The 72089-nt window shown below is 46.5% G+C and overlaps 3 protein-coding genes across 3 annotated transcripts; 1 reads left to right on the top strand and 2 right to left on the bottom strand.

The window, feature by feature from the left end:
- Positions 1-28416: 28416 nt before the first annotated feature.
- Positions 28417-29580, bottom strand: LOC125506320 (uncharacterized). The gene has a single exon (XM_048671165.2). It carries the CDS (start codon positions 29539-29541, stop codon positions 28996-28998), a length of 546 nt encoding a protein of 181 aa, XP_048527122.2. The 5' UTR covers positions 29542-29580; the 3' UTR covers positions 28417-28995.
- A 6872-nt stretch (positions 29581-36452) lies between these two features.
- Positions 36453-38289, top strand: LOC147973630 (uncharacterized). The gene is made up of 5 exons (XM_087525059.1): positions 36453-36508; positions 36595-36891; positions 36972-37236; positions 37356-37875; positions 37997-38289. Exons 1-5 carry the CDS (start codon positions 36453-36455, stop codon positions 38287-38289), a joined length of 1431 nt encoding a protein of 476 aa, XP_087381185.1.
- A 1816-nt stretch (positions 38290-40105) lies between these two features.
- On the bottom strand, positions 40106-40737 carry LOC125506322 (zinc finger protein 3-like). The gene has a single exon (XM_048671167.2). The coding sequence runs from the start codon at positions 40660-40662 to the stop codon at positions 40270-40272; it is 393 nt and encodes a 130-aa protein (XP_048527124.2). The 5' UTR covers positions 40663-40737; the 3' UTR covers positions 40106-40269.
- Between the last annotated feature and the right edge of the window lie 31352 nt (positions 40738-72089).

Consider the following 72089-nt stretch of genomic DNA (forward strand, 5'->3'; position numbering starts at 1 on the left):
CTTACTCCGGATATCATCAGATAAAGCTAGATCCGGACGACCGCCTGAAGACCGCCTTCATCACGCCATTTGGAGCCTTCTGCTACCTGACTATGACATTCGGCTTGAGAAATGCCGGTGCCACTTTTCAGCATTGCATGCAGAAGTGCCTCCTCAAGCAGCTCGGCAGAAACGCTCACGTTTACGTGGATGACATCGTGGTGAAGACGGAGAAGCGCGGCACCTTGCTGGGAGACCTCAAGGAAACTTTTGAGAACTTACGCCGGTTCCAAATCAAGCTCAACCCCGAGAAATGCGTGTTCGGAGTGCCAGTCGGCCAGCCCCTAGGCTTCCTGGTCTCCGAACGCGGCATCGAATGCAACCCGATGAAGATCAAGGCCATCGAGAGAATGGCGATCCCCACTAAGCTTTGAGACATTCAGAAGTTCACCGGGTGCTTAGCCTCCTTGAACCGCTTCGTCAGCCGGATCGGAGAGAAAGCTCTCCCCCTCTACCGCCTCATGAAGAAGAGCACTCACTTCGAGTGGAACGACCAGGCCGACCAAGCTTTTCACGAGCTGAAGAAGATGCTGGCCACGCCGCCTGTCCTCGCAGCGCCGACTGAGAAAGAGCCCATGCTCCTTTACATCGCCGCAACCAGCCGGGTGGTCAGCACCGTCATCGTAGTCCAGCGCCCAGAAGAAGGCCGAGCCCAGCCGGTCCAGAGGCTGGTGTATTATTTGAGCGAGGTGCTATCCGCCTCAAAGCAGAACTACCCGCACTACCAAAAGATGTGTTACGGCGTGTACTTCGCCACCAAGAAGCTGAAGCCCTACTTTCAAGAGCATCCCGTCACGGTCGTATGCACTGCCCCGCTAGCCAAGATCATAGGCAGCCGGGATGCATCCGGCCGGGTGGCGAAATGGGCCATCGAGCTGGCCCCCTACACGATCTTCTACCAGCCCCGCACTGCCATCAAGTCCCAAGCACTGGCCGACTTCCTCGTCGACTGGGCCGAGACCCAGTACCTGCCGCCGGCTCCCGACTCCACCCATTGGCGCATGCACTTCGACGGGTCCAAGATGCGCACCGGCTTGGGAGCCGGCATCATCCTTACCTCTCCGAAAGGCGACAAGCTCAGATACACGCTACATATCCACTTTGCCGCCTCCAACAATGTGGCCGAGTACGAGGCGCTCATACACGGGCTCCGGCATGCCAAAGAACTTGCCATTCGTCGGATCCTATGTTATGGCGACTCGGACCTGGTGGTCCAACAATTATCCGGCGACTGGGACGCCAAGGACGCGAATATGGCGAGCTACCGCTTCCTGGTCCAACAACTCAGTGGATACTTTGAAGGATGCGAGTTCCTCCACGTACCGCGAGCCGACAATGAGCCAGCCGATGCCCTGGCTCGAATAGGCTCCACTCGGCAAGCAATTCCATCCGGCATCGCTCTCCAATGCCTCCTCAAGCCATCTATCAAGCCGTCTCCAGAGTCCGATTCCATCTTCGTGCCGCCTGACCCCGATGCGGCCGGGTCCGGCTCGAAGAACCAAGTAGGCGACCCCAAGACTCCCGTAGCTGGCCCGGCGACCCCGGCAGCCGGCTCGGGGACTGCCGCACCCGGCTCGGGGACTGCGGTAGCCGGCCCGGGGACTGCACCAACACAACAGCCGGCGGCCGACTCCAGCACCCCACCACCCAGCCCGCCCACCCTGGTGGCCGTAGCCACATTGGAAGTAGAAGAAGTCGCGGCTCCATCATGGGCTCAGTCCATCCTCAACTTCCTAGTAAACCAAGACCTGCCGGCTAATGAAACAGAAGCAAGACAAGTCCAACGTCGAGCCGGAGCATACACAATCGTCAACAGAGAGCTCGTCAAGCGCAGTGTCACTGGAGTCCTCCAACGGTGCGTCGAGCAAGAGAAAGGCATTGCAATCCTCAGAGACATTCCCCAAGGAGAATGCGGCCACCATGCGGCCTCAAGATCACTTGTCGCCAAAGCCTTCCACCATGGTTTCTTTTGGCCGACTGCTTTGGATGATGCCAAAGAATTAGTTAAACATTGCAAGGGGTGCCAACTCTTCAGCTCCAAGCAACACATGTCGGCCTCGGCACTCAAGACCATTCCCCTCACTTGGCCCTTTGCTGTTTGGGGACTGGACATGGTGGGCCCGTTCAAGACGGCGCGCGGCGGCATGACGCATTTGCTCGTCGCCGTGGACAAATCCACCAAGTGGGTTGAGGCAAAGCCGATCAAGAAGCTGAATGGGCCGACTGCTGTGACATTCATCGCAGATATAACAGCACGGTACGGCGTGCCACACAGCATCATCACCGACAATGGCACGAATTTTGCCAAAGGAGCCTTGGCACGTTTCTGCGCAGCCCAAGGTATCCGGCTGGACTTAGCATCCATCGCCCACCCGCAGTCAAACGGCCAGGTCGAGCGAGCCAACGACCTCATCCTCTCTGGCATCAAGCCCCGACTGGTTGTACCTCTGGAGCGCTCAGCCGGCTGTTGGCTCAATGAGCTACCGGCTGTCCTCTGGAGTCTGTGCACTACACCAAACAAGTCAACCGGCTTCACCCCTTTCTTCCTTGTGTATGGTGCCGAGGCGGTCATCCCAACTGACATCGAATTCGACTCGCCTCGAGTAACCATGTACATGGAAGCGGAGGCCAAGGAAGCACGAGAAGACGGCGTCGACCTGCTGGAAGAAAGCTGGCTGTTAGCCCTCAGCCGATTTGCCATCTACCAGCAGGGTTTGCGCCGCTACCACAGCCGGAAGGTCAGGCCAAGATCTTTTCAAGAGGGCAATCTTGTGCTCCGGTTGATCCAGCGAACAGCCGGCCAGCACAAGCTCTCAGCCCCTTGGGAGGGCCCCTTCGTCATCAGCCGAGCTCTAGGCAACGACTCCTACTACCTGATCGATGCACAGAAGCCGAAGGCACGCAAGAGAGACGACTCCGGCAAGGAGTCGGAATGACCATGGAACGCCAACCTCCTTTGAAGATTTTACAGTTGAAAGGCAGTATGTATCACGCTAACTTTTGTATTAAGTACAAGACAATAGGCCCCCCCCGAGGAGGGCTCGGGGACTGCCATCCCTTATTTATGAATGAAAAGTATCATGCTTATGACCTTGTCGTATAATTTACTTATTCCGTCCGGCACCGAGTTCGACTAGTCGGCTCGGGGACTGGCCGACTGGAGTTATGTTAGAAGTCCTACCCGCAGTCAGACAAGTAGTGTGCCGGCTCTCAAGCCTTCTCTTGCCAAAAGTCGCAGTTCGAAGAACCGGCTGTCCGGCTGGCAAGAGTTAAAGGCAGGAACGGGCGCCCACACGAAAAACGGCTAGGTACTAACGGACTAATATAACAAAAGCCGGTTTTTCTCACACCGCCGACTGGCTACCAGAGTAGCCGGTCGGCCGGTTTCCATTCACTTCACTTTAATCTAAGAAAGCTCAAGTACTTGCCTCCCCAAAGAGGGAAGGCGGCAAAGGAAAAAGCCTAAGGATAAAAAAGCATATGCGAATGGAAACCAAACATGCACATGATAATATTTACATAAAAAGACCTCCGAGAGGCCAGCATTCAACATAGTTTGGATACACCCCCAGTGGGTGGAACTGCGAAAACTTAACAAGCATTGTTCAAAGACAACAAAGCAGGAAAGATAAAGATGGCAGGTCAAGCTGGCGGAGCGGCTGACGAGCCAGACTGGTTGGCGGAGACGGTCGTGCTGGCTGAAGGAGCGGCCAGCTGGCGAACTTCAGCTTTGTCGCCGCCTCCCACAGAGGGCGCGCTTCCACGCGCCTCATTGCTGGAGGCACGGTCAGCCTGAGGTCGGCTGGTTGTTCCACCAACCGACTCGACGTCTTCGCCGTTCTCCTCTTCGTCTTCCTCGCCCTCGTCGCTGGAGGCAATCTCCTCCGCCGAGTCCTCGCCCACCGCCGGGTTCAGCCCGAACCACTCCTCCGGCTGAGCAACACCGTCATCATCGATTTCGGGTGCGAAAACGCTGATGTCGGTACACTCGGCGATCGTCGAAGCTCACTGGGCGATAGCCGGCCTCACCTCCTCCAGCTCCGCGTCGGCCTCCATCCGCCAAGTGCGCAGCTGGTCCAGGCTCAGCCCTGGGTACCAAGCCCGAACGAACTCCAACGCCCGCCCGGCTCCAAGGCGGGCCGCCGTCGCCTTCCAAGCCTCGAAGCGACCAACTGCGACTTCTAGCCAGTCGGTAGTTGGGCTTGGGGTGCGGGGGATTGTCTCGCCGGGCCAGAGGGCGGCCAACACTTGCGCCCCGGCACGTTGGAGCCGGCGAAGCATCCGATGAGCCGGCTGCAACCGTGCCTGGACAGCCAGGAGCTGCTCCTCAAGTGTCCGGTTTGCATCCGGCGCGATGTTGGCCCCCGCCTGACGACGCGCCTCGCGATGGGCCTCAATGCTTTGGGCGGCGAAGGCGGAGTAGCCGGGGAAGTAGTCTGCACCAAAAAACAAGCAACAGCTCAAGATAAGTCAAAAAACCCAGGCGGCAAGGGGCAGGGGAGGGCCGAGAAAGGTGGCTTACCATCGATCAAATCCTCGATCCGGCCGAAGCCTTCGTCCAGGGCTCGTCGGGTCTCGGACCAGCTCGCCGCGTCGGTCTCATACTCCGCCTTCAAGGCGGCTTCGCTTTCCTGCGCCGCCTGCAGGGCCGCTTTGTGGCTCTCCTCTTGGTCGGCCAGCTTCTTATCAAGGCGATCCCGTTCCTGGACCAAGGCGGCGCACTCGGCCTCCTTGGTATGAAGGGCGGCCTTCGCTTCCCCGAGCTCCTTCCTCAAGTCGGCGTTGGCCCCTGAAGACAAAGAAAAAGAAAAACCAATAAGAAAAGAGTCGTCAAGAAAGATCCGACCCGACTGCGCGGCAGTCGGCCCGAATCTCGGGGACTACACCCAGTGGGTGCGTTGACGCGCCCCCACAGGAGACAGACAAAATCGAGTACTTACTTCGGCTGCCGGCTAGGTCGTCGGTCCGCCAGCTCAACTCCCGAGCCTGGGAGTTGAAGGCGGCAGCACGAAGGTTGTGGTATTCCTAAAAGTTCAGAAAAAAGCAAAGTAAGGTAGCCGTCGAGAAAGATCCGACCCGACTGCGCAGCAGTCGGCCCGAATCTCGGGGACTACACCCGAATCTCGGCCCCCACGGAAGAAATTAAGAAAGCAAAGCAGCCAAGAACGAAGAACTCACCCGGATAGTGGCTCGCGTTGACAAGAACTCTTGGTTGAACTGTTGCAGCAGGGCGTCCTGAGCTTGCAGCCGGCTCCGGACCCCTTGAGCCGCCACATCCAGCTCGCCAGTCCCCCCGCTGGGAGTCCACTCGGACATGGCGGTGCTGGCCGCCTCCAGGTCTTCCGCCGACTGGCCTACGCCCGCAGCACGGTGCAACTCCGGTGGAGCGGCGCCTCCCCCTGCGCGCCGGCTCGCCGCTGGCTACACTTCGAGGCCGGCTCTGTTCTCTGGCTCACCTCCGGCTGGCCCCTCTGGCGCCGCTGACGATTGGCCGCCTTGGCCCACCCCGGTTGGTGCTGCTGGCGGCGCTCTCCCCGCAAAGGCCACGGGGTCCTCCCCCCTCTCCAACAGCGGCGGGTCTTGGACGATCTCCTCCACCAAGGGCAGTGGGGTGTCGGGGGCTACGGCTCGGAGAGGAATGGCGAGCAGCGGAGGCTGGTTGCGCGAGCTTTCCGCCTCCGTCTCCGCGGGAGCCGCCTCCGTCTGGGCCTTGGCTGCCGCGTCGGCCTGCTCCCTCGCCTCCTGGGCGGCCGCCTTCTCCGCCGCCTCACGCTCCTCCCGCGCTTCGCGGGCGTTCCGCTCTGTGGCCTCCCTGAGATCGGCGCGAGGGTCCACGCGGCGGGAACTCGAAGACCCTCCAGCCGGCCCCACGATGGAGCCGCCCGGGCCCCGCTCAAGGGAAAGCAGCGCCCTGTCCAGCAAGCGAGAAAAAGCTAAGAAGAATATTCGAAGAGAAAGAGAATGATGACAAGCATGCGGCAAGGCAATCGAAGACTTACGCTGAGACCGCCGGAGGCTGCTTCACCGCCTTGCGGAAGCGGGCTGCCTTCGCAGCCGCCTCGTCCCGCTTGGTCGCCGCGGCGGAGGCTTTGGACTTCTTCGACCGACTGCCGAAGAGGCCTGAAGCGGCCCGGCGCTTCTGTGCGCCACCGCCAGCAGCCGGCGCGATAGACGAGCCGGCGTCCTGATGGTCGGCCGCCGGCTGGCGACGCGGGGCGCCTTCGGCTTCGAAATCGTCCGGCTAGTCCTCGAAGCTCGCGGTGAACCTTGAGCCTCCGGGCTCGGCGCTGTCCCCCACCACGGCGTCTTCCATGGCGGCCGCCCCCAAGTCCGGGTCATCAACGTCGTCCACCATGCGGTCGGGGGCATACTGGCATTCAATCCCTGCCGCCCCGGCAGGCGGCGCAAGAAGAGGGTTCTGCTCAAAAGAACCGACTGGTCAGAAGCCGGCCGTCATGAAGCCGGCTGACGACAAAAAGAAGATAGAGAGAGAAGCTTACCACGGGCGGAGGATTGGCGCGAGAATACGGCACCTTGCTGTATTGCCAGTCCCCGGCGAGCTTGCAGTTGGCAATGTAGTTAACCATGAGCGCCACCTCCACGCGGGGCATTTCCCATGTGCTCAGCCGGCTTGGGTCGAAGCGGCCGCTCATCTGACACATCATATGGGGCCGGCTTTGGAGAGGAAGGATCCGGCGCTCCACGAAGGCGGCCACCAAGTCGGCCCCGCGCAGGCCTTCCGACTGAATCATCACCCGAAGCCGGGAGATGGCGGTGTTCCCGGCCGGAGACAGTGACCGGGACCGGAAGCTCCACGAGGGCTGCCTCCCAGCCTGCGGGCCGGCTACGTAAGCCGGCAGGTTGATGTAGTCTCCTTGCTCGGCGACATTCTTCACGTAGAAATATGATCTCTGCCAGACCTTCACCGACTGGATCAGGGGGATGGGCGGGAACGGGTTGTTCTCGCTCGCCCTCCTCATGGCGATGAAGGCCCCGCAGGGGGCGGGCACGCCGGCGACGACTGTGCCGAGCTTTCTCTAGAAGAACTCTCCCCAGAGCTCCAGCGTGGGGAGCAGCCCCAAGAAGCCTTCGCAGAGGGAGACGAAGGCCGACAGCAGCATCACCGCATTGGGCGTGAGGTGATGCGGCTGGAGGTTGTAGAACTCCAGGAAAGAGCGCAGAAGCCCGCTCGCTGGAAGGCCGAAGCCGCGCAGGCAGTGCGAGCGGAAGACAACCCGCTCGCCCTCCTCCGGTGCCGGCGAGATCTCCTTCTCCGATGCCAGGCGGACCTGTACGCGGTCGGCGCCGGGCAGGCGCCGGGTCTGGAGGAGGAACTCCACATGGTCTTCATGGACGTTGGAGCCGCCCCACGAGCTTGACAACGCCATGGGAGCGAGGCGGTGTAGAGACGCGGCGGCGCTGAGACGGGAAGCTGCGACGGCAGCGAGAGGAAGCAAACGAGGATTAGGACGGGCGGAGGAGGAGAGAGCGTGCGAACCTCTGTCGCTCTCCCTCCTCCCCCTACTTATAGGCTCACATGGTGGAGCCGAGGAGGCGCGGCGTGGGGAAGCGTGGGGATCGATCGTGCCCACTCCCCACAACCCGCGATTATCGAGCCTTAACGGCGAAACAAAACTGCCTCGAGAAGGCGAGCGGCCCCTGTGGGCCACGGAAGATCCGCGCCCGGACCAAGGCTCACGAGTGGCGGGCCCGGGGCTACGGCGGTGTCCCGTTGCGCGCATGCGCTCGCAGGATCTCGCCACCACGTGGCCGCGGGAGGGCCCGTAGTCAGCACGAAGGTCCCCCCCTCCTCCCGCCTACAAGGCGCAGGTCTCTCTGAAGTCGGCATACGCCCGCTAAGCCGGCTCTTCAGGATCGGAAGCTGACCAAGCTTCTCGTCCCCCTGCTCGCCTCGGAGCTCGATCAGCTTCAGGGACTACTGTCGGAGTAAATAGCCATGGGTAGCCTAGCCGGCTTCCCCTGGCCCTTCTGAAAAAAGTTGCGAGCCCGCCCGGCTCTCAAGAATCCAAGACATGGGGCCGCCTTCCCCTTGTTGGCTGCCACCCAGGCCGGCTTTCGGAAGGCGGTCCGACTTTAGCCCTCATGAGAAGGCCGACTCCAAGAAGCCGGCCATGAGAAGGCCGACTCCAAGGAGCCGGCTCCCCATAAAGCGGTCAAGACCGTACCCACAAAAGTTTGCACCCACCTAACGGCGGTGCGATGGGGCGTGGCTACAGTAAAGCTTGCCACCCCCGAATCCCGGAGCACGCCTGGCACAGTGCGCCGTACGGGGTAGGCATGAATCGTCCGGCGCGGCACTGTTGCCATGTTGACCCTGGCATCACCCACGACGGGACGCCAGGGTGGCCCACAGACGGTGGGCCCCTTTGAGCAAAGAGACGCCCGAAGGCGGCCACGCCTCCAACCAGTCGGCCCAAGACAGAGCCGGCTCCCCGCAGCCGGCTTGCCGCCTTCCTTGAAGAGGACGCCCCATTAAGGAGACAAGACGCGGTAAGGCTACAGCGATCGCCTGATAGGCGGTGGTACTGTAGCCGCGCTTGCCACGATGAAGCTCACGTCAACAAGATGGAGCCACAGTAACCAGCCGCCGACCAGGCCCTGGACAGTGGGGCCTGCCTGTCGGCCCAGGGGCCGGCAGCCGGCGGGACCCACCAGTCAGCGGGCCCCAGCAGCCGGCGCAGAAGCCGGCGAGCGCAGTCACAGACGGCTGGGCCCCGCGCCCAGTCGGATTACCATTGTACCCCCGGGGGGTAGGCCTATATAAACCCCCCGGAGCACCCATGCAAAGGGTTCGACCCCCTGCTAGTCCTAGACACCACACAAGGAGAAGAAGCAGGCTAGCCGTGCCTTTCTTCCTCCTCCCCCCCAAACAGCTCAAGGAGCGTTGTGTAGCTACTTGATTCATCTAGTGAACATGCGGAGACCCGCAGAGCAGCAGTAGGGGTGTTATCTCCACGGAGAGCCCCGAAGCTGGGTAAGATCCGCCGGCATGCATGTCTTCGCCTTATACCGTTTCCAGGCACCGGCGATGTCTTACTGGCTCCCACAATGATAAGCCACCTGTTGGCATATGTCGCACCTACCACCCGACAGAAGGGGTCGGTGATCTGCTTCATCGTTATGAAATCGGTCCTGAGGATAAACCTGGCTGCGCCAACGAGTGTTCCTTATGCCATGGATAAACCACCACAAGGCTCAGGTGACCACCGTCGCCACACCTCGCATCTGGGTTGGCCCAGCAGTAGGAGGCCACCCTCCTCCAACTCGCCGGTAACGAGCCTCGTGTCGACGTCTAAGAGGATGCGTGCTCTGCCGCCAATTTCCACTCGAGTCTTTGTTAATTCTTTGTGGATCCAGATCGGGACACCATTGCTTCTCCCATGGCGCTCGAGCTCCTCGCGTCGCCAGCTGATGGATCCGACCTTTCCCTCGCTGAATCCAGTCCACCACGTGCCTCAAGCCACCCCGCCGCCGCGCTCCTTATCCGCCTCGCCACCGGCAAGCCTCGCCAACGCGCCTGGGTCGCTCATCTCCATGGATCCCCTTTTCTCTGGTATAGTTTTTTTGCTAGGGGTTCTCCGGTAAGAGGGAGAAACACAGGCGCGTCTGTGTCGTGCGTCGCGTGGAGGGGGCATCCTGGGCTGAAGTCCAGTACAACGATCCTAATTGTTTAGCATGGACCAAGTCCCAGTACGGTGATCTGAATCATTTTTACACCTAAATCGTTTTTTCACGGATCTTTTTTTCTTACTTATGGATGGCATGGTGGGTAATTGTTTGGAAATTTTAGTGCTAACTTAATGACGGTGAGTGGGCAGAAACAGTAGCCGCTTTGTTATTAGGGAAAGATTATTTTCAGATCTATAAAAACAAAAACACAAAAATACCTTGCTACAATTTACTTACCTTTATCTTATTTTGCGCTTTTACTTAATGTTTTATATCCATCACTATCAGATCTTATCCTTGTAAGTAACTCTGAAGGGATTGACAACCCCTTTATCGTGTTGGGTGTAAGTATTTGTTTGTTTGTGCAGGTGCTATCATTGGAGACTTCTCTGTTCCTCCTACTGGATTGATACCTTGGTACTTAACTGAGGGAAATACTTGTCTCTACTTTGCTGGATCACCCTTTCCTCTTCAAGGGAAAAACCAACGCAGGCTCAAGAAGTATCATGCACTAACTCGGAGCAGCCACAAATTTATGGTGGAGGGGTGGCTATTTATAACTAGGGGCAACCCAACATGATTTGTCCGAAATGACCCTGGTTCGATGGACAATCGACACGTGTCGAACGGTCAGATTTCAAACACACGCGGCAGCTTGACTTGGGCTACAAGCAAAGCTGACTCATCCAACTAGGATGATATTTTCTCTCATTTGTCTTCGGTCGAAGACATAGGATTTTGGGTTGAGCATCATGTCAGTTTTCTCATTTGTTCACCTGAACCCCACTTAACAGTTCGGTGGTTCCTATGAATCAGGAAAGAAGAAAATGAAACTACGACAAAAACTATGTCTCCATGCTCCATTGTTTTCAAGCGAATCTCTTCACGCGTCATTATCTTCGACATGAATGTCTTCACGAACCACTAATGTCTTCAATGTCTTCATACATTTTTAGGGGTCATCTTCGATGGGTAAACCGAATCAATAGGGACTTCTACGTGTGTTCTCCTATGAATCCCACAAACACATTCGTCCCTCCACCAAGTTTGTCGTCAATACTCCAAGACCAACTAGGGGTGGCACTAGATGCACTTACAATCTCCCCCTTTTGGTGATTGATGACAAACTGGTTGAGGTTTTTAAATGGGGATAAAATATGTGAAAGTTAAAGAACGTGGTCATTGGCTTCATGAAATTGGAGGGCTCCTCCTGAAGATGTGCATATAAGTAATTTTCTTTTAATTACAAATGCACATGGGAGGTTTTGCTTTGTGGAGATCTCCCTCTGTTCATGAAGTCAAATCAAAGTGCATACAGAAATGTTTTGAAGATAATGACATGCACAATGAGAAATGGGCACCCGTAGAATGACTTCACACGCATAAGATTAACTTTGATCATGCGCACAAAATGAGAGAAACAAATGTAGCAGGTGTCCCATCTGGACTTAAGTTTACAAATCAAAACGACAAATTTTCAAGAACGAGAGTTGTAGTACTTAAACAAAATATAGCACCCGGCCCAATATGCCCGCTTGAAGACTATCAACCCATATGCTTCTACCCCTTTTGTCATCGAATGACCAAAAAGGAATGAAGACATAGGGTGTCTAAGCGTTCATGGAAGGCGGAGTAGAAGTTGTTGGTGCAGCAGGGTCGATGGTGGTGTTGGGCGGTGCAGTAGGGCCTGATACAACATCGAATTGCAGTGAAGCCATAGCTGGTGAAGTGGCGTCGCCTTCCTCATCGATCACACGAGCAACAACAGTTGGTGCAGATGATGAGTAGTCGGAGTTTTCAATGGAAGGTGTGGCACACCACTTAGCAGATTCTAGGGGCTTGGAGCCAAACTTGAAGTTCTCAGTGAATCCATCGGCAATGATATCATCTTCAGTGCATAGCATTGTGAGGCTCTTCCAAGCATGCATATTGGCTTCATGTGCAACAAAAAGCATTCTTGGTGGAGAGGTTGCGGATGCAATTGACATCAACAAGGAGGCTTTGCATCTGGCGCTTTAGCCAATCATTATGCTTATCATGTTTTTCATGTAGAGAAACAAGTTCTTTGTTTGTCAGTGTACGAGCTGCTTCTGAGCCCTCTGAGGTACTGTGCTGGTGGTCTCTTCTGTGTTTGCATGACGAGGTTGACATATCTGGCAAATAAGTGGATCAGGAGCAGCAGCATTGGGTACATGAATGGCTTCAAGAGGAGCGGAGAAGCTTTGATAAGCAGCATTGCCTTCACGAATGCGCGCTTTGTCAACTTGAGGGTAGATGACTTCATGAGGCACATCGACTTCAGGCAGAAAGACAACATGGTTGCGAGCTAAAGCTTGATAGTTGACTATGGAGCGAAGCGTTATCAGACGCATAATCCATGGAGCATAGAATGTTTGACCAAACAAGTCAATGCCGGAAGTAGCCAGTTGCCTAATGAAGAAATTGTGAGTGTTGAAGCGAATGTCGTTGAGAATATAGAAGACCAATGTCTTCATAGTGCCATCAAGCTTGGCAGAAGATGAATTCCCTTTGATTGGCCACAGAGTATGCCTCAGTATATGATAGATGGTGCGGGGCAAATACTCGAGGTACTTCGCAAAGAAGTGAGTAGGGTAATCAGCTTCGGCAGGCAATGGCTTTATCATAGAAAGCAACTGACCCATATTTGGTTCTGGCTTCTGAAAGACGCTTTCCACTTCCTTTTCATAGGCTTGACAACCTAGCTCATAGAGATCACTAGGAGTGGGCACGCATGTGAGCTCGAGAAGATCTTGAGCATTGGCTTCATGATGAATATCACTTGTCATCCACTCAAGGACCCATGTCTTAGGAGCCCTGTTGTAGCCTAAAATATGCAATGTTGCATAGAATTGAAGGATCAACTCCTCACTCCAGTGTTCTTTCCCAATGACGAAAGGCAATAGTCCAACTGTTGGGGAACGTTGCAGAAAACAAAAATTTTCCTACTCGTTTCACCAAGATCATCTAGGAGTTCATCTAGCAATGAGTCATTGGATGCATCTACATACCTTTGTAGATCGCGCACGGAAGCGTTCAAAAGAACGGTGATGATGTAGTCGTACTCGACGTGATCCAAATCACCAATGACCAGCGCCGAACGGACGGCACTTCCGCGTTCAACACACGTACGGGACGGGAGACGTCTCCTCCTTCTTGATCCAGCAAGGGAGAAGGAGAGGTTGATGAAGATCCAGCAGCACGACGGCGTGGTGGTGGATGCAGGGCGTCACAGTAGCAGGGCTTCGCCTATACTACGAAAAGGAGACGTAACGGGGAGAGAGGGAGGCGCCAGGGGCTGGTGTGTCAAGTCCCTCCTCTCCGCCACTATATATAGGAGGGCCAAGGGGGGTTGGTGCGCGGCCTAGGAGATCTAATCTCCTAGGTGCGGCTGCCAAGGGGAGGTTTCCCTCCCCCCCAAGGCACCTAGGGGTGCCTTCCACCACTTGGACTCTTCCTTGGTGGAAACCCTAGGCGCATGGGCCTAGTGGGGCTGGTGCCCTTGGCCCATGTAGGCCAAGGCGCACCCCCTACAGCCCATGTGGCCCCCCGGGACAGGTGGCCCCACCCGGTGGACCCCCGGGACCCCTCCGGTGGTCCCGGTACAATACCGATAACCCCGAAACTTGTCCCGATGGCCGAAACAGCATTTCCTATATATAATTCTCTACCTCCGGACCATTCCGGAACACCTCGTGACGTCCGGGATCTCATCCGGGACTCCGAACAACATTCGGGTTTCTGCATATACATATCCTCACAACCCTAGCGTCACCGAACCTTAAGTGTGTAGACCCTACGGGTTCGGGAGACAAGCAGACATGACCGAGACGACTCTCCGGTCAATAACCAACAGCGGGATCTGGATACCCATGTTGGCTCCCACATGCTCCACGATGATTTCATCGGATGAACCACGGTGTCGAGGATTCAATCAACCCCGTATGCAATTCCCTTTGTCAATCGATATGTTACTTGCCCGAGATTCGATCGTCGGTATCCCAATACCTCGTTCAATGTCGTTACCGGCAAGTCACTTTACTCGTACCGTAATGCATGATCCCGTGACCAGACACTTGGTCACTTTGAGCTCATTATGATGATGCATTACCGAGTGGGCCCAGTGATACCTCTCCGTCATACGGAGTGACAAATCCCAGTCTTGATCCATGTCACCCAACAGACACTTTCGGAGATACCCGTAGTCTACCTTTATAGTCACCCAGTTATGTTGTGACGTTTGGCATACCCAAAGCACTCCTACAGTATCCGGGAGTTACACGATCTCATGGTCTAAGAAAAGATACTTGACATTGGAAAACTCTAGCAAACGAACTATACGATCTTGTGCTATGTTTAGGATTGGGTCTTGTCCATCACATCATTCTCCTAATGATGTGATCTCGTTATCAATGACATCCAATGTCCATAGCCAGGAAACCATGACTATCTGTTGATCAATGAGCTAGTCAACTAGAGGCTCACTAGGGACATGTTGGTGTCTGTTATTCACACATGTATTACGATTTCCGGATAACACAATTATAGCATGAATAAAGACAATTATCATGAACAAGGAAATATAATAATAATGCTTTTATTATTGCCTCTGGGGCATATTTCCAACAGTCTCCCACTTGCACTAGAGTCAATAATCTAGTTACATTGTGATGAATCGAACACCCATGGAATTCTGGTGTTGATCATGTTTTGCTCTAGGGAGAGGTTTAGTCAACGGATCTGCTATATTCAGGTCCGTATGTACTTTACAAATCTCTATGTCTCCATCTTGAACATTTTCACGAATGGAGTTGAAGTGACGCTTGATGTGCCTTGTCTTCTTGTGAAACCTGGGCTCCTTGGCAAGAGCAATAGCTCGAGTGTTGTCACAGAAGAGCTTGATCGGCCCCGACGCATTGGGTATGACTCCTAGGTCGGTGATGAACTCCTTCACCCATATTGCTTCATGTGCTGCCTCCGAGGCTGCCATGTACTCCGCTTCACATGTAGATCCCGCCACGACGCTCTGCTTGCAACTGCACCAGCTTACTGCCCCACCATTCAAAATATACACGTATCCGGTTTGTGACTTAGAGTCATCCAGATCTGTGTCGAAGCTAGCGTCGACGTAACCCTTTACGACGAGCTCTTCATCACCTCCATAAACGAGAAACATTTCCTTAGTCCTTTTCAGGTACTTCAGGATATTCTTGACCACTGTCTAGTGTTCCTTGCCGGGATTACTTTGGTACCTTCCTACCAAACTTACGGCAAGGTTTACATCAGGTCTGGTACACAGCATGGCATACATAATAGAACCTATGGCTGATGCATAGGGGATGACACTCATCTCTTCTATTTCTTCTGCCGTGGTCGGACATTGAGCTGAGCTCAATTTCATACCTTGCAACACAGGCAAGAACCCCTTCTTAGACTGATCCATATTGAACTTCTTCAATATCTTATCAAGGTATGTGCTTTGTGAAAGACCTATGAGGCGTCTTGATCTATCTCTATAGATCTTGATGCCTAATATATAAGCAGCTTCTCCAAGGTCCTTCATTGAAAAACTCTTATTCAAGTAGGCCTTGATGCTGTCCAAGAGTTCTATATCATTTCCCATCAAAAGTATGTCATCTACATATAATATGAGAAATGCTACAGAGCTCCCACTCACTTTCTTGTAAACGCAGGCTTCTCCATAAGTCTGCGTAAACCCAAATGCTTTGATCATCTCATCAAAGAGAATGTTCCAACTCCGAGATGCTTGCACCAGCCCATAAATCGAGCGTTGGAGCTTGCACACTTTGTCAGCATTCTTAGGATCGACAAAACCTTCCGGCTGCATCATATACAATTCTTCCTTAAGGAAACCATTAAGGAATGCCGTTTTGACGTCCATTTGCCATATTTCGTAATCATAGAATGCGGCAATCGCTAACATGATTCGGACGGACTTCAGCTTCGCTACCGGTGAGAAAGTCTCATCGTAGTCAACCCCTTGAACTTGTCGATAACCTTTAGCGACAAGCCGAGCTTTATAGATGGTCACATTACCATACGCGTCTGTCTTCTTCTTAAAGATCCATTTATTTTCTATGGCTCGCCGTTCGACGGGCAAGTCAGTCAAAGTCCATACTTCGTTTTCATACATGGATCCTATCTCGGATTTCATGGCTTCTAGCCATTTGTTGGAATCCGGGCCCGCCATCGCTTCTTCATAGTTCGAAGGTTCACCGTTGTCTAACAACATGATTTCCAAGACAGGGTTGCCGTACCACTCTGGTGTGGAACGTGTCCTTGTGGACCTTCGAATTTCAGTAGGAGCTTGATCAGAAGTATCTTGATCATTATCTTTAACTTCCTCTCTAGTCGGTGCAGGCACCTCAAGAACATTTTCTTGAGTTGCGCCATTTTCCGGTTCAAGAGGTAATACTTCATCAAGCTCTACTTTCCTCCCACTTACTTCTTTCGAGAGAAACTCTTTCTCTAGAAAGGACCCATTCTTGGCAACAAAGATCTTGCCTTCGGATCTGAGGTAGAAGGTGTACCCAATAGTTTCCTTTGGGTATCCTATGAAGACGCATTTTTCCGACTTGGGTTCGAGCTTTTCAGGTTGAAGTTTCTTGACATAAGCATCGCATCCCCAAACTTTTAGAAACGACAGCTTAGGTTTCTTCCCAAACCATAATTCATACGGTGTCGTCTCAACGGATTTCGACGGAGCCCTATTTAAAGTGAATGCGGCAGTCTCTAAAGCATAGCCCCAAAAGGATAGCGGTAAATCGGTAAGAGACATCATAGACCGCACCATATCCAATAGAGTGCGATTACGATGTTCGGACACACCGTTACGCTGAGGTGTTCCAGGCGGCGTGAGTTGTGAAACTATTCCACATTTTCTTAAGTGTGTGCCAAATTCGTGACTCAAGTATTCTCCTCCACGATCTGATCGTAGAAACTTGATTTTCCTGTCATGTTGATTCTCAACCTCACTCTGAAATTCCTTGAACTGTTCAAAGGTTTCAGACTTGTGTTTCATTAAGTAGACATACCCATATCTACTCAAGTCATCAGTTAGGGTGAGAACATAACGATAGCCATCGCGAGCCTCAACACTCATTAGACCGCACACATCAGTATGTATGATTTCCAATAAGTTGGTTGCTCACTCCATTGTTCCTGAGAACGGAGTCTTGGTCATTTTACCCATAAGGCATGGTTCGCACGTGTCAAATGATTCATAATCAAGAGACTCTAAAAGTCCATCTGCATGGAGCTTCTTCATGCGTTTGACACCTATGTGACCAAGGCGGCAGTGCCACAAGTATGTGGTACTATCATTATCAACTTTACTCCTTTTGGTACTCACATTATGAACATGTGTAGCATTACGTTCGAGATTCATAAAGAATAAACCATTCACCATCGGAGCATGACCATAAAACATATCTCTCATATAAATGGAACAACCATTATTCTCAGATTTAAATGAGTAGCCATCTCGAATTAAACGAGATCCCGATACAATGTTCATGCTCAAAGCTGGCACTAAATAACAGTTATTGAGGTTTATAACTAATCCCGTAGGTAAATGTAGAGGTAGCGTGCCGACGGCGATCACATCGACCTTGGAACCATTCCCGACGCGCATCGTCACCTCGTCCTTCGCCAGTCTCTGTTTATTCCGCAGCTCCTGCTCTGAGTTACAAATATGAGCAATGGCACCGGTATCAAATACCCAGGAGTCACTACGAGTACTGGTTAGGTACACATCAATTACATGTATATCACATATACCTTTTGTTTTGCCGGCCTTCTTGTCCGCTAAGTATTTAGGGCAGTTCCGCTTCCAGTGACCGCTTCCCTTGCAATAAAAGCACTCAGTCCCGGGCTTGGGTCCATTCTTTGGCTTCTTCCCGGCAGCTTGCTTGCCGGGCGCGGCAACCTCCTTGCCGTCTTTCTTGAAGTTCTTTTTACCCTTGCCTTTCTTGAACTTAGTGGTTTTATTGACCATCAACACTTGATGTTCCTTCTTGACTTCTACCTCCGCTGATTTCAGCATTGAGAACAACTCAGGAATGGTCTTTTGCATCCCCTGCATGTTGAAGTTCATCACAAAGCTCTTGTAGCTTGGTGGAAGCGACTGGAGGATTCTGTCAATGACCGCATCATCCGGGAGATTAACTCCCAGCTGAGACAAGCGGTTATGTAACCCAGACATAGTGAGTATGTGCTCACTGACAGAACTATTTTCCTCCATCTTACAGCTGAAGAACTTATCGGAGACTTCATATCTCTCGATCCGGGCATGATCTTGAAAAACCATTTTCAGCTCTTCGAACATCTCGTATGCTCCATGTCTCTCAAAACGTTTTTGGAGCCCCGGCTCTAAACTGTAAAGCATGCCGCACTGAACGAGGGAGTAGTCATCAGCACGTGTCTGCCAATCGTTCATAACGTCTTGGTTCTGTGGGACGGGAGGATCACCTAGCGGTGCTTGTAGGACATAATCTTTCTTGGCAGCTATGAGGATGATCCTCAGGTTCCGGACCCAATCCGTATAGTTGCTGCCATCGTCTTTCAACTTGGTTTTCTCTAGGAACGCGTTGAAGTTGAGGACTACGTTGGCCATTTGATCTACAAGACATATTGTAAAAAATTTAGACTAAGTTCATGATAATTAAGTTCATATAATCAAATTATTAATGAACTCCCACTTAGATTAGACATCCTTCTAGTCATCTAAGTATTACATGATCCGAGTCAACTAGGCCGTGTCCGATCATCACGTGAGACGGACTAGCCAACGTCGGTGAACATCTTCATGTTGATCGTATCTTCTATACGACTCATGCTCGACCTTTCGGTCTTCTGTGTTCCGAGGCCATGTCTGTACATGCTAGGCTCGTCAAGTTAACCCTAAGTGTTTTGCATGTGTTCCGAGGCCATGTCTGTACATGCTAGGCTCGTCAACACCCGTTGTATGTGAACGTAAGGATCCATCACACCCGATCATCACGGCGAGCTTAGAAACGACGAACTGTAGCAACGGTGCACAGTCAGGGGAGAACACTTCTTGAAATTGTATGAGGGATCATCTTATTTACTACCGTCATTCTAAGTAAACAAGATGCAAAACATGATAAACATCACATGCAATCAAATAATAAACGTGACATGATATGGCCAATATCACATAGCTCCTTTGATCTCCATCTTGGGGCTCCATGATCATCTTGTCACCGGCTTGACACCATGATCTCCATCATCATGATCTCCATCATCGTGTCTCCATGAAGTTGCTCGCCAACTATTACTTCTACTACTATGGCTAACGCATTTAGCAATAAAGTAAAGTAATTTACATGGCGTTTCTCGATGACACGCAGGTCATATAAAAGAATAAAGACAACTCCTATGGCTCCTGCCGGTTGTCATACTCATCGACATGCAAGTCGTGATTCCTATTACAATAGCATGAACATCTCATACATCACATATAGATCATTCATCATTCATCACAACTTTGGCCATATCATATCACAAACCACTTGCTGCAAAAACAAGTTAGACGTCCTCTAATTGTTGTTGCAAGTTTTACGTGGCTGAATTAGGGTTCTAGCAAGAACGTCTTCTTACCTACGTTAAAGCCACAACGTGATTTGTCAACTTCTATTTACCCTTCATAAGGACCCTGTTCATCGAATCCGCTCCAACTAAAGTGGGAGAGACACACACCCGCCAGCCACCTTATGCAACTAGTGCATGTTAGTCGGTGGAACCGGTCTCACGTAAGCGTACGTGTAAGGTTGGTCCGGGCCGCTTCATCCCACAATACCGCTGAAGCAAGAAAAGACTAGTAACGGCAACAAAGTTGACAAATCTACGCCCACAACTAATTGTGTTCTACTCGCACAAGAAGAACTACGCATAGACCCAGCTCATGATGCCACTGTTGGGGAACGTTGCAGAAAACAAAAATTTTCCTACTCGTTTCACCAAGATCATCTAGGAGTTCATCTAGCAACGAGTCATTGGATGCATCTACATACCTTTGTAGATCGCGCACGGAAGCGTTCAAAAGAACGGTGATGATGTAGTCGTACTCGACGTGATCCAAATCACCGATGACTAGCGCCGAACGGACGGCACCTCCGCGTTCAACACACGTACGGGACGGGAGACGTCTCCTCCTTCTTGATCCAGCAAGGGAGAAGGAGAGGTTGATGAAGATCCAGCAGCACGACGGCGTGGTGGTGGATGCAGGGCGTCACAGTAGCAGGGCTTCGCCTATACTACGAAAAGGAGACGTAACGGGGAGAGAGGGAGGCGCCAGGGGCTGGTGTGTCAAGTCCCTCCTCTCCCCCACTATATATAGGAGGGCCAAGGGGGGTTGGTGCGTAGCCTAGGAGATCTAATCTCCTAGGTGCGGCTGCCAAGGGGAGGTTTCCCTCCCCCCCAAGGCACCTAGGGGTGCCTTCCACCACTTGGACTCTTCCTTGGTGGAAACCCTAGGCGCATGGGCCTAGTGGGGCTGGTGCCCTTGGCCCATGTAGGTCAAGGCGCACCCCCTACAGCCCATGTGGCCCCCCGGGACAGGTGGCCCCACCCGGTGGACCCCCGGGACCCCTCCGGTGGTCCCGGTACAATACCGATAACCCCGAAACTTGTCCCGATGGCCGAAACAGCATTTCCTATATATAATTCTTTACCTCCGGACCATTCCGGAACTCCTCGTGACGTCCGGGATCTCATCCGGGACTCCGAACAACATTCGGATTTCTGCATATACATATCCTCACAACCCTAGCGTCACCGAACCTTAAGTGTGTAGACCCTACGGGTTCGGGAGACAAGCAGACATGACCGAGACGACTCTCCGGTCAATAACCAACAGCGGGATCTGGATACCCATGTTGGCTCCCACATGCTCCACGATGATTTCATCGGATGAACCACGGTGTCGAGGATTCAATCAACCCCGTATGCAATTCCCTTTGTCAATCGATATGTTACTTGCCCGAGATTCGATCGTCGGTATCCCAATACCTCGTTCAATCTCGTTACCGGCAAGTCACTTTACTCGTACCGTAATGCATGATCCCGTGACCAGACACTTGGTCACTTTGAGCTCATTATGATGATGCATTACCGAGTGGGCCCAGTGATACCTCTCCGTCATACGGAGTGACAAATCCCAGTCTTGATCCATGTCACCCAACAGACACTTTCGGAGATACCCGTAGTCTACCTTTATAGTCACCCAATTACGTTGTGACGTTTGGCATACCCAAAGCACTCCTACGGTATCTGGGAGTTACACGATCTCATGGTCTAAGGAAAAGATACTTGACATTGGAAAACTCTAGCAAACGAACTATACGATCTTGTGCTATGTTTAGGATTGGGTCTTGTCCATCACATCATTCTCCTAATGATGTGATCTCGTTATCAATGACATCCAATGTCCATAGCCAGGAAACCATGACTATCTGTTGATCAACGAGCTAGTCAACTAGAGGCTCACTAGGGACATGTTGGTGTCTGTTATTCACACATGTATTACGATTTCCGGATAACACAATTATAGCATGAATAAAGACAATTATCATGAACAAGGAAATATAATAATAATGCTTTTATTATTGCCTCTAGGGCATATTTCCAACACCAACATCTCTAAAGCAGTTAAGGGCATCTTCAAGGCAAGGTAGGCCAGCCATGGCATCAAAACAGAGGCGCTTCTGATGAAAATTCATGTCTTGCTCATACAAATGCACATGTAGTAGCTGTGATGTAGTTGGCTCCAGGATCTGTGAGAAGACATGTGTGGCTTCTTGTATGGATTATTGGCACGATCAAATAATGTATTGCTTTCTGAAGCTGACCACACTGAAGGAGCACTCAGTCGATGCAGCATTGTGAAGCCTTGGCATTCTGGCATTGGCTTCTGGGTTTGAGGCCTTTGATTGACACAGAACTCATACTTAGTACCATGCACTTAAGGAGGTGTAAGAGCTGGCCATCTGACACTGACCAGTTCACTTGCATGATTATAGGCCATCGCCATAGTATATGGAATAGGTGTAGTAGCCGCAACAGTTTCAGAAGCGGAGGGCTGACTAGCTTCAAGCTGCAAATTGTCTTTAGCCATGACTGCATCACTAGCTTCAGGAGCAGTTGCTTCAGCAGCTAGAGTGTCCCACACATTGACTTCATGTTGGACAGTTTTATAGGCAGTGATCACATCAGCTTCTTGATTGTCATCGGCTGATGCAGTCGGAATGTTTTCAGCCTATTTGGCTTCAGACTCAGTGGCAGTATTTGAAGTCATTAGTAGAAAACGGAGCTTTAAAACCGGTTCGTAAGGGCCTTTAGTGCCGGTTCTGTAACGGGCACTAAAGTGTGGGCACTAAAGCCCCCCCCCTTTAGTACCGGTTCGGCACGAACCGCCACTAAAGACCCACCACGTGGCGTGAGCTCGCGCCGTGGCATGGGGGACCTTTAGTACCGGTTGGTGTTACCAACCGGTACTAAAGGTTTTTTTGAAAAAAAAATTGAAAATTTTGGAAAAAATTTTGATTTTTTTTCGATTTTCAATTTTCTGAATTGAATTATTTGATGATTTAGTCTCTAATCACCCCTCTTATCTGCTCAAGTGTGGATCACTCATTCCAAATCGTCTAACTTCCCGGTCGGTCACCCATCCTCTCACTCCCCCAGCCTGAGCACGCTTAACTTCGGAGTTCTATTCCCCCTACTTTCCAAGTCTGCACACTTGTTGTTTTCCTGACAAATGTAAGTTGTCAATCCTATTAACCCTCAGCAGTTTAGCTTGAGCATTAGGTCACTCGTTTCACCATTTGAGTTTGAAACTATTATTCTAAAAAACAGTAATTATTTAGTAACATTAATATTTCTTGAATAAGTTTGACCATAGTTTGACCAGATTTGACCAAAATTCAAAAAATTGAAATAATTATTTAGTAACACTAATATTCTTGAATAATTATGTAGTAACATTAATACTTCTTGAATAAGTAGTTTGACCAAAATTAAACAAACTGAAATTTGAGCATATCTTTTTTTCCTTTTGGAATTTGAGGATTCTAAAAAATTGCAAACAGGCCGTAGGCTGTCAAAATCAGATGCGGATTTTCGTGCTGAATTTTTTGATATATTATACGTTTTTTCCGACATCGTATGCAAAAGTTATAGCCGTTTTACATTTTCCCTACACTTTTTGCAAAACATGTCCAAATTTAAGTTTTCAAATTTTCTAACTAGTAGGTGTAGTAATATAACTACCTCTCGAAGGATTTTATTTTCTAAAGTTTTTATCATTTTCTTTTGATCTTTTCAAAACTGAAATGACGATACACGAGGGGGGGGGGGTAGAGTTTGAAAAAATTGCCCTATAGTCCCGGTTTGTGTCTCCAACCGGGACTATAGGTCAGACCCCTTTAGTCCCGATTCATGGCACGAACCGGTACTAAAGGTTAGCCCTTTAGTACCGATTTGTGCCACGAACCGGTACTAAAGGTGATCATGGGGCCCCGGCCTGACGCCAGCCTGCCACCACCCCTTTAGCACCGGTTCGTGGCACGAACCGGTACTAAAGGTTCAACACGAACCGGCATTAATGCATAGCTGTTCGAACCGGCACTAATGGTGCCATTAGTACCGGGCCAAAATCGAATCGGGACTAATGTGTCTCACATTAGGTCCTTTTTCTACTAGTGAGTGATGGCTTCAGGAAACACTTAATGTGCTACTGAGCTGGTAGGTTGCACATCCTTTTCATTTTATGCGTGTAACCTATCTATCTGCCGGCCGGTCGGCCTGCCGACTGCAATGGTGGAGATCTCCTTTTTCTGTTCGGATGAGTTGTTGTCCTAGACGGCTTAGGAGCTCAAGGAGGCCATCGCGGGTGCGGTGTAGAGAGAAAGAAGGGAGCGGAGGATGATGGATGCAGCTACGACCAAGCTTGTGGTTTATATAGTGGGGGGATGGCATGGCAACAGGCGGCGTGATTAAGGGCAGGCGGCGGACGGACGGATGGGTGGTGCTCACTAGCCATTCCTCAGCAACCGCAAGCATGTTTAATATAGGCATGCGGACGGACGGGCTGTCGTTTGAACACAGGGCAGCCAGATGCATCGGGAAGTGGTGCGGACGACGCTCTCAGGCGGGCGCCGTTTTAATGTCTGAGCGCTATAAGAGGTCGCGTCGCTCTGAGCCACAGCATGAATGCGGCATTGGTGTTTTAGAACAGCGTTGACCTTTTTGGGCGGGAATGCGCACGGGCGTAGGTGGGGATTTTTGGTGGGCTAGGGTAGCCAGGAGCGCACGTGGCAGCGGCCCGGGCACCCGCAAAGCACGTTCAGACCATCTTGCGGACCTATGGCGTTGTTTAAATTTTACGGGTGGTTTGAGAGTCGGCATTGAAGATGCTTTCCGTCCTTTACAAAAGCTAGGCACCATATTATGCTTCCGGCGCATCTTTGAGACATGCCAATAATGAAGCACAGCTGGTGTACATGCCAATAATGGCCGGCTAGTCGGCAGAACCCGCATCGCTCCCGACTCCCGAGGACGGCACGCATGGTTGCTGATCCTTCGGCTCGTGCGTACCTCCGGCCCTTGCTTGCTCTTGTGTCGCGCTCGCGCCAAGTACAAGGCGGACAGAGACAGATGGGTACAGGGTGTGTCGGCCTGCGCGTTCGTTCTTGCGACTGCCTCCGGCTGGCCGGCCGGTGCACGTAGACAAGCCAATCAGCTGGAGCTGGTGGTCGCCCGCGTGCGTCGTCACTGGCTCACTGCAACCCTGCCCCGCCGCCATGAATGCATGCTCACGCGCGCGCTGTCTTCCACCTGTTGGATTCATCCATCGACGCTGCGGCCGGGATGATACGAACGTGGCTTTAGCTGGCGCCGAGGCTGCAGCTAGCCATAGCCCTAGCCCCCGGTCCGCCTGACTGGGGCGGTTTGGACCTTGATGATATCATGGTCTCTGCCACTGCAAGGCAGCAGGCCGACATAGGAAGACGTGCGCTGCAACAACCCATCGACATGGGCCATGCTACCGGAGGCCACGTATCTACTAGTACTACGTGCCAGCCAGTGAGGCACTGGCAGGGAGACTTAGATTCAACAGACCTCACAATTCGGCAAATTTCTAAGAGCATCTGGAGCATCTTCAATAGAACATGCAAAAATTTACATCACAAAAAATGCTTTCTACATCTTAAAAAAAGTCAAGTCCAACAGATAATGTAAAACGAAGATGTAAAAAAGCAACTCCAATAAAAAATGCAAACTAGAGATGCAAAACCGGCCCTGGCCACTGTAGCTGTTGTGCAGCTGCTGTATAGACGCTGTTCAGCCACATAAATTGAAATACAACATTCAAAAATCAACTTAAAAATTTTACATGTCCACAATATCAAATTATTTTATAATTCATTAAATCCACAAGATCAAATGCAGCACACATACAACATAATTTTCCACAATACAACAAACAAATAAATGAAACTCGGCGGCTCTTTCGCCATGATATATATTTCCAGTACTCCTCTAACAAATGAAAGAAAGAAGGCAGGAGCTCGGCGCTGTGGGCGGTCGGCTTCGCACGGCTGGATGAACGGCCGAGGCTCGCGGCGATCGGGCGGGCGACGTGGCACGCCTCCCCTAACTCCGGCGGGGGGTCTAGGCTAGGAAGAAGCCTAGCCCATCATAGACCTCGGCGGCGAAGGCATTTAGGCCAGCCGGACGCCGGAGATGCTTAGATTCGGCGGCGGCTGAAAGTGAATCGGCTGCTACGGGCCGGCGAGGCAGGCGGCGGGGGCAGGGGGTGAGGTCATGGCAGGCCTGGTAGCCGTTGGGCGGGCGGGCGGGCGGCGGCGTCGATTTTGTGCGAATTCGGCCGGTGGCGCAGTTGGGCGGGCGGCGGCTGGTCGCGCACAAGAGATTGGAACGACAGTTGGGCAGTTAGCGGGTGATTGCGTGTTTACATCTCCATATAGTGGAGATGCAAATTTGCACCTCGAGGTGTTGTATTTTACATCTCCGGGAGGCAGAGATGTAATTTTTTTTACATCTACGTTATTTGTTAGAGAGGTGTTTTTGGGCCTCTAAGATACAAAAGGTAGTTATTTTTGCATATAAATCTTTTATTGAAGATGCTCTAAGCATATCACATTGCACAATCGGAAAACGCACAAGCTCTGCTAATGAATCAGGTGCATGCATGTCAATGTTACCTGTAATAGAAATTGAAAAAACATTTATTATTTGCAGTATGACGAGACCATAGGAAAGTTTCATATAAGTATGACAAGCACGCTTCGGCGCCATGGGTCGTGAGAAGATAGAAGAGCCGCCGCTGACCAGCGGGTTCGTTTTAGTATGTCGAAAGGCCACGATTCTGGAGGTGGAAGACCAGGGGAGGTATTCTAGGCGGGTGCTTGTCACTATTTTTGCCTCCACCAACGATCCAAGTTAGTTGAGATCATGGCGCACCGGCGTGCAATTTAGTTAGCTAACGAGTTTGGGGTTCAGAAATTGCTATTGGAATCCTATATCCTACTCGCAAAATGTTGTTCGCAAGATCAAAACAACGGGGTGAAAGACCCCTCGTCGGATGGTCCTCTTGTTGAAAAGGTTAAAGGGCTACTCCAAGATTTTTTGGAGTTCAGAGTCATTTGGGTGCGACGATCGATGAATAAAGTTGCCCATGAACTAGGTAGGAAAGGTTGTAGAAATAAACTCTAAAAAACTTGGTTTCGGGTACCACCGGCCTTTATATGTAAAGAGGTGGCCTTGGGTTGTACCGTGACAATTTAATAAATCTGCAACAAATTCCAACTCAAAAAAATTTGTCAATGCCAAGTAGGCATATGATTAGGTTTCCTTTTCCTCCTATTAGCGCTGCAGACGGTCCACCTGGCCTATGATGTTCTTTGGCCATGGAGGTGTGTAGAACCTTGGCTCCCCATCGCTGGGAGGGGCCCTGCTCTCGTTTTTGTTAGATTCGGCATCTTGGTTAGGTCGGTGATATCCATCAGTGGAAATGATGACACCCGTATTCGATCCCCATCTCAACAGTGCGTCTAGTGTTGGCAAAGAGCGTGTATAGGTGTGTCTTCACCGGATTTTGTGGAATCCGATTGCTGATGGTATTTTGTGGATCTGTCTGGATCCAATCTTTATTCATATGTTTGCAAGTTTGATCCTACTGATTTATGACTGCCTTTATCGACATTGGTTGTTACACCAAATTTTGGCCCCCATTTGTCTACAGAGATGTGCAAATATGTCTGTGTGCAGGAGCTAACCGAACTCTATTTATCATCCAGCCGGGCAACGGCGTCCTTCATTTCCCATACCCCGTATCCATGTCAGCCATGCTTCGTTGATCAACAGAGCAATATATGTGAAGTGAGAGGAAATGATGTCAAAGCTATATAAATGTGCTATAATTGACAAGCTATAATTGTAGGTAGGTGTATAATTGCAGCTACTCAGAGTTTTGTGGTGTCACTTAGACTAGCGACAATGTATAATAACATACACTAGTAACATACATATATCCCTAGACTATGTTACTACCTTCATAGTGGGTAATAACTTAAGAATGGTAACATGCAAAGATTCATTTATTAGGTTATAGACTCATATTGCATTGGGACATGTGATGTTACAGTAACTAGCTAAGTTATTACAACTATCTCTCTCCTCATTAACTCATTGCCACATAAGCAAATTTGCTGAGTTGGACTCGATGTTACTGCTTAAATTACTCCCACTGTGGTTAGTCTTACTAAATCACACAACATGTAGCGCCCCACTGTTTACAGCTACATCCATATAAAATGAACTAAATTACTTCTAGTCCTTGTCGGATGAGAGCTCGATCACCCCTGCGCCGGAGCCGTTGGCCTAGTGGTTGTCGGTGGTGAGGAGAATCAACGGCATCTCTTTCTCGTCGGAGTCCTCCCCGGCAACCTCCACTTATGTTTGCTCCCGCTCGGCGTCACAGATGAGCAGCAGCTTGCAGCGATTCACCAGTGTGCTCGTCCTTGGGAACTCGAGGATGGCGTTACTCTCGACGAAGAAGGTGGGGTCGGCGGCAGCGTTGGCTCGCTCAGCGACGAGCTGCTCGGCCTCTTCGACGAGCTCTGCGTGGTTGGCGCTTCCACCTTCTCCCATGAGAGGAGGAGGACGGCGTCGTCGCCCTTGACCGCTAGGTCCGACGTCGTCTCCTCCAGTGGTGGTGACCTTAAAGCTGGCAGCCGCGAGCTCCTCCGCAGGATCCATCTCCTTGTTCTCTTCCTCCTCCTCCTCCCTTGAGCTCGACTCCTTCAAGCTCGGGTCCTTGCCGCCGGCCGCTCGTGCAGCGCGCTAGCTATCACACAACAATTGATCCACAGGCGTGTGAAATGCATTGAGTTGTATTGGTTTGCTTGAAACCCCCATGCTATATTGTTGGTTGTTAGAAAGAAAAAAAAGAAGGAATGATTCTCAGGAACCGCTAAACTAGTTTAAAATAACTTATTCTACACCCCTAATAATGCTATATACAAAATATAATAACACATTATATAAAATATAATATTTTTTGTAAAAATAAAGTAAATTATAACTTGGATAGTAGAACAAAATTACTTCTGAAGTACTATATTTCATACAATGTTTTACTAGATATTGTATATAGCGTTATTAGGGGTGGTGTAGAATAGGCTATTCTATCACGCTTATATATATTTGAATTATTTGAAAAAGCTAAGCAATGAAATCAAAACAAAGACCAGCAGACCAGACAAAGCAAGCATGAATTTTGGACGGATAAATGTAAATTATCAAACTTCTTTTCTTTTTTAGATAAAGGGTGAATTTTATTGGCTCAAATAGAGCATCGAGAGGATACAATATGAGCACACACCCGGCTTCTGCATAATTACGATGCACAGAGCCAACCCAACATAAACACTCGGAAACACACTAGCAACTAGCAAGGTCATAAGATCAAACTTTCTTTCTGGTCAAGGAATTTCATGAGGAAAAACTCAACGGAAAAAGAACATAAGAATCCAACACACACAGAGCTTGAAACAAGCAGGCATAGCAGCAGTTTCACATGTAATCACCAAAGAAGACCTCGGCATACCGAATCATGTAGCGGATGCGCGCTGTCAACTAGTAGTAAGCTGGGTGTGGATCTGGGACAAACTAGTAGGTCGATCATAGCATGAGAGACAAGTCCATGTCATCGGCGCCATCGCGGTACTCCGACGAGCTCCTGCCGTGCTTGTGCGCCTTTCCAGCAGCAGTCTTCCTCGCCTTCCCAGCCATGGACAAGTCCACATTGTCGGCGCCATCGTCGTACTCCGGCGAGCTCCTGTCGTGCTTGTGCGCCTTTCCAGCAGCAGTCTTCCTCGCCTTCCCAGCCGCAGACATGAAATCGCCACCGCCCCCGGGGTGGTACCCGGGCTGCCTCTCGTCCTGCGCCGCAGCACGCGCACCCACCCGCGTCGCGGCAGCGATCAGCTGCCGGCGCTTGGCGACGCTACGTTCGTGCTTATGCGCGTTCTGGTGGCCGCCGAGCGCCTGCGAGCTGCGGAACTTACGGTCGCAGTACACGCAGAGGAAGAAGCCGACGCCGGGCTCCGTCGCGGCCGTGGTGAGGAGGGTGAGCCCAAGATTGAGCTCGTCCTCCTGCTGACAGTCGTCACTCGTCAGCTGTTCCATTCTAGCTACACTATGGATAGTTAGCGTGCGTGTGAGCATGAGCTACAGAGTCGACCAGAGCTTAACTCGCCATGGAAATTGTTGTGCTAAGCAAAGGTTTAAATAGACAGCTACCGCTGCTCACCTAACGCGTGTTGCACTGTTCATCGGGGGGCACGTTAGTGCAGCCGGTGGACGCGCACGTCTCCGGCTGGCCGTCAATTTGCTAACGGCTCAAGGACGCCTCGGCTGAGCCAGGATTGAGGGGAAAGGGGTCGGCCAGATCCATAGCGACGGTAAGGGAGAATATCACATGATACCACCCCATGATACCATTTCAAAAATTTCAATTTTAAATATTTAAAAAAATTCTGAAAAAGTTGTGGATATTCACATCACATGTCCAGCCCCTAAAAATTTCAGGTCCAAATTCAAAATATACATTGAGAAAGAAAAGACAAATACAGCATAAATAGTGTTGAAAAAGGCAAAAGTCAAAACGCCACTATTCACATCTAGATTTGTCTTTTTTTATTTCTCAATCTGTATTTAGAATTTGAACCTGAAATTTGTAGAGGTTGTACACCCATGCGATGTGAACATCCACAACATTTTTTAGAATTTTTTGAAACATTTAAAATTAGATTTTTTTTTTTGAGATGGTATCGTGGGAGCATTTAGGAGGTGGTATCACCTGATACTCTCCCGCGACGGTAAAGGTAACTTCTGTATCGTTCAACGGCTAGCATATATTCATATAAAAATAATGCAACGGATAACATATATTCATATAAAAATAATGCAACGGCCATAACTACTGCAGAATAACTCATTTTAGACGACGCGTCCATTGATACACGTACAAGATAGTTTTAACTCCAGCGTGTACTCCCTCTGCTTCTTTTTACTTTGCATTTCAGCTTTGTCTAAGACAAATTTGCTAAGTTTGACAAATATTATATCAAAAAAATATTAACATCTAGTACAATGCTAAATAAATATAACATGAACATATACTTTATGATGAAGCCAGTTTGGTGTTATGTGTATTGATATACAAACTTTAAGATTCGTGCAAACTTTTAGGGAAGTGTACCGAAGCAAAAAAAATTACATATAGTTGGTCAAACTTTAGAAAGTTTAATAAACAGAAACGAAGGGAGTAATGTTTGCGGTTGGCTCGCTGACAAAATTAAATCTGGTTACTCAGTATAGTACACAATGATTCCTCGAGAAAAAGTAGAGCACGTAGTAGCTCATTTGGTTCTCAGCGGTGTGGTCATAAAGACGGCTAACCCGCAGATAGTGGCCGTGATAATGAGATAGTTGTGCTCTCACACACGCGCGCGAAGGGAGAGAGAGCGCGCGCGCGCGCAAGCACACATGCGCGAAGTGGGAAGATAGCGAGGGGAAGGTGGGCTGGGTGCTAGGTGGACATCAATCTTCTGCATGTGGATGTTTATCAGAGATCTAACATCACTAGGTGTAGATGATAGGAGGTATATTTACTTAGCGTGTATGTCATATGTTGCAACAAAATTAGTACTCCTTCTGTTTCATATTAAGTGTCGTTGATTTAGTACAAACTGAGAGAGTAATAGTGAACTAGACGGATGTACACTGATTTTCCGTAAGGTTGTGTTTGATGGCACGGTGGAGTATGATAATCTTATGTATACACAACAACTTCTCGTTCATAAATACAAGATGATTTAAATATTTCAATATAGACTACATGCGGACTGAAATTAGTGAGCAAACCACATCAAAAAGGACGTTAGAACGTCTGATATTTTTTTTTCAAAACTATAACTTTTTGTGCAGCAAATTCGGAAACTATAGCACTAAACGCGAAAAAATTAAAACTATGACCCCATCGGCCTCGCGCTGGCCGAAGAGGTTGTTTTCGGCCCGGGTTTGGCCGAAAAGGACTTTTCGTCCAGGCTTTGACCGAAGTAGGGCTCGGCTGGGCCGAAGAGGTGGTGTCAGTGGCAGGCCGGCCGAAAATCGTAGCTTCGGCCCACGCGCGGCCCAAGTGGGCTCTTTTCGGCCAGCGGGCGGCCGAAGAGCTCTTCGGCCAAGAGTTGACCGAAGAGTTCGGGATAAGGCTCGCCAGGCCGTCTCCTTCCTCTGGCTGCTCGCACTCTATTTCCTCCTCTCTCTCTCTCGTTCTTCTCTGTAACCTCACAAGCCCGCGCCGATCTCCACCACTTTGCACCCATTTTCACATCCAAGACACAGAATAGATAGATCATACCATTCTCCAACAGCCTACGGTGTTTTTTTGGGTATGGGATAGTTTTTTCTACGTTTGGAGGGAGGAGCCATGGTGGGGTGGAGAAGGTGTGGTTGGGAAGGAGGTGGTGGTGAGGAGGAGCAGCTGCTGTGGACGAGGAGGTGCGGCTTGGGGGGTGACCGGAATTGAGCCTCCGGTCGTTGAGGGGGCGGCGCTGCCATTGTCCTGTGGTGCAAGTACTCCGCGAGGTGGCCGGTGCCGCTGAGTGAAAGAGAGGAGCAAGAAGCTAGGGACACACACTTCGAAGGTATAACCATGCCATCACAAATTTTCTCTGAATTGTATATTTTAATTAGTTTAGATAAGTCATATTGTGAAGTGCAGTGTTAATATATTTGTGGAGGCGTTTTAGTGCATAGTTAGTGTAACGGGTAATATTAGTCTTTGTTGTGATTAATGAGAGGATGACAATGTCTGACAGGTGAAAATGTCTGAATCAGTAAATCTGACTGTTTACTACGGCACTGGTAATGTTCGATATAATGAGTTGGGGGTTGATCTTAGCGAGTTTAAAAATGGCGTCATGACACTAGCTGACCCGGACAGACTGGACATTAGACAGTTGAAGTACTGGTTGACAACTAGTTTCGGTCTGGATCCTAAAGTATGTTCCGTCAGTATTCATGCATTGTGGACCAAATCCTGTAAAAATGTCAAGTGGGAGTTGATGCCGGTAGATAGGAGCCAGCATTGGTTGTCCCTGTTAAGACGCTGCCGAGACCGAAGAATCAAACCATATGCACTTGTGCAACCTGTGCCGAAGGAGGAGAATACCGTACAACTCCACAGGGGGTATGAACCCGGCCAAGGCAGTGAAGTGGCTAACGAGATTGTTTTATCCGGGTCACAGCCACAAGATGTGGATGCTAGCCAACCCGAGAAAGAGTCAGACTACGTGCCACACAATGTTTGTGGTCCTGATACTGGGCAGAGTAGCTAGTCGATAATATTAGCTGGTTCTGGTTTTGCTGATGGGGATGAGGAAGGGGATGAAATGCAGAGGGTGATGGAGGAAGAGGACGAGGATGGATTGGTGGAGGAATTGGATTCTGAAAATTTTGAGGATGAAGTTGAGGTACCGATTCCTTCTGCATGGGAGCAGGACATATCCACCGGCCTTACGGTGAACGATGGCCATGAGACTCCATGGCAGTATAATCTGAACCAAGTACAAATAGGGGCTATGTTTGATACAAAGAAAAAATTGAAGTATGCGGTGATAAAGTGGGCTATATCTATGCAGAGGGTTTTCAAGACACACATATCAAGTCCAACAAACTATACCGTGAAATGTGTTGTAACAGGTTGTCCCGGGAAGGTGCACGGGCACGTGCCGAAGTATGACATCCACTGGGTTGTCACCATTGTCGTCCCACATAATTGTGTGAGGACGAACCTGCTGGTCAAGCATCCGAACCTGACTTCAAGTCTCATTGCGCAACTCATGTATACTGAGATAGTAGAGAAGAAAGATATGGAAGCAAAACACATCCAGACAGCAGTGAAGGTCAGATGGAATTATGTCATTCCTTATGGGAAGGCTTGGAGGGCTAAGCAGAAGGCTATGGAGGAAAGGTTTGGGACATTCTTCGACTCATATGATAATGTTGTCTGTCTCCTGGGCATACTGAAGGAGAGGAATCCCGGCACTTATGTGAACGTACAACACATGAGGTTGCTGAGTATACCAGATTTCAAGGTGTTGAAACGAGTGTTCTTCTCTTTTGCTATGTGCATCGAAGCTTTCCGGCATTGTCCTCCTGTTATGTTTGTGGATGGTACATTCCTGACCGGTCAGTATAGAGGGCAAATCCTGACTGCTATTGGTGTGGACGGGAACAATCAAATCATCCCACTTGCCATGGCATTTGTGGAGGGTGAGAACTTTCTCAGCTGGGTATGGTTCTTCCGCCAAGTGAAAATTGCCATCGTGAAGGACCGACCAAACGTGTGTGTCATTCATGACAGACATGCTGGTATATTGAAGGCCGTGAAGACACTTCGTAATCTAGCAGATGACGAACCAATACCTTGGAGGGACTTGCAGAGCCGGTGGTGCATGCGCCATCTTGGGGCTAATTTTTTCTCACAGTTCAAGAACAAGCGGTTGATGAACTTGTTCAAAAAATTATGCAAGCAGAGCCAGCAGTGGAAATACGAATTTATTTGGTCAAAACTAGATGAGTTTACTAAGAAGCAGGTCCGTGCGAGGAAGAAAATGGAAGAAGATCAGGTTAAATTAGCAGCACTCATCGCGGAGCTAGAGGGGCCAGTAGGTCTTTGTGACTTGCCAGCAATTGACCCTCCTAATACTAAGAGAAAGAAGGGAAGGGCAATAAAGAATTTTTCTGAGTGGATAGAGAAAGAGCCTCCAATGAATTGGTCTTTGCTGCATGACACACATGGAGCTAGGTATGGCCACATGACAACCAATCTTGCAGAGGTGTATAACTTTGTGCTGAGAGGGAATAGAGCATTGCCACTCACAGCTATTGTGGAGGCTGTATTCCATGGCACTTTGAGATATTTCAGAGAAAGGCACGAGTTAGCAAAGAAACATATTGAAGATAATCAGAACACACCTTATTGTAGCCATGTCATGGAATACATGGCAAAGAAGATAGAGAAAGCAAAGAAGCACACTGTCAGACTCATAGGGAATCAAGAAAGGAGGTATGAGGTTCAGCTTCCTACCGATGGTTTTGGATCTCGAAATAAGGTGAAGACACACGAGGTAAAAATTGGAACGGAATTTTATCCAACGTGTGACTGTACATGCAACAAACCGAAGTTGTTGCACCTACCTTGCTCTCATGTGTTGGCTGCCTGTGGCCAGATTGAACTGGATGCTATATCCTTCGTGTCCTCATACTATTTAAAAGAGGCAGTGCTCAACACCTGGACAGGCGAGATGACAGGGTTTAGAGTCGTCGGCAATTTCAACAAGGTAAATGACGGTGAGAGAGTATACATCCCGCATCCAGACCTTCAGCGAACAAGTAGGGGCAGACGAAAGGCCCGTCGCATCCGGAACGATATGGACCAGTCTAAAGCTGGTGGAGCAACCAGACAATGTTTGTTATGCGCGGCTTATGGGCATAGGATGAAATATTGTCCCAACCTGAACAAAGATGGTGCTTCCGCATCGACGAGTGCTTCCACATCGACGGCTGCGACAACAGGAGCAAGAGGCGGACGTGGTCGTGGCAGTCGAGGCCGAAGGGGCGGACGAGGAAGAAATAACTCACAAGCTATATAATGTGTCGTAGTGGGTTTTAATATGTAATATGTCAGGACTATGTTTTAATATGTAATATGTCAGGACTATGTTTTAATTTGTAATATGTCAGGACTATGTTTTAATTTGTAATATGTCAGGATAATGTTTTAATATGTAATATGTCAGGACTATGTTTTAATTCGTAATATGTCAGGACTATGTTATAATTTGTAATATGCCGTACTATGTTTTATTTGCACCTGAGATTTGTTGTTTGAATTGCAGATATGTCTTCGTATCCGTTGCTTAATGGTAACATCGATAGAAAGCACCGGGGCGCCCTTACGGAAGCGGGCAACAACTTAGACGTGTTGGTCACTCGTACCCCAAAGACTAACTGGCTGATACACGATTCATGGGTTGATAGGTATGTGTGCATATAATGGAGTCCATATAATGACTTACTATGTTTGACATACTTTTCATAACTGCTAACAATCTCTTTATTTTGTAGGTTAAGTTGGGCTGGAGTACTACCCTTGGCACGACTGGTTGAGGGTACATTGGATGAGTGGATTGATGGTCCGGATTTAGATGAGGCAGGTGAACCATTGCAGTTACACAAGAGGCAAGTGAAACGTTTCTCTTACGACAAGTCACTCCTTACCTGCTTAGTAGATAGATGGAGACCAGAGACACATACGTTTTACTTTCCCTAGGGAGAGATGGCGCCTACTTTATAGGATGTGTCTTACTTGTTGGGATTACCTCTGGCCGGTGCTGCCATAGGTCCCTTAGAGGCAGAATCTGGGTGGCAAGTAGCGATGCAGACCCGTTTTTTGGCTGCGGTCCCGACTGCTAGGGCCATAGACAACGATCCTCATGGACCTCTTTTTAGATGGTTGAGCCAGTTTCAGGTAACCATCACGGCCACTTAAACAAATTATTATGTTTCATACAATATAGATGTGTCTTACTTGTTAGATGTGTCTAGAGGCCATAAACAAATTATTACGTTTCACGGCCACTTTTTAGATGTGTCTTACTTGTTCATACAATTATTATGTTTCTATGTAGATTGTCTCGTTAGGACATCCCGACGTTCAGTTGTCGGAGGCACAGATTGACCGGTCCCTAGAGGCATATATTCTTTGGCTGTTCGGCAAGATAATGTTTACGGAGAACCACGTGACCACTGTCGATGCATGACCCATCGGTATTGCACGAGAGATAGCTGACGCACGTTGCCCTGCGGATATTCTGCAGAGGAGTTTTGGTTCTGCTGTGTTAGCGGCTACGTAGGCCTGTGCAAAGCTTGCTTGTTGAAGTCTAGAAAATCTAGTCTTGTTGGATGTCCATTATTGTTGCAGCTCTGGTCATACGAGAGATTCCCTATTGGACGACCCTATGTCTACGTTGATAAACCTTTTGGTTTGGAGGACTTAGCTGGGACTTATGTGCCTGCTATCGGCGACTTACCTACTATGGGATCTGTTTGGACACGGCGAGAGGTACTTTTATATTAAGTAACGATTAATTCAATTATTTCTTGCCATTTAATAGTATTACTAATGCTTATTTGTTGTCATGCACAGAGACAGTTTGCGCATACTCAGGTTAGGGGATGCTACCCATCCTTCATGGCGCAGTTTGATAGTTTGCACGAGGATCAAGTTATTTGGGAGCCATACTCGCCTCAGGCTATATCATCGAGGTACCCAGTTGGGATTTCTGGATTGTGCACTAGAGATCGGCACTTTTGGATGACCAAGGCCAAGTTGGTGTTCGACGTGACGGTTGAGGAGATGTCTCTTCATAGGGTGATGAGACAGTTCGGTCTATATCAACAGCCTGAGATTCCAGATATTCAACACTTTCCAGACCACGCGCACAAGTAAGTATACTAATACTATTTTAGTTGGCAGCTCTGCATTCATAATATACCTAATCATGTATCGCGCATGTCAATCTCAGGGACAGTCGCCTAGGAGGAAACAAGTCCATGGCTTATTGGCTTCAGAGCATTACCCCTTACGTTGACGAATGGACTACCGCTGCGACAAATATCTGGGGTGAGGTTCGGCCCTTTATCTGGGAAATGTTCGGGTTGTATCTGCAGCGTTACCGGCATACAACGAGGATCTACTTGGTTCCATCAGCTGCTCCTGATCAGATCGAAGCCCCTCTCACCAGCGATATGTACCCAACTGCCTCTGTTGTGGGAACCAGACACCACGCGGTAAATGCCTTGGTTCTCATATGTTAAGTCTTTTGTTAATCTGGACATATTCGCTTGGTTGTCTATTCGTGGTGTCTATCATACAACGAGGATATAATTGGTTAACTCTTTGTGTACAGGGTGACTTGACACTACAGGCGCGAGAGGAGGTTTCCGCTTTAATGCGGCGCTTTCAGAGGGGAGAAACTATCCCACCGCAAGAGGGCGTCTCATGGTTGAGGCGTCTTGATGACAAGCTACGCGGGATTTACGCAGCTGTTACGTGTAGACGGACTTCGGATGTTGCACTTCCTCCTCCAGCACATCGTCCGCCACGTCCCTCTGTACAGCATTCAGAACCACGACCCTCTGTGCACCGTTCAGAACCACGACCCTCTGTGCACCGTGCAGAACCTCATCCTTCACAGCCAGGGAGATCTTCCTGGCATGAGCCACCTCCTTCACAGCCAGGGAGCTCTTCCTGGCATGAGCCACCTCCTTCACAACCAGGGAGATCTTCCTGGCATGAGCCACCTCCTTCACAGCCAGGGAGCTCTTCCTGGCATGAGCCACCTCCTTCACAGCCAGGGAGCTCTTCCTGGCATGAGCCACCTCCTTCACAGCTAGGGAGCGCTTACTGGCATCAGCAGATGAATCTAGGTAACACTACTCACTACATTCTTTTGAACAGTGTAGTAATCGTTCTTGCATTCTCAGCAGTCACTGATGCTTACTGGTGGTGCTTCTTTCATGCATTTGTATCAATTTTACTTTACCGAAGGAGGCAACCAGTCGCAACCGTTCATGCATTCAGAGCAGTCATCGATCCTTAGTGGTGGTGCTTCGTACTTTGAGGGCGACCGCGAGGATCATGACCAAGCTACAAACATTTATGGCTTCTCGCAGACAGTGTTTCACACTCCACCACCACCACAGACGCAGGAGACACAGACCGTGAAAGACGAGGTTAACTATGGTCGTGGTTATCGCGAGCCTCGTCCACCGCCTCAGCGCTTATCGCCTTCCGGTCCTCGCCCGAGGAAGACCCAGACTCGTCGTCGTCCCCCGCAGTGATATGCTTATCTATCCATGTATGACTCATTATCTATGTTAGTTTCAGACTATTCGCAGCTGTGTGTCAGTATTTATGTATGAGACATGCTTCATGTATGTGTTACTATCGCACTTGCTTCTATGTGATCAGGAGACATATATTATTTTATGTATGCGAGAGACATATTACTATTAATTCGCATTCTTATTCCAGTTACATTTCCAAATAGACTACAACCGATAATTAAGATACAAGTACATCTGAATTAAATGGTGCGGCTGAACTTGTGCAATACATCTTACATACTACAAAATGAAATTCAGATAGAACATAATGCCCTACAATAATACAATACAAACTAATAATGCAAATACATCTGAATGAAACGGTACAACTGGAATACATCTTACATACTACATGAAGTCATCATCGTCATCCTCCGTTGATGCAGCCCTCTTGCTCTTCGACGATGCGCTCCTCTTGCCCTTCGTCGATGCAGAACTCTTGCCCTTGGTCGATACACAACTCTTGCCCTTCGAGGATGCAGAACTCTTTCCTTTGGACGATGCAGAACTCTTGCCCTTCGACGATGCAGAACCCGGAAGCGGCGGCATGAAGATATCATCGTCGTCCTCGCTCTCCTCAGTCCATAAAAATGGATGCTTTTCTGCAGTCCTTCTGAAAGTTTCACTCTTCGGCTCCACTACCTTCTTCCACCTTTCATGCAACCTAAGAAGTTCTTTATGTACCTTCTCATAGGTCCTTTCAGGCCACCCAGACCTACGTAATTCGTGAGCCAACTCATTCATTATGGTGTCACTACCGGTGGGTTCGTCCCATGGAACTATCCTATTGTCCATCCTGAAATCGGTAGCTAGACTCAGCAGAGTGCTGCTCATCTCAGGGTGAAAACTACGATCGAATGGATAATGGAACATCTCGACTACACTACACTGGAATGCTTATTCACCTCCGCCTGAAGGGGTTTTTATAGATACAGAGGAGAAAATGGCGGGAAAGATTAACTGTGGTATGGCGGGAAAGGGTTGGCGGGAAAATAAGGCGGGAAGGGATTGGCGGAAAACGGATGGCGGGAATATATGGCGGGAAGGGGTTGGCAGGAAACGGGTGGCGAGAAAATACATTTCAGTGTATTGTATGAGCCATGCAACTTCGGCCTACATGAGACAAAAAAGTACTTTTCGGCCTACACTTGACCAAAAAGTCTATTTCGGCCGAGACTTGACCAAAAAGTTCTACTTCGGCCTATATGTGGCCGAAAAGTCATACTTCGGCCAGGAGATGGCCGAAAACTCTACTTCGGCCAAGCTGTGGCCGAAAAGTCCTACTTCAGCCCAGAGATGGCCGACGGGCTACTACTTTTGATTTTTAAGCAAATCATGGTATAGTTTCCGAAAATGCTATAAAATATATCATAGTTTTGAAAAAAAATCGTATAATTTTGCTTATTTTGTTGTTTGTTTTAACCAACTTGCCTCTAGTTTCAAGGCCATTTACCTATGGCAGATTATAAAGTAAACACTACACAACACAGTTCAACAACCACAAACTGAGCCTACAAAAGAAAACGTCAGTCAAAGTACCATTCCGGGCGATTCATTGTGAATCCATCAAGATGTATATACTTCAATTAACGTTAAAGGGCACCTGCATTCCTTGCTTTGCATTATTTTATTTTACATCACTTCTATTTTTGACACATGAAAGGACGCTGGACAGACAGGGACAGCCATTTCGTACACTAACGTGTAGTGTCAAGCTCTTATATTATGGTACCCACAAAAAAAAAGCTCTTATATTATGGAACGAAGAGAGTAGTATATTTGACGGCACACATATATTTGAAGAAAATTTCGGTAAGTACATTCAGTCAGATTGATCGGAGAATACACAAGAAATAGGAGCCCAAAATACGGCGCGACGCGCGCGCAGGTCGGAATTCCATGAGAGAAACTCAACTAGCTAGAAGAATAGATCGATCATAGCCTGAGCGACAGGTCCACATCATCAGTCATGGGAGCAGCAGCAACCTTCCACGGACTTGCCTCCGTCCTCCCCGCCTTCCCAGCGGAAGGCTCGACGAAATCACCGGCGGAAACATACCTGGGCCTCTCGTCCTGCGCCGCATGCGCGCGCGTTCCGGCCCCGTGTGCACCCGTGGCGGCGGCCATCTCCCGCCGGCGGTGGGCGAGGCTGCGCTCGTGCTTGTGCGCGTTCTGGTGGCCACCAAGCGCCTGCGAGCTGCGGAACTTGCGGTCGCAGTAGACGCAGAGGAAGAAGCCGCCCTGCTCCGCCTCAGCTGCCGAGCTCACGCGGAGGGTGAGGTCAAGGCTGAGCTCGTGCTCATCCTTCTCACTGTTTGGCTGTTCCATTATACTCCCAGGTACAGTACAGACCGGTGACTGTGCAAAGGAGTTGCGAATGAAATTTGAGGCGCTGGGCAAATGATATTGAATGCTGTAGCCCGCACCAGCACGTGCCTCACCTAACCGGTGCTCCAGACGTCACTGTTCCTCGCGATCAGGTTAATGGATCCGGCGTGGTGTGGGACGTTGCGCACATTTGCAGCCATTTGCTACGTCTGTGGCGACGGAAGAGAGCACCTGGCCAGACCATCCAAATACGGCCGGAACGGGCCAAGCGCGTGAGGCTGACTCGTGTCGCCAGTATTGTACTCTAGTGTTTTAACCGACAGACTTAGCCCTCGCTATACTATACTCACTCGGTTCCTAAGTACCAAGAGCATCTACGGCCGGACTTAACAAATCTGACCCCTATATGTTCGAGAACGCGACCGGAAATGCATGCGGGCGCATTCAGACAAGTTCTCATATTTTCCTCTGGTATCCACATATCTCAAATGCGGACTCTTAAATCCATGCAAATTCATACACGTCGATTATAAAAGACAATGTCGCACGTAAATAGTAAATGTTGATACAGAGCATAGCTAGTGTTACATAAAATTTATTTTAAGTGCACAACTCAAGCATTAACTCCTTAGTTATCCACATGTGCTCGACATGATCATTGAGTAGCTGCGTGTGCACATGATGATCTCGAAAATTCTAATGCATCTGTAAAAAGTTCATAAGCTGAGCCGCATCTTGATTTTCCAAGATTTCAACCTGTTTTCCAGGTGCTTTGAAATCATGGTTTTGGGCTACAGCATCACCCTCATCCTTGACAATTATATTGCGCAGAATAACACAACATGTCATTAGTTGTCATAAAGTTTCTGATTCCCACATCATTGCAGTGCTCCGCACAATTCCCCAACGAGTTTGAAGCACACCAAATGCCCTCTCTACATCCTTCCCAGCCGCTTCATGCATGGTTGCAAAGTGGCTCTGTTTATTGCCATGCGGTTTGGATATGGTCTTCACAAACGCCGCCCACTTAGGTTAGATACCGTCGGCAAGATAGTATCCCATGTTGTACCCCGACCGTTGATGGTGTAATTGCACGGCGGTGATTCCCCATTGCAAAGCCTCCTGAACACCAGATATGGCTCACATTGCCACAATTATAGCAAGTCCTCACATGTTGTTTGCCCTTTGTGCCACTTGAGCTGTTCTTGTTGAAGTTGGGCCTTGTGTTCTTCTTGCTCCAAAATTGTCTTGAAGCGAGAGCAATGTGCTCATGATAAGCATATTTTGTATCTTCGGGGTTGCTCTCCTCTTCTTCCTCTACATCCTCTTCTTCCTCTACATCCTCTTCTTCCACACTCGCCTTGGCCTTCAAGGCAAGGTTGGGCTTCTTTTCTCTTTGAGAACGCAACACCGCATTGTCGGTGGTCTTATCCAAGATACTCATTGCCACAAACTCATTCAACACTTCACTTGAGGAGAAGGTGTGGAAGTCCGGCCTTTGACGGATGACGGAGGACATGGCCTTATGGTAAGGCATCATGGCTTTGAGAAACTTGCGCTTGATCCAGTTGTCATTTGTACAAAGAAGAGTCAATATCCTTTACTCCTCCCGACACCTCAAGATGAGAAAATCCCTTCATCTAGGTGGGCGCCCATGCCTACTCAGGGAGGAAATTCTACCACGCCTGACACATTATGTCCCACAAAGACCAATGACCCATCCCGGAGAGAAGTTGACTGACGGGGATGTCTCAAGAAGAAATTCCAGAATTGGTAGCCTCCCAAATCAAACATACATTGACAGGGGTTGCCAACAAAAAGAGAGGAAAGAGGCCCTAGTGAATTTGATATGGTACCGTACCCCAAGGAAGGGGTATACTATATTGTGCCAAAATGCAAAATGTTGAATGGGGTAGGGAACCGGCTCCCATGATCTCGGAGTGAGATGGTGAGAGTGGTTAATCTTCGATAAAGCTCACGAGGTTCTTCACCTTCATTCATTGCAAATTCATCAACTTCATCTTGCACCACTTCATAGTTGGAGCGTTGAATGCTTGCGCTTCCCTTGTAAAGGGAAACAACATGGTGTCATGCTTCCTTGGCCATGGTGAAAGGTCGAAGATGTGCAATATCTTTGAATGGAATTGCATCTTGGATGATTAAGAGAGCATTCTCGTTGAATTGATGATCTGCGACTTCTCTAGGGGTGAAGTTGCTTGGGTCATGCGGATAGAAACCTTGCTCAATGATTCTCCAAAGATTAGTATTGACATGATTTAAATGACGTTTAAAGCGATAGACCCAAGAGTCAAAATCCTCATTTTTCACAATCTTAGGAGGAGTACCCGCATGATTTAAGTGAGTGGAGGGAACTGGTCCTCCATAAGTGAGAGGAGGTTCAACATGGGCAAAGATGTCGTTTCCACTTTTACCACTAGACAAAGGAACTTTATCACTAGAAGCTTCCCCCTTGTCGGGGTTAGCATCCGTCACCTTGTTAGTGGGATCGACCACTTCCAACGGTGCGGTGGACAATTTAAGACCATCAAGAAAGTTCTTAATCACGCCTCTGACCTCGTCTGTCATGGAGGTTTTAAATGTGTCCAAGGCCACACTGAGCTCCTCACGTGAGACGGAGGTCTCCCCCATCGCCCGTAGACGAGGACGGAATCACACTGGGGTGCTCCTCCTCACCGTCTACGGTGTCAACCATACTCTTCGGATGGCAAAGTCCTTAATAGAGAGACGAGGCTCTGATACCAATTGAAAGGATCAATATAGTTGACTAGAGGGGGGTGAATAGGCAAATAACAATTTTTAGCTTTTCTTTACCAATTTAAACTTTGCATCAAAGTAGGTTGTCTAGATATGCAACTACACGAGCAACCTATATGATGCAACAACAATGAGAACACAAGCAAGCAGGAGATGCAACACAATATAAGCTTGCACAAGTAAAGGTACGAGGTAACCAAGAGTGGAGCCGGTGAAGACGAGGATTTGTTACCGAAGTGACTTCCTTTTGAGGGGAAGTATGCCTCCGTTGGAGCGGTGTGGAGGCACAATGCACCCCAAGAAGCCACTAGGGCCACCGTATTCTCCTCACGCCCTCGCACAATGCGAGATGTCGTGATTCCACTATTGGTGCCCTTGAAGGCGGCAACTGGACCTTTATAAACAAGGTTGAGGCTCTCTCCACAACTTAATTGAAGGCTCCCAATGAAATCCCGGAGCTTCACCACAATGGAATGTGGCTCCGAAGTGACCTCTTCCGTCTAGGGTGTCCAAGCACCCAAGAGTAACAAAATCCACACAAGAGGGTATGGGGGAAACAAGTTTCCTTTGGTGAGAGTGTAGATCTAGGTCTCCTCCTTCAATCCCTAGCAAATCAACGAGTTTGAGTGGCTAGAGAGAGAGATCGGGCAAGAGAGCTTCAAAGGCATTACTGGAGGAGAGAGAGAGGAAAAAGTCGGGTGGGCGGTAGGAGAAGCACCTCCTTAAATAGGGTCCCCTCAGATCCAAGCGTTATGCGCAGAAACCCATAGGAGTTGTACTTCCGCAAAGCTCACCGGTACAACCGGTGAATGCGGGAAACCCTTGCTCGGGCACTAGGGCGGTACTTCCGAAGGGGCCACCGGTAGTACCGGTATATCGGAATACACCGGAAGTACCGTTCCACCACCGCTCGACAACCGCTTCACAGCCAGAAGGTTTCACCCTAGACCGGTAGTTAGAGCGGTGGTTGGGCCGGAGCTACCGCTGGACCAGCAATCCCTGGGCGGTGGAGTTCCAGGCGGTTCTACCGCCCTGAACACCGGTAGTACCGGTTAGTCAAGACAAACCGAAACTTCCATTCCACCACTGGTCTACCACTGTACCAGGTACAGAAGGGTTCACCCCAGAGCAGTACTTGGAGCGGTGGTTTGACCGAAGCTGCATGCCAGCGGTACAACCACCCAAGAGAGCGGTACTACCGCCATGAGCAAAACTGCACAGTCACAGAGGACTTTTGGGAATCACTCTCTCCTCGAACGGAGGGTATATGGTGGGTGCAAGGAATGTGTACGTGTAGTGATTCACCCAATACCTTCCGATGTGGATTCCCTCTTAATAGTACGGATATCCTACGACCAAAGGAATAAAAAATATCGGAAACTCCGTCTTCGATCTTTTTCGCATGGAGGGAAGGCCTAACCGTCTTGGGCCACACAATGTGTACCTGAGAAAACTAGGACGCACGATTAGTCCAGAGGAGTGTTGTCATCTGTTGGGGCACGCAGTAATTTCAAAAAAATTCTACGCACACGCAAGATCCATCTAGGTGATGCATAGCAAAGAGAGGGTAAGAGTATGTCTACGTACCCTCGTAGACCTAAAGCGGAAGCGTTATGAAACATGGTTGATGTAGTCGAACGTCTTCGCGATCCAACCGAGCAAGTACCGAACGCACAGCACCTCCGCGATCTGCACACGTTCAGCTCAGTGACGTCACTCGTAATCTTGATCCAGTTGAGGCCGAGGGAGAGTTTCGTCAGCAGGACGGCCTGCTGACGGTGATGATGAAGTTACCGACGCAGAGCTTCGCCTAAGCACTACAACGATATGACCGAGGTGGAATTCTGTGGAGGGGGCACCGCACACGGCTAAACAATCAACTTGTGTGTCTATGGGTCCCCCTCCCCCGTATATAAAGGAGTGGAGGAGGGGAGGGCCGGCCCTCATAGGGCGGGCCCAAGGGGGGAGTCCTACTCCCAGTAGGACTAGGTTTCCCCCCTTCCTAGTAGGAGTAGGAGAAGAAGGAACATGGAGAGAGAGGGAAGGAAAGGGGGGGTGACCCCCCACCCAATTCGGATTGGGCTTGGGGGGCGCTCCCTCCACCTGGCCGCCTCCTCCTCTCTCCTAGTAAGGCCCAATAAGGCCCATTGACTCCCCGGGGGGTTCCGGTAACCCCCTGGTACTCCGGTAAATACCCGAACTCATCTAGAATCATTCCAATGTCCAAACGTAGCCTTCCAATATATTGATCTTTATGTCTCGACCATTTCGAGACTCCTCATCATGTCTGTGATCACATCCGGGACTCCGAACTACCTTTGGTACATCAAAACACATAAACTCATAATACCGATCCTCATCGAACGTTAAGTGCGCGGACCCTACGGGTTCGAGAACTATGCAGACATGAACGAGACTCACTTCTAGTCAATAACCAATAGCGGAACCTGGATGCTCATATTTGTTCCTACATATTCTATGAAGATCTTTATCGGTCAAACCGCATAACAACATATGTTGTTCCCTTTGTCATTGGTATGTTACTTGCCCGAGATTCGATCGTCGGTATCTCAATACCTAGTTCAATCTCGTTACCGGCAAGTCTCTTTACTCATTCCGTAATGCATCATCCCGCAACCAACTCATTAGTCACATTGCTTGCAAGGCTTATAGTGATGTGCATTACCGAGAGGGCCCAGAGATACCTCTCCGATACATGGGGTGAAAAATCCTAATCTTGATCTATGCCAACTCAACAAACACCATCTGAAACACCATCACTACTAGGGAAAAGGCCAGTAGCAACGCAGGTTCTAGGTATATCAGTAGCGCAGGGACCGACGCTACTAATGACGCGCTACAGCTAACCCATAGCAGTAGCGCGTGCACACCCGCGCTACTGCTATACAAGTGTAGTAGCAGCGTGCTTCGTGGAAACTCGCTACTGCTAATAGCTCTAGCGCGCTTTGCCTGGACGTGCTACTGCTGCTGTGGCGCTGCTGCTAACTTTTCTCCACTCGCTACTGCTAATTTTAGTAGTTTTTTTTTGCATTTTTGTTTTTGTATTTGAATAGGCTTTATACAATAGTCTTTAACATATGATACACATACAAATGTAATCATAGCATATACATACTGATACGTCTCCAACGTATCTATAATTTTTGATTGTTCCATGCTATTATATTATCAACCTTGGATGTTTTATATGCATTTATATGCTATTTTATATGATTTTTGGGACTAACCTATTAACCCAGAGCCCGGTGCCACTTTCTGTTTTACCTTGTTTTAGAGTATCGCAGAAAAGGAAAATCAAACGGAGTCCAATTGACCTGAAACTTCACGGAACTTATTTTTGGAAGGAAAGCAACCCGGGAGAATTGGAGTCCACGTCAAGAAAGCAACGAGGAAGCCACGAGGCAGGGGGCGCGCCCACCCCCCTGGGTGCGCCCTCCACCCTCGTGGGCCCCTCATGGCCCCCTTGACATACTTCTTCCTCCTATATATCTCCATATACCCTAAAACGACCGGGGAGCACAATAGATCGGGAGTTCCGCCGACAGAAGCCTCCGTAGCCACCGAAAACCAATCTAGACCCGTTCTGGCACCCTGTCGGAGGGGGCAATCCCTCTCCGGTGGCAATCTTCATCATCCCGGTGCTCTCCATGACGAGGAGGGAGTAGTTCTCCCTCGGGGCTGAGGGTATGTACCAGTAGCTATGTGTTTGATCTCTCTCTCTCTCTCTCGTGTTCTTGATTTGGCACGATCTTGACGTATCGCGAGCTTTGTTATTATAGTTGGATCTTATGTTTCTCCTCCCCCTCTACTCTCTTGTGATGGATTGAGTTTCCCCTTTGAAGTTATCTTATCGGATTGAGTCTTTAAAGATTTGAGAACACTTGATGTATGTCTTCCCGTGCGTATCTGTGGTGAAAATGGGATATCACGTGATTCACTTGATGTATGTTTTGGTGATCAACTTGTGGGTTCCGCCCATGAACCTATGCATATGGGTTGGCACACGTTTTCGTCGTGATTCTCCGGTAGAAACTTTGGGGCACTCTTTGAGGTTCTATGTGTTGGTTGAATAGATGAATCTGAGATTGTGTGATGCATATCGTATAATCGTACCCACAGATACTTGAGGTGACATTGGAGTATCTAGGTGACATTAAGGTTTTGGTTGATTTGTGTCTTAAGGTGTTATTCTAGTATGAACTCTAGGGCTGTTTGTGACACTTATAGGAATAGCCCAACGGATTGATTGGAAAGAATAACTTTGAGGTGGTTTCGTACCCTACCATAATCTCTTCGTTTGTTCTCCGCTATTAGTGACTTTGGAGTGACTCTTTGTTGCATGTTGAGGGATAGTTATGTGATCCAATTATGTTATTATTGTTGAGAGGACTTGCACTAGTGAAAGTATGAACCCTAGGCCTTAGAGGCCCAACAACGTTTACAAGAAGAAGGTTGTGTAGTAGATATCAAGCTCTTTTCTGGCGCCGTTGCCGGGGAGGTGAGTGCTTGAAGGTATATCTTTAGATCTTGCAATCAAGTCTCTTTGTTTCTTGTTTTAGCACTAGTTTAATTTATAAAAGAAAATTACAAAAAAATGGAATTAAGTTTGCCTCATACGCTTCATCTTTTTAATATCTTTCGTAAGTATGATGGAAAGGAAAATTGTGCCAAAGTGTTAGAAGAAGAATGCATTAAAATGTTTGGCACTAAATATTTGAATGATGAGCATGATTGCAATGTTTTTAGTATGAACTCCTTGAATATCCATGGTACTAATGATGATTGCACTAGTTATGATGAAAATGTCTCCTATAAACATGTCAATTTTTGTGGAGTGCATTTGGTTTGTAAGTACACACCAAATAGGGAAGATAGATATTGCAAGAGGCATAAGTACTTAGAAACTAAATTGTTGCAAGAAAGGCTAGATGATTGTGCTGAAAATTTAAATTTTCTTGGCCGTACTTGTGGACTTTGCAATGAACAGGGTCATTTAGCTATCTGATGCAAATTGTTTCATGATCTAATCGTGTCCAAAAATTGTGATGACTTGATTTCCCTTGCACATTATAATGAACTTAGTTTTCTTATGGGCTACGAAGAAATGAAACGTATAGCTAACTATCTTCCAGAATTTTCCCGTTATAAACTTCTTGGATTTGATCTAGAGGAAATTTATATGTATTGTGCGGTGAATTGCATTGAAAATCCTTATATTGCCAATTACATAAAGAAAAGAAAACAAATAGAGGATGAAGAGAATACTAACGAAAGGGAAGAGACTTCCCAATACCCTTCTATTATTTCTTATGATGAATCAGGTAACGAGGAGGAGCCTCTTATTCAACCAATCTCATTAATAAGGAGCTCCAAAAATAGAATTGAACCCACACATGATGTGGTGAAGAAGAAGAAAAGAAAAAGGAAGAGAGGTAAAAAGATATCTCTCACAAATAATGCTACTCATATTACTATTGTGCCTCATGAAAATATAATTGTGGAAGATAATGATACTTTTTATGATCTTGAAAATCTTTTTGGCACTTGCTTGGAAGAATATGATAATTGCTATACTATTGGTGCTATCCATACTATTAATGATGAGAGTGATTATGCTTATGATATGAAAAGGCCCAAGCTTGGGGATGCTATGTTTGATGAAGATGATGTTTTTGATAATATATTTGCTACAATTAATGTTTGTCCCAAGCTTGGGGAAGCTATATATGATATTTTTAGTCTCCCAAGTTTTGATATGCAAATTTATAATGATGATAGCATGCCTCCTACCTATGATGATTATTGTGATGATACTTATGCTATAAAAAGTAGTGATGGTTATATTTATAAAACTTGTCATGATTATGATTACCCTTTTTCTGTACATTACTCTTTTAATGTGGAAACAATTTATAGTATTCGAGTTTCTTATGATACTTCCACTATTCCGAATGAGAAGAATCTTGCTTATGTGGAGAGTAGTAATTTTTCTATGTTTGTAGATCATGAAAAGAATGCTTTAGGTACTGGTTATATTGTTGAATTCATTCATGATTCTACTGAAAATTATTATGAGGGAGGAATATATGCTTGTAGGAATTGCAATAGTATCAAGTTTCCTATCTATGTGCTTAAAGTTTTGAAGTTATGCTTGTTTTACCTTCCTATGCAAGTTGATTATTGTTCCCATAAGTTGTTTGCTCACAAAATCCCTATGCATAGTAAGAGGGTTAGACTTAAATGTGCTAGTCATATTCTTCATGATGCTCTCTTTATGTTTCAATTCTAATCTTTTATGTGAGCATCATTGAAATCATCATGCCTAGCTAGGGGCGTTAAACGATAGCGCTTGTTGGGAGGCAACCCAATTTTATTTTTGTTCCTTGCTTTATGTTCCTGTTTAGTAATAAATAATTCATCTAGCCTATGTTTAGATGTGGTTTTATGTGTTTAATTGGTGTTTGTGCCAAGTAGAACCTTTGGGAAGACATGGGGAAAGTCTTTGCGATCATGCTGTAAAAAACAGAAACTTTAGTGCTCACGAGAATTGCTGCCAGTTTTTATTGGTGAGTGATATTTAGTTAATTATTTTTGAAGATGATTAATAGATAAATTACTCACGTACAGAAATTTATTTGAGAATTTTATGAGTTCCATAAGTATACGTCTGGTCCAGATTACTACAGATTGTTCTGTTTTTGACAGATTCTGTTTTTGATGTGTTGTTTGCTTATTTTGATGAATCTATGAGTAGTATCGGAGGGTATGAACCATAGATAAGTTGGAATACAGTAGATATTACACCAATATGAATTTATAATGAGTTCACAACAGTACATAAGTGGTGATTTATTTTCTTATACTAACGGAGCTTACGAGTTTTCTGTTAAGTTTTGTGTTGTGAAGTTTTCAAGTTTTGGGTAAAGATTCGATGGACTATGGAGTGGAAAGAGCCTAAGATTGGGGATGCCAATGGCACCCCAAGGTAATATTCAAGGACAACCAAGATCCTAAGCTTGGGGATGCCCCGGAAGGCATCCCCTCTTTCGTCTTCGTTCATCGATAACTTTACTTGGAGCTATATTTTTATTCACCACATGATATGTGTTTTTCTTGGAGCGTCAATTCATTTTATTTAGTTTTGCTTGCTTCTTGAATAAAATACCAAGATCTGAAACTATTAAATGTTAGAGAGTCTTCACATGGTTGCATAATTATTCGACTACTCATTGATCTTCACTTATATCTTTTGGAGTAGTTTGTCATTTGCTCTAGTACTTCACTTATATCTTTTAGAGCACGGTGGTGGATTTGTTTTATAGAAATTATTGATCTCTCATGCTTCGTTTAGATTATTTTTAGAGTCTTAAATATCATGGAAATTTTCTTAAATAATCCTAATATGCTAGGTATTCAAGATTAGTAAAAAATTTCCTATGAGTGTTTTGAATACTAAGAGAAGTTTGATGCTTGATGATGGTTTTGAGATATGGAGGTAATAATATCAAAGTCATGCTAGTTGAGTAGTTGTGAATTTGATAAGTACCTGTGTTTAAGTTTGCAAGTCCTATAGCATGCACGTATGGTAAACGTTGTGTAACAAATTTGAAACATGAGGTGTTATTTGACTGTCTTCCTTATGAGTGGCGGTCGGGGACGAGCGATGGTCTTTTCCTACCAATCTATCCCCCTAGGAGCATGCGCGTAGTGCTTGGTTTTTGATGACTTGTAGATTTTGGCAATAAGTATATGAGTTCTTTATGACTAATGTTGAGTCCATGGATTATACGCACTCTTACCCTTCCATCATTGCTAGCCTCTTCGGTACCGTGCATTGCCCTTTCTCACATTGAGAGTTGGTGCAAACTTCGCCGGCGCATCCAAACCCCGTGATATGATACGCTCTGTCACACATAAATCTCCTTATATCTTCCTCAAAACAGCCACCATACCTACCTATTATGGCATTTCCATAGCCATTCCGAGATATATTGCCATGCAAATTTCCACCGTTCCGTTTATTATGACACGCATCATCATTGTCATATTGCTTAGCATGATCATGTAGTTGACATAGTATTTGTGGCAAAGCCACCGTTCATAATTATTTCATACATGTCACTCTTGGTTCATTGCATATCCCGGTACACCGCCGGAGGCATTCATATAGAGTCATATCTTGTTCTATGTATCGAGTTGTAATTCTTGAGTTGTAAGTAAATAGAAGTGTGATGATCATCATTCATAGAGCATTGTCCCCCCCCCCCAAAGGGAAGACCCAAAAAAAGAAAGGCCAAATAAAAAAGGAAAGGCCAAATAAAAAATAAAAAAATAAAAGGGACAATGCTACTATCCTTTTTCCACACTTGTGCTTCAAAGTAGCACCATGATCTTTATGATAGAGAGTCTCTTGTGTTGTCACTTTCATATACTAGTGGGAAATTTTCATTATAGAACTTGGCTTGTATATTCCAACAATGGGCCTCCTCAAGTGCCCTAGGTCTTCATGAGCAAGCAAGTTGGATGCACACCCACTTAGTTTCTTTTGTTGAGATTTCGTACATTTATAGCTCTAGTGCATCCGTTGCATGGCAATCCCTACTCCTGGCATTGACATCAATTGATGGGGATCTCCATAGCCCATTGATTAGCCACGTCGATGTGAGACTTTCTCCTTTTTGTCTTCTCCACATAACCCCCTCATTATATTCTATTCCACCCATAGTGCTATATCCATGGCTCACGCTCATGTATTGCGTGAAAGTTGAAAAAAGTTTGAGATTACTAAAGTATGAAACAATTGCTTGGCTTGTCATCGGGGTTGTGCATGATGAGAGCATTCTTGTGTGACAAAAATGGAGCATGACCAAACTATATGATTTTGTAGGGATGAACTTTCTTTGGCCATGTTATTTTGAGAAGACATGATTGCTTAGTTAGTATGCTTGAAGTATTATTGTTTCTATGTCAATATTAAACTTTTGTCTTGAATCTTATGGATCTGAATATTCTTGCCACAATAAAGAAGAATTACTTAGAGAAATATGTTAGGTAGCATTCCACATCAAAAATTCTGTTTTTATCGTTTACCTACTCGAGGACGAGCAGTAATTAAGCTTGGGGATGCTGATACGTCTCCAACGTATCTATAATTTTTGATTGTTCCATGCTATTATATTATCAACCTTGGATGTTTTATATGCATTTATATGCTACTTTATATGATTTTTGGGACTAACCTATTAACCCAGAGCCCAGTGCCACTTTCTTTTTTTACCTTATTTTAGAGTATCGTAGAAAAGGAAAATCAAACGGAGTCCAATTGACCTGAAACATCACGGAACTTATTTTTGGAAGGAAAGTAACCTAGGAGACTTGAAGTCCACGTCAAGAAAGCAACGAGGAAGCCACGAGGCAGGGGGCGCGCCCACCCCCCTGGGCGCGCCCTCCACCCTCGTGGGCCCCTCATGGCCCCCTTGACATACTTCTTCCTCCTATATATCTCCATATACCCTAAAACGATCGAGGAGCACAATAGATTGGGAGTTCCGCCGCCAGAAGCCTCTGTAGCCACCGAAAACCAATCTAGACCCGTTCCGGCACCCTGCCGGAGGGGGCAATCCCTCTCCGGTGGCCATCTTCATCATCCCGATGCTCTCCATGACGAGGAGGGAGTAGTTCTCCCTCGGGGTTGAGGGTATGTACCAGTAGCTATGTGTTTAGTCTCTCTCTCTCTCTCTCTCGTGTTCTTGTTTTGGCACGATCTTGATGTATCGCGAGCTTTGCAATTATAGTTGGATCTTATGTTTCTCCTCCCCCTCTACTCTCTTGTGATGGATTGAGTTTCCCCTTTGAAGTTATCTTATCAAATTGAGTCTTTAAAGATTTGAGAACACTTGATGTATGTCTTGCCGTGCGTATCTGTGGTGACAATGGGATATCACGTGATCCAGTTGATGTATGTTTTGGTGATCAACTTGCGGGTTCCGCCCATGAACCTATGCATATGGGTTGGCACATGTTTTCGTCATGATTCTCCAGTAGAAACTTTGGGGCACTCTTTGAGGTTCTATGTGTTGGTTGAATAGATGAATATGAAATTGTGTGATGCATATCGTATAATCATACCCACGGATACTTGAGGTGACATTGGAGTATCTAGGTGACATTAGGATTTTGGTTGATTTGTGTCTTAAGGTGTTATTCTAGTACGAACTCTAGGGCTGTTTGTGACACTTATAGGAATAGCCCAATGGATTGATTGGAAAGAATAACTTTGAGGTGGTTTCATACCCTACCATAATCTCTTCGTTTGTTCTCCGCTATTAGTGACTTTGGAGTGACTCTTTGTTGCATGTTGAGGGATAGTTATGAGATCCAATTATGTTATTATTTGAGAGGACTTGCACTAGTGAAAGTATGAACCCTTGGCCTTGTTTCCTAGCATTGCAATACCGTTTGTGCTCACTTTTATCATTAGTTACCTTGCTGTTTTTATATTTTCAGATTACAAAAACCATTATCTACTATCCATATTGCACTTGTATCACCATCTCTTCGCCGAACTAGTGCACCTATACAATTTACCATTGTATTGGGTGTGTTGGGGACACAAGAGACTCTTTGTTATTTGGTTGCAGGGTTGCTTGAGAGAGACCATCTTCATCCTACGCCTCCTACGGATTGATAAACCTTAGGTCATCCACTTGAGGAAAATTTGCTACTGTCCTACATACCTCTGCACTTGGAGGCCCAACAACGTCTACAAGAAGAAGGTTGTGTAGTAGACATCACATACAAATAGTCTCATCAAATCATGTCATCATCATAATCATCATCCAACACAAAGTGGTCTCTCGTCATCATCTTGAAAATAGCGATACAAATCTTGGTTACTTGCAACTACATCGTCATCCATCTAAACAATGATATACGCGAGAAGAGCTATCACTTTGCGTGAACCTAAACTAACTACTGGCCGTCGCTCAGAAACCGGAAAACCGGTACACCTGGGACTGACATTACGGCCACTCGTCGTATACTCCTGGCATAGCACTTCTTCGCCATCGATGATCTATACACCTGCATCGTCACATGAATCGATGATATGCAACATATATAGTTGAGCAACAGAAAGAGACAGACTTGGCAAAAATAGAAGCAACATATCATAAGCATAAATAACAAAGTTCATCGTACCCAAAATTCCCTAACTAGAGTGATCTTCGCTAGTCGAGGAGGACGGTTTAATTACATCACAAATAAATTTTCGTCATGCATAATTCAAAGTTTCATCATACAAATAGTATGGACTAAACGGACACATTGTCATATATCGACAATCACTCCATGTCGTGCCATCCATCCAAGTCAGGGATATAGTCCCCGAGCTTAGTGAAAGGCTTCAGGTCGAGACGCTGAGCGGCTACGCGTGTTCGGACATCTTCCCGCGACATTTGTCCTTCTTCGTAGAACATCCCTGTTTTTTCAACAACCTCCTTCATGATGATTTGGGCAAGTTCGCGCTCGATGTGATACAACTCAGCTCGAAGTCGATGATCCTCGATATCTCCTAAGTTCTTTGCCCATTGCAGAATATGGGCATCGCTGGATCTAGGTGACATGCGAAGGTTCTGGTGATCCCGTCTGTACTCCAGCATATGGTGTAGGACATAGAATCCATCATTAAGAGAATCACTCGGTTGCTGGATGCAGCAGAAGTAGGTCTTATGGCCGAAGGCGGGCCTGTCGTCCTTTTTCTTCTTGTCCTTGACCTCTCCACCCCGTGCGCCATAGTAAAACATAGCACTGTCGAGAACATACTTGATGTGGGTGTATGATACGTCCATTTTGCATCATGCTTTTATATCAATATTTATTGCATTATGGGTTGTTATTACACATTATGTCACAATACTTATGCCTATTCTCTCTTATTTTACAAGGTTTACATAAAGAGGTAGATTGCCGGCAGATGGGATTTTGGCTGGAAAATGAGCAAATATTAGAGACCTATTCTGCACAGCTCCAAAAGTTTGAAATTTCACGGATGCTGTTTTCCAAATATATAAAAAACATTGAGCGCAAGAAGTTCACCAGGGGGGCACACCCTGCCCATGAGGGTGGGGCGCGCGCCCTACCCCCCTGGGCGCGCCCCCCTACCTCGTGGGCCCCCTGGTGGCCCTCCGGTGACCATCTTCTTCTATATGGACTCTTTCTATGGGAAAAAGTCATAAGCCATCTTCTCGGACGAAACTCCGCCGCCACGAGGCGGAGCCAATCTAGGGTTCTGGCGGGGCTGTTCTGCCAGGGAAACTTCCCTCCGAGAGGGGGAAATCATCGCCATCGTCATCACCAACGCTCCTCTCATCGGGAGAGGGCAATCTCCATCAACATCTTCATCAGCACCATCTCATCTCAAAACCGTAGTTCATCTCTTGTATCCAATTCTTGTCTCCAAGTCCGGGATTGGTGCTAGTAGGTTGCTAGTAGTGTTAATTGCTCCTTGTAGTTGATGCTAGTTGATTTAATTGGTGGAAGATCATATGTTCAGATCCTATATGCACATTAATACCCCTCTGATTATGAACATGTTTATGCTTTGTGAGTAGTTACTTTTGTTCCTGAGGACATGGGGGAAGTCTTGCTATTAGTAGTCATGTGAATTTGGTATTCGTTCGATATTTTGATGAGATGTATGTTGTCTCTCCTCTATTGGTGTTATGTGAACGTTGAATACATGACACTTCACCATTGTTTGGGCCTAGAGGAAGGCATTGGGAAGTAATAAGTAGATGATGGGTTGCTAGAGTGACAGAAGCTTAAACCATAGTTTATGCGTTGCTTCGTAAGGGGCTGAATTGGATCCATATGTATCAAGCTATGGTTAGGTTTACCTTAATACTTTTGTTGTATTTGCGGATGCTTGCAATAGAGGTTAATCATAAGTGGGATGTTTGTCCAAGTAAGGGCAGCACCCAAGCACCGGTCCACCCACATACCAAATTATCAAAGTACCGAACGCGAATCATATGAGCGTGATGAAAACTAGCTTGACGATATTCCCATGTGTCGTCGGGAGCGCTTTACATCATATAAGAGTTTTTCCAGGCTTGTCCTTTGCTACAAAAGGATTGGGCCACCTTGCTGCACTTTATTTGCTTTTGTTACTTGTTGCTCGTCACAAATTATCCTATCACAAAACTATCTGTTACCACTTATTTCAGTACTTGCAGAGAATACCTTGCTGGAAACTGCTTACCATTTCCTTCTGCTCCTCGTTGGGTTCGACACTCTTACTTATCGAAAGGACTACGATAGATCCCCTATACTTGTGGGTCATCAAGACTCTTTTCTGGCGCCGTTGCCGGGGACTGAAGCGCCTTTGGTAGTGGAATTTGTTAAGGAAAAATTTATATAGTGTGCTGAAATTTACTGTCACTTGTCACTATGGAAGGTAATCCTCTGAGAGGCTTGTTCGGGGTATCTTCACCCCGACCAGTAGAGCAAAGAGTTGCTCCTCAACTTACTGAACCTGCTGAAAATGAATATGAAAATGAAAATGCTTGCTTTGAAGTTCCTTCGGGTATGATAGAAAAACTGCTAGCTAATCCTTTTCTAGGAGATGGAACAAAACATCCTGATGAACATTTGATATATGTGGATTATTTAAGCTTGCAGGTGTACCCGGAGATGTTGTTAAGAAGAAGGTCTTCCCTTTATCTTTGAGGGGAGATGCATCAAAATTAAAATGGAGTCTTGGAACTACAAACGATTGAAATTGGAATTTCATCTAAAGTTTTATCCTATGCATCTTGTTCATCGTGATCGCAATTATATATATAATTTTTGGCCTCGCGAAGAAGAAAGCATCGCTCAAGCTTGGGGGAGGCTTAAATCAATGTTATATTCATGCCCCAATCATGAGCTCTCAAGAGAAATGATTATTCAAAAATTTTATGCTCGGCTTTCTGATAACAATCGCACCATGCTTGATACTTCTTGTGCTGGCTCTTTTATGATGAAGACTATTGAATTCAAATGGGATTTATTGGAAAGAATTAAATGCAACTCCGAAGATTGGGACCTCGACAATGGTAAGGAGTCAGGTATGATACCTAGTTTTGATTGTGTTAAATCTTTTATGGATACCAATATTTTTCGTAAATTTAGCACTAAATATGGACTTGACTCTGACATAGTAGCTTCTTTCTGTGAATCTTTTGCTGCTTATGTTGATCTCCCCAAGGAGAAGTGGTTTAAATATCATCCCCCCATAGAAGTAAAAGTAGCTGCACATATTAAAGTTGAAGAAAAGACTATTACTCATAATGATCCTATTGTTCCTACTTATGTTGAGAAACCACCTTTCCCTGTTAGGATCAAGGATCATGCTAAAGCTTCAACTGTGGTTCGTAAATGCAATACTAAAACATATACACCTCCTGAGCAAGTTAAAGTTGAACCTAATATTGCTATTGTTAAAGATCTCTTGTCTGATAATATAGATGGGCATGTTATTTATTTCTGTGATGAAACTACTAGAATTGCTAAATCCCGTGATGCAGATAAACCTAGACCTGTGGTAGGTATGCCTGTTATTTTTGTTAAAATAGGGGATCATTGTTATCATGGCTTATGTGATATGGGTGCTAGTGCTAGTGCAATACCTATTGACTTATACAATGAAATTATGCATGACATTGCACCTGTTGAGTTAGAAGATATTGATGTCAAAATTAAACTTGCTAATAGAGATACTATTTCACCAATGGGAATTGTTAGAGATGTTGAAGTCTTGTGTGGGAAAACTAAATATCCTGCTGATTTTCTTGTTCTTGGTTCCCCACAAGATAGTTTTTGTCCCATTATATTTGGTAGACCCTTCTTAAATACTGTTAATGCTACCATAGATTGCAAAAGGGATGTTGTTACTGTCGGTTTAGATGATATGACTCATGAATTTAATTTTTCTAAATTTAGTAGACAACACCGTGAAGAAGAATTACCTAGTAAAGATGAAATTATTGGTCTTGCTTCTATTGCCGTACCTCCTAGTGATCCTTTAGAACAATATTTACCAGACATGAAAATGATATGTTTATGAATGAAAGAAGGGAATTAGATGACTTATTCTCTAAACATGAACCTATTCTAAAACATAATTTACCTATTAAAATCCTAGGAGATCCTCCTCCACCCAAGGGTAATCCCGTGTTTGAGCTTAAACCGTTACCGGATACTCTTAAATATGCTTATCTTGATGAGAAAAAGATATATCCTGTTATTATTAGTGCTAACCTTTCAGAACATGAAGAAGAGAGATTATTGAAAATTCTGAAGAAGGACTGTGAGGCAATTGGGTATACTCTTGATGATCTTAAGGGCATTAGTCCCACTCTATGCCAACATAAAATTAATTTGGAAGAAGATGCTAAACCAGTTCGTGATCATCAACACCGTCTGAATCCTAAAATGAAAGAAGTGGTAAGAAAGGAGATACTAAAGCTCCTTGAGGAAGGTATAATTTACCCTGTTGTTGATAGTCAGTGGGTAAGTCCTGTCCATTGTGTCCCTAAGAAGGGAGGTATTACTGTTGTTCCTAATGATAAAGATGAATTGATTCCTCAAATAATTATTACTGGTTATAGGATGGTAATTGATTTCCTCAAATTAAATAAGGCTACTAAAAAGGATCATTACCCCTTACCTTTTATCGATCAAATGCTCGAAAGATTATCCAAACATACACATTTTTGCTTTCTAGATGGTTATTCTGGTTTCAATCAAATACTTGTGTCAGCCAAAGATCAATCAAAGACTACTTTTACATGCCCTTTTGGTACTTTTGCTTATAGACGTATGCCTTTTGGTTTATGTAATGCACCTGCTACCTTTCAAAGATGCATGATGGCTATATTCTCTGACTTTTGTGAAAAGATTTGTGAGGTTTTCATGGATGACTTTTCCTTCTATGGATCTTCTTTTGATGATTGCTTGAGAAACCTTGATCGAGTTTTGCAGAGATGTGAAGAAACTAATCTTGTCTTGAATTGGGAAAAGTGCCACTTTATGGTTAATGAAGGTATTGTCTTGGGGCATAAAGTTTCTAAAAGAGGTATTGAAGTTGATAAAGCCAAGGTTGATGCTATTGAAAAGATGCCATGTCCCAAAGACATCAAAGGTATAAGAAGTTTCCTTGGTCATGCCGGTTTTTATAGGAGGTTCGTGAAGGACATCTCAAAAATCTCTCGGCCTCTGACTAATTTATTACAAAAATATATACCATTTGTTTTTTATGATGATTGTGAAGCATTGATCTCTGCGCCTATCGTTCAGCCACCTGATTGGAATTTACCCTTTGAAATTATGTGTGATGCTAGTGATTATGCTGTAGGTGCTGTTCTAGGACAAAGAGTTGATAAGAAACTAAATGTTATTCAATATGCTAGTAAAACTCTAGACAATGCTCAAAGAAATTATGCTACTACTGAAAAAGAATTCTTAGCAGTTGTATTTGCTTGTGATAAATTTAGACCCTATATTGTTGATTCTAAAGTAACTATTCACACTGATCATGCTGCTATTAAATATCTTATGGAAAAGAAAGATGTTAAACCTAGACTTATTAGATGGGTTCTCTTGCTACAAGAATTTGATTTACATATTGTTGATAGAAAAGGAGCCGAGAACCCCGTTGCAGACAACTTGTCTAGGTTAGAAAATGTGCTTGATGACCCACTACCTAGTGATGATAGCTTTCCTGATGAGCAACTAAATGTCATAAATGCTTCTCATACTGCTCCATGGTATGCTGATTATGCTAATTACATTGTTGCTAAGTTTATACCACCTAGTTTCACATACCAGCAAAAGAAAAGGTCCTTTTATGATTTGAGGCATTACTTTTGGGATGACCCACATCTTTACAAAGAAGGAGTAGATGGTGTTATTAGACGTTGTGCACCAGAGCATGAAAAGGAACAGATCCTACGCAAGTGTCACTCCGAAGCTTATGGAGGGCACCATGCTGGAGATATAACCGCACATAAGGTACCACAATCTGGTTTTATTGGCCTACTCTCTTCAAGGATGCCCGTAAGTTTGTCTTATCTTGTGATGAATGTCAAAGAGTTGGTAATATTACTAGACGTCAAGAAATGCCTATGAATTATTCACTTGTTATTGAACCATTTGATGTTTGGGGCTTTGACTATATGGGACCTTTTCCTTCCTATAATGGTTATACACATATTTTAGTTGTTGTTGATTACGTTACTAAGTGGGTAGAAGCTATTCCAACTAGTAGTGCTGATCATAACACTTCTATTAAAATGCTTAAAGATGTTATCTTTCCAAGGTTTGGAGTCCCTAGATATTTAATGACTGATGGTGGTTCACATTTTATTCATGGTGCTTTCCGTAAAATGCTTGCTAAATGTGATGTTAATCATAGAATTGCAACCCCTTATCACCCTCAGTCTAGTGGTCAAGTAGAATTGAGTAATAGAGAACTCAAATTAATTTTGCAAAAGACTGTTAATAGGTCCAGAAAGAATTGGTCCAAGAAACTTGATGATGCATTATGGGCCTATAGAACTGCATATAAAAATCCTATGGGTATGTCTCTGTATAAAATGGTCTATGGAAAAGCATGTCACTTACCTCTCGAACTAGAACACAAGGCTTATTGGGCTATTAAAGAATTAAATTATTATTTTAAACTTGCTCGTGAGAAGAGGTTATTTGATATCAATTCACTTGATGAATGGAGAACCCAAGCTTACGAAAATGCCAAGTTGTTTAAAGAAAAAGTTAAAAGGTGGCATGATAAAAGAATACAAAAGCGTGAGTTTAATGTAGGTGATTATGTATTGCTATACAACTCTCCTTTAAGATTTTTTGCAGGAAAACTTCTCTCTAAATGGGAAGGTCCCTACGTTATCGAAGAGGTCTACCGTTCCGGTGCCATAAAAATCAACAACTTCAAAGGCACAAATGCGAAGGTGGTAAATGGTCAAAGAATCAAACATTATATCTCAGGTAATCATATAAATGTTGAAACCAATGTTATTGAAACTATAACCCCGGAGGAATACATAAGGGACACTTTCCGGAATGTTTCAGACTCCGAAAAGGAATAGGTATGTGGTACGGTAAGTAAACCGACTCCAAAACAGTTTTTAAGGCAATATTTCTCCGTTTTGGAATATTTAGTAAAATAGAAAAATAAGCAGCAGTCTGGAAAGGACACGAGGGCCCCACGAGGGTGGAGGGCGCGCCCTACCCCCCTGGGCACGCACCCTACCTCGTGGGCACCTCGTGTGCTCTCCGGACTCCGTTTTGTTACAGAACACGTATTTTGGTCGGTAAAAATTCATTATATAACCTCCCGGGGGTTTTGACTCCCGTATCACGCAAAAATCTCTTGTCTTTGTGTCAAGTTGTTTTTTTGACAGATCTAGATTATCATGACGTCTCCAAGTGCACCCAAGGACAAGTTCTTCGAGAAGGTCATCAACCCTTACCTAGCGAAGGTGCAGCGACACCCTCAAACCATTGAGATGTGTGATGGGTTGCTGCACATCCGTGATGCTGAGGGACAGAAGGGGACCGGAAGCATGGAGACGAGGCTCGAAGCAACGGAGCAACAAGTTTTCAAGTGTCAGGGGATGGTGGAGCGTGGACTCAACTCCAACTACATGATGATCGCAGAGTTCACCAACAAACACAAGCTGGATGCCGACAACATCGGGGAGACCATCTTCAAGCTTCATGAGAAAATTGAGCACTTCCAAGCTCAAATCTATGACCCACAAAACCAAAACTGTGAGTATGAATATAGATTCAAAAGGATGAGTTTGGCTGCAGATATGAGGATCTCGGAGACTCAGTCATCCTTCTATGATGGTGAGCCTATGCCTTGGAAGAAGGGCGACAAGCCTACGCCATCAGCAACATCACCACCGTCTCCTCCAACGAAGAAGAATTGAGTATCTGGTATGGGCACTCCACTTGGCAACTGCCAAGCTTGGGGGAGTGCCCCGGTATCGTATCACCATCACCTTTATCTTTACCGTTTTTCTTAGTTCGATCCTTTTGGTAATATCTTGATCTAGTAGAACAAAAGTACTTAGTATGATCTAGTTGTGAGTTTTGCTTTATTATCCTTCTATGTAATCGAGTCTATGAGCTATATAATAAAGATTAGTGTTGAGTCAAGGGCTTGCCTATTTTTGCCATGATCCCAAATAAAAGAAAAGAAAAGAGAAAGAAATAAAAAGAAACACAGAGATCATGTGAGTCTTATGGAGAGTAATGAGCTCACATAGAAAGAGTATGATGAATAAAAGTTATTGAGGGTTGACAAACATAGTTCTGGTCATCGTTGCAATTAATAGGAAGTAATAAAGAAAGAGGGGTTTTCACATATAAATATACTATCTTGGACATCTTTTATGATTGTGAGCACTCATTAAAATATGACATGCTAAAGAGTTGACATTGGACAAGGAAGACACCATAATGGGTTATGTTTTCTTACATCTGAGATAAATTATATCGTCTTGGATCCTCCAACATGTTGAGCTTGCCTTTCTCCCTCATGCTAGCCAAATTCATTGCACCAAGTAGAGATACTACTTGTGCTTCCAAACACCCTTAAACCAGTTTTGCCATGAGAGTCCACCATACCTACCTATGGATTGAGTCAGATCCATCAAGTAAGTTGTCATCGGAGCAAGCAATAAATATTTCTCTCTAAATATGTATGATTTATTGGTGTGGAAGGAATAAGCTTTATATGATCGTGTGATATGGAAGTAATAAAAGCGACAGACTGCATAATAAAGGTCCATATCACAAGTGGCAATATAAAGTGATGTTCTTTCACATTAGGATTTTGTGCATCCAACCATAAAAGCGCATGACAACCTCTGCTTCCCTCTGCGAAGGGCCTATCTTTTACTTTTATCTCCTTTACTGCAAAAGAGTCATGGTGATCTGCACCCTTCCTTTTTACATTTTACCCTTTGGCAAGCACAATATGTTGGAAAGATCCCGATATATATGGCTAATTGGATGTGGGTTTTCATGAACTATTACTGTTGACATTACCCTTGAGGTAAAACGTTGGGAGGCAAAACTATAAGCCCCTATCTTTCTCTATGTCCGATTAAAACTCCATACCCAGAAGTATTGCATGAGTGTCAGCAATTGTGAAAGACTATATGATAGTTGAGTATGTGGACTTGCTGAAAAGCTCTTATACATTGACTCTTTCCTATGTTATGATAAATTGCAATTGCCTCGATGACTGAGATTATAGTTTGTTAGTTTTCAATGAAGTTTACGATTCATACTTAATATTGTGATTGAATTATTACTCTAGCATAAGATATCATATGACAAGAATTATATAAGTTGCTGCTCTAAGAATGATCATGATGCCCTCATGTCCGTATTTTATTTTTATCGACACCTTCATCTCTAAACATGTGGACATATTTTTCGATTTCGGCTTTTCGCTTGAGGACAAGCGAGGTCTAAGCTTGGGGGAGTTGATACGTCCATCTTGCATCATGCTTTTATATCAATATTTATTGTATTATGGGCTGTTATTACACATTATGTCACAATACTTATGCCCATTTTCTCTTATTTTACAAGGTTCACATAAAGAGGTAGAATGCCGACAGCTGGGATTCTGGCTGGAAAAGGAGCAAATATTAGAGACCTATTCTGCACAGCTCCAAAAGTCCTGAAACTTCACGGATGATGTTTTCCAAATATATAAAAAACATTGAGCGCAAGAAGTTCACTAGGGGGGCCACACCCTACCCACGAGGGTGGGGTGCGTGCCCTACCCCCCTGGGCGCGCCCCCCTACCTCGTGGGCCCCTTGGTGGAACTCCGGTGACCATCTTCTACTATATGGACTCTTTTGATGGGAAAAAATCATAAGCCATCTTCTCGGACGAAACTCCACCGCCACGAGGAGGAACCTTGGCGGAGCCAATCTTGGGTTTTGGCGGGACTGTTCTGCCGGGGAAACTTCCCTCCCGGAGGGGGAAATCATCGCCATCGTCATCACCAACGCTCCTCTCATCAGGAGAGGGCAATCTCCATCAACATCTTCATCAGCACCATCTCATCTCAAAACCCTAGTTCATCTCTTGTATCCAATTCTTGTCTCCAAGTACGGGATTGGTGCTAGTAGGTTGCTAGTAGTGTTAATTGCTCCTTGTAGTTGATGCTAGTTGGTTTAATTGGTGGAAGATCATATGTTCAGATCCTATATGCACATTAATACCCCTCTGATTATGAACATTTTTATGCTTTGTGAGTAGTTACTTTTATTCCTGAGGACATGGGAGAAGTCTTGCTATTAGTAGTCATGTGAATTTGGTATTCGTTCGATAGTTTGATGAGATGTATGTTGTCTCTCCTCAAGTGGTGTTATGTGAACGTCGACTACATGATACTTCACCATTGTTTGGGCCTAGAGGAAGGCATTGGGAAGTAATAAGTAGATGATGGGTTGCTAGAGTGACAGAAGCTTAAACCCTAGTTTATGCGTTGCTTTGTAAGGGGCTAAATTGGATCCATATGTTTCATGCTATGGTTAGGTTTACCTTAATACTTTTTTTGTATTTGCGGATGCTTGCAATAGAGGTTAATCATTAGTGGGATGTTTGTCCAAGTAAGGGCAGCACCCAAGCATCGGTCCACCCACATACCAAATTATCAAAGTACCAAACGCGAATCATATGAGCGTGATGAAAACTAGCTTGACGATATTCCCATGTGTCCTCGGGAGCACTTTACATCATATAAGAGTTTGTCCAGGCTTGTCCTTTGCTACAAAAGGATTGGGCCACCTTGCTGCACTTTATTTACTTTTGTTAGTTGTTGCTCGTCACAATTTATCCTATCACAAAACTATCTGTTACCACTTATTTCAGTAGTTGCAGAGAATACCTTGCTGGAAAGCGCTTACCATTTTCTTCTGCTCCTCGTTGGGTTCGACACTCTTACTTGTCGAAAGGACTACGATAGATCCCCTATACTTGTGGGTGATCAGTGTAATCCTTTTTGTTAATGTTCTTCGACGAGTCTAAGTAAAGAGCGTGGGAGTATCGGGGGTAGAGGATGATGAGGACGGCGCGCCCGCCGCTGCGCAAAATAAGTACACCTCCAATTAATTAGCCTCCACCATGAAAATGAATGATTGAAATCAAAGGAAGGATATCCACGCGAATGACTTACATGGGATGATAAGGCACGAGAATCGCCTCCTTGTCCTTATTGGTGAGCATGAAATTGACGATGTATTCCCTCGCGTATTCACAGTGCTTTGCGCAGACTCCCAACAAGGCCTCGTGCATGAAGTACGGGTCAGCGACACAGATATGAGGTATCTGCTCAACCCCGATGAGGTAGTTCATGTGCAAAGCATAAAGGCGGACAAACGCAAAATCCAGCTTCTTCAAGTGAAACATGTCGAAGATGTAATCGTATCGAAGGAAGAACTTCTCCGCGGGGAATGTGTCGACGTACGACAAACCCCGCGGCACGTTAACCATGTAGAGTGGGTATCCTGGATTTTTTGAGGCGATGAGGCCTTTCTCTATTCGCAGCACATTGTCATGAAGTCTCCTTAAATCGCCGAATCTGGCCCCTAGCGCTGCTTCAGGTAGGATTGGTTGACCGGGGATATGCCATTTTGCTGCACCGGGGATATCTATACGGTCTTGAACTCGAGGCTGATGAGGCGGCTGGATCACAGAAGCAACTTTTTTGCCTTTCCTCGGTCTCTTCCTAGACTTCTTTACTACTGGAAGGTTATCCATAATATGTTCAGACTCCAGAGGCGGCAATTTAGGCACCGACTCATGACACTCAACCCCTAAGTAGGTGCCATTATAGACATACTCTTGAGTGTCATCGTCATCCTCATCCTCATCTATGGCGACGTCACCGGCGACTAATGGAGTAGGCGAGGTGTTGATGTTCATACCTAACTGCGTGCTCGTGGGTGTGCTCCCGGCCGCATCCAGACGAAGCAAACTCTTTGGCCACAACAGGACCCACCCATTGCAACAATCACCAAGCCGCCGTGGGGTCTCATCGTCATCCCCCACTAGTACCGGAGGAGCCAAATTCTCGTGGCCCGGTTTGACACTGGCCACGGGAAACCTTGAAGACTTCTGGGGGGGGGGGTCGACCGGCTATGGAACAATGGTTCCTTTGGCTCCATTATCATCGCCTTCCCCACGTCCACCTTCTGGTCGCCGATGGTGTACAATATGGTGCATGGGGTTTCGTCGGCCTGCAAAGAAAAGTCTGTGACGTGAGACATCTGGAAGGCAACGAAAACGGGAGATTATACATTTATTGAAGGGGGCCGGTGTGACAGATACCATGAGGGCGTCGAGCTCAGCCAAAGACGAAGCACCGCCGAGCACGTCCGGTGCCGGAGCAGGTGCGGAAGCCGGTCCGGGGGAAGGTGCAGGAGCCGGTGCGGGAGCAGGTGCAGAAGCCATTGCGGGAGCAGGTGCAGGAGCCAGTGCTGGAGCAGGTGTGGGAGCAGGTGTAGGAGCCGGTGCGGGAGCAGGTCCTGGTGCAACGCTAGTCGATCTGCTCCTGAGGAAGTCAGCAAGGGGAAAGTCCGCTGCATTTTTTTCTGGATTTTTCCTGCTCCAATTAAAAACGGCCGAAACCAAGGTAGTCGACATATCTACAAGCACTTGTTTTGCGGCATCTACCGCTGTTGCGACTGTCTCAGATGATTTCTTTTCAACTGCAATCTCAACCTTCTTGTCGATGTTTTCTTCAGTTAACCTCCGTCTTTCCTTTCTCTCCTCCGTGGTCTCATGGTAGTACTTATTCCACGTGGCGCCATCTCCGACACCATGCACGCATCCATACGACGGCCGAGTCTCCACCGGGAGTCCTTTCAATATGTTCAACACCCGGTTGAATGGAGTGTCCCACTTGGGCCTCACCAACGCCTCAGACGGCGAGTCGCTTTCGGCCGCAATCCTGTGCTGCTCTCTCTGCAAAAGGCACAAGGATCGTTTACAAGTATGACAAACGTTCAGTTGAATTGATCAGAAACTAAAATTACCAACAGTCTAATGAACTCCGTCGTGACCGCGTTCTTCTCGAAAACCTTCTTCACTGGGTCCCAACGGTGCCGGGCCCTGAGGACGTCATGCTCCTGCGGGGCGGTGAACTCTGCCAAGGGGTCTGGGATGCCCAGACTCGCGGCTTCCACGTCCTCCTTGGCCCATATGGACCTCTTCCTGCCGTAACCACGGCTTCCGAGGTGGTGGCACCCAATGTTCTTCTGTTGAAGCCCCTTCATGTACTCTGACTTTTTTTGGCATCTTCGGCCTCGCAAGCCGCCTTGAATATTTCAAAGTGCTCTGCCGTGATTGTCGGATTATCCATTACAATCTCGGAGTGGGGTTCCTTTTCGTTGACGATCCGATATTTCACCCTTGCTTTCCAGGCGGCCAATACGTCGCTAAACTTGCTCATGGCATGTTTGTTTATCTTCTTCATTGCCGGGTCCTTATCTGGATCTTTATAATCCTTTTCATTCCAGCCCGGGAACAAGAATATCTAGTGCAACTTCTTTAGGAGGGAGGGCCTCATATTATCTATCTTGTTTAGTTTCTCATCTTTGATGGTGGCGGTTGTCCGTATGATGCATCCAATTTGATTGCCGTAGCACGCGCACGCTTCCTCGGGCGCGTTTGGCTCAAAATTGCCGTCGTCCACCTCCGTGACCACCAGTCTAGTAGTTCGGAGCTTGTTAGGAAGTCGTCGCCTCTTTGCTTTCGGTTCTATACTGGCTCCGCTCCCCGAGGCAGCGCCGGTCTTAGTCTCAACATCGGTCTAGATGCCGGTCTGCATGTCGGTCTGTGTGTTGGTCTCAGTCCCCGATGCGACCGGTGGGCCCAGCAACAACATCAGTTGATCATCGGCAAGCCTCAAAAATTTGTCTGCCGCCATGTAGACATCGTCGCAATCACCAGAACCCTGGCTTTCATCATTGCTAGCCATGTTTCCTACGATTAAATCTAGTAAATTAATTCTAGACCTAATAAAATGAATAATGACATATAAAAGGCCTATGTTTTGCAGGAACGTCGACTCCTTCCCGGTACGGCAAATCCCGGGCACTCGATATGTCCTAGTTTGTAGCACAAGTCATGCCGAAATTCACGGAAAATTTTAGCATGACTTTTGCTAAAAAGTGGACAAATCGAGAACCTGAAATTTGCCGGAACGGAAATGAATCAACATTCCGGCAAAACATAGGCCACTCAGCTTCATTTCCTGGAAACAACAAAGCCACTTGGGCACAATCGAACCACTTCAATAAAAGATATAACATGAGCAAAAACTATTGAGGAATTTGCATATAACATGGCCACTTTAATGAAAAGATATAATCAACAATAATGGAATATGCAAATGAACATCAATGACATATATCATATAACAACAATCTTGTTTTTTGTTTACATAGCAACAATTAGTTTAACCAAGTTTTTGAAAAGAAAAATAATTCTGTTTTTTGTTTATAGCTAAATGCCATAGCTACTGTTTTTTATTTATAGCTAAATAATTTTGTTTTTTGTCTAAAGCTAAAAGTCTAGGAACTCCATTTTCGCTAACCCTTCTGACCTCACCGAAATTTCCACAGAAAGACCTTAGTACCTACACCCAATTTCTTAAAAAATATTCAGGTGCATAGTCCAAATAATTCAAATTTCATTTGAATGAAATTTGGAACATATTCAGGTCCATGGTCCAAATAATTTTTTATAGCTAAGTGTTTTTTTGTTTATAGCCTCTGTTAATTTAAATCTAAATGCTATTATTATTTACATACCCTCTATTAATTTAAAGTTCAATGGAATTACTATTTACGCATTTTCATAAAAAATGCCCTAGCTAATTTCCTAAAAAAATTGCTAATCATTTTTCCTAAATGCTAAAAAATGCCTACTACCCTATACAAATCTAGGGTTGATATGAACACCTAGGGTTCATATGAACATCAACACAACATCAACATATATATGAATTGCCCTAGCAGAGAGAGAGAGAGGAGGATAGGGGAGAGGAGAGGCAAAGCCTTACGGTCGGCGGCGATGGCAGGCTCTGGCTCGGTGGCGGCGGTGAGGTCGAGGGCGGCGGCAGTGAGCTCGAGGGAGGAGACTGTGAGGTCGACGACGGCCACGGGCGGCGGCTGTGAGGTCGAGGGCGGCCTCGGGCGGCGGCTGTGAGGTCGAGGGCGGCCTCGGGCGGCGGCGGTGTGGTCGAAGGTGGCCTCGGGCGGCGGCGGTGTGGTCGAAGGCGGCAGGGCGACGACAGCGATGGAGCAGTTGGGGGAGAGGGGGAGTGGAGGGGGAAGGACTTAGCAAAATTTTGAGCTCGCGCGACTGGGGGTTAAGTCAAACTAGCAGTAGCTCATTTTGCCAAACGCGCTATAGCTAAGTTAGCTATAGCGTTTTCCGGCGAAACGCGCTAGAACTATTCCTTCCTGTTTTATTTTTCTTTTTCTTTTGTTTTCTTCACATTTTCTTTTTTTCATTTCTCCTCTTTCTACTTCTTTCATTTTCATTTACTTTTCTATTTATTTTCTTTTTCATAGGAGTAGCGCTCTACAGCATAAACGCGTTGCTACAAAGTTTTTAGCAGTAGCGTGCTTCTGGAAGAATCGCTACTACTATTCCTACACAACCGGCACCAGCGAGGGAATTATAGTAGTAGCGCTTTTCCGCGTAGACGCGCTACTGCTACAGCAATGGTTGTAGCGTGCTTTTGTAACAAGCGCTACTAATAAGTAGTAATAGCGCTGTGTTTTGACCAGCGCTACTGCTATACCTCTGCGTATAAGGTTTTCCCTAGTAGTGTATAGTCACCCAATTACGTTGTGACGTTTGATAGCACACTAAGTGTTCCTCTGGTATTCGGGAGTTGCATAATCTCATAGTCATAGGAACATGTATAAGTTATGGAGAAAGCAATAACAATAAACTAAATGATAATAGTGCTAAGCTAACGGATGGGTCAAGTCAATCACGTCATTCTCTAATGATGTGATCCCGTTCATCAAATGACAACTCATGTCTATGGTTAGGAAACTTAACCATCTTTGATTAACAAGCTAGTCAAGTAGAGGCATACTAGTGACACTCTGTTTGTCTATGTATTCACACATGTACTAAGTTTTCGGTTAATACAATTCTAGCATGAATAATAAACATTTATCATGATATAAGGAAATATAAATAACAACTTTATTATTGCCTCTAGGGCATATTTCCTTCTGTCTCCCACTTGCACTAGAGTCAATAATCTATATTACACAGTAATGATTCTGAACCCATGGAGTCTTGGTGCTGATCATGTTTTGCTCGTGAGAGAGGCTTAGTCAACGGGTCTACAACATTCAGATATGTATGTATCTTGAAAATTTTTGTCTCGCTCCTTGACTTGATCACGGATGGAATTGAAGCGTCTCTTGATGCGCTTGGTTCTCTTGTTAAATTTGGATTACTTTGCCAAGGCAATTGCACTAGTATTGTCACAAAAGATTTTCATTGGACCCGATGCGCTAGGTATGACACCTAGATCGGATATGAACTCCTTCATCGAGACTCCTTCATTTGCTGCTTCCGAAGCAGCTATGTACTCTGCTTCACACGTAGATCCTGCCACGATGCTCTGCTTGGAGCTGCACCAACTGACAGCTCCACCATTTAATAAAAATACGTATCCAATTTGTGACTTAGAGTCATCCGGATCAGTGTCAAAGCTTGCATCGACGTAACCATTTACGACGAGCTCTTTGTCACCTCCATAAATGAGAAACATATCCTTAGTCCTTTTCAGGTATTTTAGGATATTCTTGACCGATGTCCAGTGATCCACTCCTTGATTACTTTGGTACCTCCCTACTAAACTGATAGCAAGGCACACATCAGGTCTGGTACACAGCATTGCATACATTATAGAACCTACGGCTGAAGCATAGGGAATGACTTCCATTTTCTCTCTATCTTCTGCAGTGGTCGGGCATTGAGTCTGACTCAACTTCACACCTTGTAACACAGGCAAGAACCCTTTCTTTGCTTGATCCATTTTGAACTTCTTCAAAACTTTATCAAGGTATGTGCTTTGTGAAAGTCCAATTAAGCGTCTTGATCTATCTCTATAGATCTTGATGCCCAATATACAAGCAGCTTCACCGAGGTCTTTAATTGAAAAATTCTTATTCAAGTATCCTTTTATGCTATTCAGAAATTCAGTATCATTTCTGATCAACAATATATCATCTACATATAATATCAGAAATGCTACAGAGCTCCCACTCACTTTCTTGTAAATACAGGCTTCTCAAAAAGTCTATATAAAACCATATGCTTTGATCACACTATCAAAGCGTATATTCCAACTCCGAGAGGCTTGCACCAGTCCATAAATTGATCGCTGGAGCTTGCACACTTTGTTAGCACCTTTTGGATCGACAAAGCCTTCTGGTTGCATCATATATAACCACTTGTAGAAAACAGGGCTATGGTCCAGGCCGGCTCAGCCCATTAGTCCCGG

This window comes from Triticum urartu, chromosome 5A, assembly GCF_056163025.1.
Source record: "Triticum urartu cultivar PI428250 chromosome 5A, HENAU_Tu73, whole genome shotgun sequence".
In the NCBI taxonomy this organism is placed as follows: domain Eukaryota; kingdom Viridiplantae; phylum Streptophyta; class Magnoliopsida; order Poales; family Poaceae; genus Triticum; species Triticum urartu.

Excerpts from the sequence above, each read along its gene's own strand:
- LOC125506320 (XM_048671165.2), bottom strand. The coding sequence starts at position 29,541 with ATGCTCACACGCACGCTAACTATCCATAGTGTAGCTAGAATGGAACAG.
- LOC147973630 (XM_087525059.1), top strand. The coding sequence starts at position 36,453 with ATGTGCCTGCTATCGGCGACTTACCTACTATGGGATCTGTTTGGACAC. Across the intron at positions 36,509-36,594 it reads CTGTTTGGACACGGCGAGAG|ACAGTTTGCGCATACTCAGG; the intron begins GTACTTTTATAT and ends TCATGCACAGAG. Across the intron at positions 37,876-37,996 it reads GCATCAGCAGATGAATCTAG|GAGGCAACCAGTCGCAACCG; the intron begins GTAACACTACTC and ends ACTTTACCGAAG.
- LOC125506322 (XM_048671167.2), bottom strand. The coding sequence starts at position 40,662 with ATGGAACAGCCAAACAGTGAGAAGGATGAGCACGAGCTCAGCCTTGAC.